Genomic DNA, 72089 nt, shown 5'->3' with positions numbered 1-72089 from the left:
TCTGCCTCTCTATTTCTTGTCCAGAAAATGATTACTTTTCACTCCATTTAGGAGGATATTGCCCGAATAATATGTATGTTTTGTGATAACAGTTATGAGTGCAAGCACTGCTACAATTCAAACCAAGGGTCTCCTTTTTCACCAGCTAAGCCCAACACGTCTGCAATGCAGGTTGGCAAGCCCGCTGTTAGGAAGAACTTGATGGCAGTTTGTACTTAGCCGAAGAAAGCATCACCATACGTAGTTCTCGAACCCACGACCCTGAGATTAAATGTCTCATGATCTACCGACTTAGATAGCCAGGCTGTTCAATCACAATTTGGATTTGGACCGAATATCGTACAACTCTGTACGTGCAAAATATGGTGATCAGAGAAATTACTTCCAATAGCTCCTGTGGCGCAATTGGTTAGCGCTCGGTACTTATACAGCAGTATGCAGCAGAGCGATGCCGAGGTTGTGAGTTCAAGCCTCACCAGGAGCAGTGATTTTTCTTGAACCCTCTGCCTCTCTATTTCTTGTCCAGAAAATGATTACTTTTCACTCCATTTAGGAGGATATTGCCCGAATAATAAGTATGTTTTGTGATAACAGTTATGAGTGCAAACACTGCTACAATTCAAACCAAGGGTCTCCTGTTTCACCAGCTAAGCCCAACACGTCTGCAATGCAGGTAGGCAAGCCCGCTGTTTGGAAGAACTTGATGGCAGTTTGTACTTCGCCGAAGAAAGCATCACCATACGTAGTTCTCGAACCCACGACCCTGAGATAAAATGTCTCATGCTCTACCGACTGAGATAGCCAGGCTGTTCAATTACAATTTGGATTTGGACCGAATATCGTACAACTCTGTACGTGCAAAATATGGTGATCAGAGAAATTACTTCCAATAGCTCCTGTGGCGCAATCGGTTAGCGCACGGTACTTATACAGCAGTATGCAGCAGAGTGATGCCGAGGTTGTGAGTTCAAGCCTCACCAGGAGCAGTGATTTTTCTTGAACCCTCTGCCTCTCTATTTCTTGTCCAGAAAATGATTACTTTTCACTCCATTTAGGAGGATATTGCCCGAATAATATGTATGTTTTGTGATAACAGTTATGAGTGCAAGCACTGCTAGAATTCAAACCAATGCTCTCCTGTTTCACCAGCTAAGCCCAACACGTTTGCAATGCAGGTTGGCAAGCCCGCTGTTTGGAAGAACTGGATGGCAGTTTGTACTTCGCCGAAGAAAGCATCACCATACGTAGTTCTCGAACCCACGACCCTGAGATTAAATGTCTCATGCTCTACCGACTTAGATAGCCAGGTTGTTCAATCACAATTTGGATTTGGACCGAATATTGTACAACGCTCTTCATGCAAAATATGGTGATCAGAGAAATTCATTCCAATAGCTTCTGTGGCGCAATCGGTTAGCGTGCGTTACTTATACAGCAGTATGCAGCAGAGCGATGCCGAGGTTGTGAGTTCAAGCCTCACCAGGAGCAGTGATTTCACTTGAACCCTCTGCCTCTCTATTTCTTGTCCAGAAAATGATTACTTTTCACTCCATTTAGGAGGATATTGCCCGAATAATATGTATGTTTTGTGATAACAGTTATGAGTGCAAGCACTGCTACAATTCAAACCAAGGGTCTCCTGTTTCACCAGCTAAGCCCAACACGTCTGCAATGCAGGTAGGCAAGCCCGCTGTTTGGAAGAACTTGATGGCAGTTTGTACTTAGCCGAAGAAAGCATCACCATACGTAGTTCTCGAACCCACGACCCTGAGATTAAATGTCTCATGCTCTACCGACTTAGATAGCCAGGCTGTTCAATCACAATTTGGATTTGGACCGAATATCGTACAACTCTGTACGTGCAAAATATGGTGATCAGAGAAATTACTTCCAATAGCTCCTGTGGCGCAATTGGTTAGCGCGTGGTACTTATACAGCAGTATGCAGCAGAGCGATGCCGAGGTTGTGAGTTCAAGCCTCACCAGGAGCAGTGATTTTTCTTGAACCCTCTGCCTCTCTATTTCTTGTCCAGAAAATGATTACTTTTCACTCCATTTAGGAGGATATTGCCCGAATAATATGTATGTTTTGTGATAACAGTTATGAGTGCAAGCACTGCTAGAATTCAAACCAATGCTCTCCTGTTTCACCAGCTAAGCCCAACACGTTTGCAATGCAGGTTGGCAAGCCCGCTGTTTGGAAGAACTGGATGGCAGTTTGTACTTCGCCGAAGAAAGCATCACCATACGTAGTTCTCGAACCCACGACCCTGAGATAAAATGTCTCATGCTCTACCGACTGAGATAGCCAGGCTGTTCAATTACAATTTGGATTTGGACCGAATATCGTACAACTCTGTACGTGCAAAATATGGTGATCAGAGAAATTACTTCCAATAGCTCCTGTGGCGCAATCGGTTAGCGCACGGTACTTATACAGCAGTATGCAGCAGAGTGATGCCGAGGTTGTGAGTTCAAGCCTCACCAGGAGCAGTGATTTTTCTTGAACCCTCTGCCTCTCTATTTCTTGTCCAGAAAATGATTACTTTTCACTCCATTTAGGAGGATATTGCCCGAATAATATGTATGTTTTGTGATAACAGTTATGAGTGCAAGCACTGCTAGAATTCAAACCAATGCTCTCCTGTTTCACCAGCTAAGCCCAACACGTTTGCAATGCAGGTTGGCAAGCCCGCTGTTTGGAAGAACTGGATGGCAGTTTGTACTTCGCCGAAGAAAGCATCACCATACGTAGTTCTCGAACCCACGACCCTGAGATTAAATGTCTCATGCTCTACCGACTTAGATAGCCAGGTTGTTCAATCACAATTTGGATTTGGACCGAATATTGTACAACGCTCTTCATGCAAAATATGGTGATCAGAGAAATTCATTCCAATAGCTTCTGTGGCGCAATCGGTTAGCGTGCGTTACTTATACAGCAGTATGCAGCAGAGCGATGCCGAGGTTGTGAGTTCAAGCCTCACCAGGAGCAGTGATTTCACTTGAACCCTCTGCCTCTCTATTTCTTGTCCAGAAAATGATTACTTTTCACTCCATTTAGGAGGATATTGCCCGAATAATATGTATGTTTTGTGATAACAGTTATGAGTGCAAGCACTGCTACAATTCAAACCAAGGGTCTCCTGTTTCACCAGCTAAGCCCAACACGTCTGCAATGCAGGTAGGCAAGCCCGCTGTTTGGAAGAACTTGATGGCAGTTTGTACTTAGCCGAAGAAAGCATCACCATACGTAGTTCTCGAACCCACGACCCTGAGATTAAATGTCTCATGCTCTACCGACTTAGATAGCCAGGCTGTTCAATCACAATTTGGATTTGGACCGAATATCGTACAACTCTGTACGTGCAAAATATGGTGATCAGAGAAATTACTTCCAATAGCTCCTGTGGCGCAATTGGTTAGCGCGTGGTACTTATACAGCAGTATGCAGCAGAGCGATGCCGAGGTTGTGAGTTCAAGCCTCACCAGGAGCAGTGATTTTTCTTGAACCCTCTGCCTCTCTATTTCTTGTCCAGAAAATGATTACTTTTCACTCCATTTAGGAGGATATTGCCCGAATAATATGTATGTTTTGTGATAACAGTTATGAGTGCAAGCACTGCTAGAATTCAAACCAATGCTCTCCTGTTTCACCAGCTAAGCCCAACACGTTTGCAATGCAGGTTGGCAAGCCCGCTGTTTGGAAGAACTGGATGGCAGTTTGTACTTCGCCGAAGAAAGCATCACCATACGTAGTTCTCGAACCCACGACCCTGAGATTAAATGTCTCATGCTCTACCGACTTAGATAGCCAGGTTGTTCAATCACAATTTGGATTTGGACCGAATATTGTACAACGCTCTTCATGCAAAATATGGTGATCAGAGAAATTACTTCCAATAGCTCCTGTGGCGCAATCGGTTAGCGTGTGTTACTTATACAGCAGTATGCAGCAGAGCGATGCCGAGGTTGTGAGTTCAAGCCTCACCAGGAGCAGTGATTTCACTTGAACCCTCTGCCTCTCTATTTCTTGTCCAGAAAATGATTACTTTTCACTCCATTTAGGAGGATATTGCCCGAATAATAAGTATGTTTTGTGATAACAGTTATGAGTGCAAACACTGCTACAATTCAAACCAAGGGTCTCCTGTTTCACCAGCTAAGCCCAACACGTCTGCAATGCAGGTAGGCAAGCCCGCTGTTTGGAAGAACTTGATGGCAGTTTGTACTTCGCCGAAGAAAGCATCACCATACGTAGTTCTCGAACCCACGACCCTGAGATAAAATGTCTCATGCTCTACCGACTGAGATAGCCAGGCTGTTCAATTACAATTTGGATTTGGACCGAATATCGTACAACTCTGTACGTGCAAAATATGGTGATCAGAGAAATTACTTCCAATAGCTCCTGTGGCGCAATCGGTTAGCGCACGGTACTTATACAGCAGTATGCAGCAGAGTGATGCCGAGGTTGTGAGTTCAAGCCTCACCAGGAGCAGTGATTTTTCTTGAACCCTCTGCCTCTCTATTTCTTGTCCAGAAAATGATTACTTTTCACTCCATTTAGGAGGATATTGCCCGAATAATATGTATGTTTTGTGATAACAGTTATGAGTGCAAGCACTGCTAGAATTCAAACCAATGCTCTCCTGTTTCACCAGCTAAGCCCAACACGTTTGCAATGCAGGTTGGCAAGCCCGCTGTTTGGAAGAACTGGATGGCAGTTTGTACTTCGCCGAAGAAAGCATCACCATACGTAGTTCTCGAACCCACGACCCTGAGATTAAATGTCTCATGCTCTACCGACTTAGATAGCCAGGTTGTTCAATCACAATTTGGATTTGGACCGAATATTGTACAACGCTCTTCATGCAAAATATGGTGATCAGAGAAATTCATTCCAATAGCTTCTGTGGCGCAATCGGTTAGCGTGCGTTACTTATACAGCAGTATGCAGCAGAGCGATGCCGAGGTTGTGAGTTCAAGCCTCACCAGGAGCAGTGATTTCACTTGAACCCTCTGCCTCTCTATTTCTTGTCCAGAAAATGATTACTTTTCACTCCATTTAGGAGGATATTGCCCGAATAATATGTATGTTTTGTGATAACAGTTATGAGTGCAAGCACTGCTACAATTCAAACCAAGGGTCTCCTGTTTCACCAGCTAAGCCCAACACGTCTGCAATGCAGGTAGGCAAGCCCGCTGTTTGGAAGAACTTGATGGCAGTTTGTACTTAGCCGAAGAAAGCATCACCATACGTAGTTCTCGAACCCACGACCCTGAGATTAAATGTCTCATGCTCTACCGACTTAGATAGCCAGGCTGTTCAATCACAATTTGGATTTGGACCGAATATCGTACAACTCTGTACGTGCAAAATATGGTGATCAGAGAAATTACTTCCAATAGCTCCTGTGGCGCAATTGGTTAGCGCGTGGTACTTATACAGCAGTATGCAGCAGAGCGATGCCGAGGTTGTGAGTTCAAGCCTCACCAGGAGCAGTGATTTTTCTTGAACCCTCTGCCTCTCTATTTCTTGTCCAGAAAATGATTACTTTTCACTCCATTTAGGAGGATATTGCCCGAATAATATGTATGTTTTGTGATAACAGTTATGAGTGCAAGCACTGCTAGAATTCAAACCAATGCTCTCCTGTTTCACCAGCTAAGCCCAACACGTTTGCAATGCAGGTTGGCAAGCCCGCTGTTTGGAAGAACTGGATGGCAGTTTGTACTTCGCCGAAGAAAGCATCACCATACGTAGTTCTCGAACCCACGACCCTGAGATAAAATGTCTCATGCTCTACCGACTGAGATAGCCAGGCTGTTCAATTACAATTTGGATTTGGACCGAATATCGTACAACTCTGTACGTGCAAAATATGGTGATCAGAGAAATTACTTCCAATAGCTCCTGTGGCGCAATCGGTTAGCGCACGGTACTTATACAGCAGTATGCAGCAGAGTGATGCCGAGGTTGTGAGTTCAAGCCTCACCAGGAGCAGTGATTTTTCTTGAACCCTCTGCCTCTCTATTTCTTGTCCAGAAAATGATTACTTTTCACTCCATTTAGGAGGATATTGCCCGAATAATATGTATGTTTTGTGATAACAGTTATGAGTGCAAGCACTGCTAGAATTCAAACCAATGCTCTCCTGTTTCACCAGCTAAGCCCAACACGTTTGCAATGCAGGTTGGCAAGCCCGCTGTTTGGAAGAACTGGATGGCAGTTTGTACTTCGCCGAAGAAAGCATCACCATACGTAGTTCTCGAACCCACGACCCTGAGATTAAATGTCTCATGCTCTACCGACTTAGATAGCCAGGTTGTTCAATCACAATTTGGATTTGGACCGAATATTGTACAACGCTCTTCATGCAAAATATGGTGATCAGAGAAATTCATTCCAATAGCTTCTGTGGCGCAATCGGTTAGCGTGCGTTACTTATACAGCAGTATGCAGCAGAGCGATGCCGAGGTTGTGAGTTCAAGCCTCACCAGGAGCAGTGATTTCACTTGAACCCTCTGCCTCTCTATTTCTTGTCCAGAAAATGATTACTTTTCACTCCATTTAGGAGGATATTGCCCGAATAATATGTATGTTTTGTGATAACAGTTATGAGTGCAAGCACTGCTACAATTCAAACCAAGGGTCTCCTGTTTCACCAGCTAAGCCCAACACGTCTGCAATGCAGGTAGGCAAGCCCGCTGTTTGGAAGAACTTGATGGCAGTTTGTACTTAGCCGAAGAAAGCATCACCATACGTAGTTCTCGAACCCACGACCCTGAGATTAAATGTCTCATGCTCTACCGACTTAGATAGCCAGGCTGTTCAATCACAATTTGGATTTGGACCGAATATCGTACAACTCTGTACGTGCAAAATATGGTGATCAGAGAAATTACTTCCAATAGCTCCTGTGGCGCAATTGGTTAGCGCGTGGTACTTATACAGCAGTATGCAGCAGAGCGATGCCGAGGTTGTGAGTTCAAGCCTCACCAGGAGCAGTGATTTTTCTTGAACCCTCTGCCTCTCTATTTCTTGTCCAGAAAATGATTACTTTTCACTCCATTTAGGAGGATATTGCCCGAATAATATGTATGTTTTGTGATAACAGTTATGAGTGCAAGCACTGCTAGAATTCAAACCAATGCTCTCCTGTTTCACCAGCTAAGCCCAACACGTTTGCAATGCAGGTTGGCAAGCCCGCTGTTTGGAAGAACTGGATGGCAGTTTGTACTTCGCCGAAGAAAGCATCACCATACGTAGTTCTCGAACCCACGACCCTGAGATTAAATGTCTCATGCTCTACCGACTTAGATAGCCAGGTTGTTCAATCACAATTTGGATTTGGACCGAATATTGTACAACGCTCTTCATGCAAAATATGGTGATCAGAGAAATTACTTCCAATAGCTCCTGTGGCGCAATCGGTTAGCGTGTGTTACTTATACAGCAGTATGCAGCAGAGCGATGCCGAGGTTGTGAGTTCAAGCCTCACCAGGAGCAGTGATTTCACTTGAACCCTCTGCCTCTCTATTTCTTGTCCAGAAAATGATTACTTTTCACTCCATTTAGGAGGATATTGCCCGAATAATATGTATGTTTTGTGATAACAGTTATGAGTGCAAGCACTGCTACAATTCAAACCAAGGGTCTCCTGTTTCACCAGCTAAGCCCAACACGTCTGCAATGCAGGTAGGCAAGCGCGCTGTTTGGAATAACTTGATGGCAGTTTGTACTTCGCCGAAGAAAGCATCACCATACGTAGTTCTCGAACCCACGACCCTGAGATTAAATGTATCATGCTCTACCGACTGAGATAGCCAGGCTGTTCAATTACAATTTGGATTTGGACCGAATATAGTACAACGCTCTTCATGCAAAATATGGTGATCAGAGAAATTACTTCCAATAGCTCCTGTGGCGCAATCATTTAGCGCGCGGTACTTATACAGCAGTATGCAGCAGAGCGATGCCGAGGTTGTGAGTTCAAGCCTCACCAGGAGCAGTGATTTCACTTGAACCCTCTGCCTCTCTATTTCTTGTCCAGAAAATGATTACTTTTCACTCCATTTAGGAGGATATTGCCCGAATAATATGTATGTTTTGTGATAACAGTTATGAGTGCAAGCACTGCTACAATTCAAACCAAGAGTCTCCTGTTTCACCAGCTAAGCCCAACACGTCTGCAATGCAGGTAGGCAAGCCCGCTGTTTGGAAGAACTTGATGGCAGTTTGTACTTAGCCGAAGAAAGCATCACCATACGTAGTTCTCGAACCCACGACCCTGAGATTAAATGTCTCATGCTCTACCGACTTACATAGCCAGGCTGTTCAATCACAATTTGGATTTGGACCGAATATAGTACAACGCTCTTCATGCAAAATATGGTGATCAGAGAAATTACTTCCAATAGCTCCTGTGGCGAAATTGTTTAGCCTGCGGTACTTATACAGCAGTATGCAGCAGAGCGATGCCGAGGTTGTGAGTTCAAGCCTCACCAGGAGCAGTGATTTCACTTGAACCCTCTGCCTCTCTATTTCTTGTCCAGAAAATGATTACTTTTCACTCCATTTAGGAGGATATTGCCCGAATAATATGTATGTTTTGTGATAACAGTTATGAGTGCAAGCACTGCTACAATTCAAACCAAGGGTCTCCTGTTTCACCAGCTAAGCCCAACACGTCTGCAATGCAGGTAGGCAAGCCCGCTGTTTGGAAGAACTTGATGGCAGTTTGTACTTAGCCGAAGAAAGCATCACCATACGTAGTTCTCGAACCCACGACCCTGAGATTAAATGTATCTTGCTCTACCCACTGAGATAGCCAGGCTGTTCAATCACAATTTGGATTTGGACCGAATATTGTACAACGCTCTTCATGCAAAATATGGTGATCAGAAAAATAACTTCCAATAGCTCCTGTGGCGCAATCGGTTAGCGCGCGGTACTTATACAGCAGTATGCAGCAGAGCGATGCCGAGGTTGTGAGTTCAAGCCTCACCAGGAGCAGTGATTTTTCTTGAACCCTCTGCCTCTCTATTTCTTGTCCAGAAAATGATTACATTTCACTCCATTTAGGAGGATATTGCCCGAATAATATGCATGTTTTGTGATAACAGTTATGAGTGCAAGCACTGCTAGAATTCAAACCAATGCTCTCCTGTTTCACCAGCTAAGCCCAACACGTTTGCAATGCAGGTTGGCAAGCCCGCTGTTTGGAAGAACTGGATGGCAGTTTGTACTTCGCCGAAGAAAGCATCACCATACGTAGTTCTCGAACCCACGACCCTGAGATTAAATGTCTCATGCTCTACCGACTTAGATAGCCAGGTTGTTCAATCACAATTTGGATTTGGACCGAATATTGTACAACGCTCTTCATGCAAAATATGGTGATCAGAGAAATTACTTCCAATAGCTCCTGTGGCGCAATCGGTTAGCGTGCGTTACTTATACAGCAGTATGCAGCAGAGCGATGCCGAGGTTGTGAGTTCAAGCCTCACCAGGAGCAGTGATTTCACTTGAACCCTCTGCCTCTCTATTTCTTGTCCAGAAAATGATTACTTTTCACTCCATTTAGGAGGATATTGCCCGAATAATATGTATGTTTTGTGATAACAGTTATGAGTGCAAGCACTGCTACAATTCAAACCAAGGGTCTCCTGTTTCACCAGCTAAGCCCAACACGTCTGCAATGCAGGTAGGCAAGCCCGCTGTTTGGAAGAACTTGATGGCAGTTTGTACTTAGCCGAAGAAAGCATCACCATACGTAGTTCTCGAACCCACGACCCTGAGATTAAATGTCTCATGCTCTACCGACTTAGATAGCCAGGCTGTTCAATCACAATTTGGATTTGGACCGAATATCGTACAACTCTGTACGTGCAAAATATGGTGATCAGAGAAATTACTTCCAATAGCTCCTGTGGCGCAATCGGTTAGCGCGCGGTACTTATACAGCAGTATGCAGCAGAGCGATGCCGAGGTTGTGAGTTCAAGCCTCACCAGGAGCAGTGATTTTTCTTGAACCCTCTGCCTCTCTATTTCTTGTCCAGAAAATGATTACTTTTCACTCCATTTAGGAGGATATTGCCCGAATAATATGTATGTTTTGTGATAACAGTTATGAGTGCAAACACTGCTACAATTCAAACCAAGGGTCTCCTGTTTCACCAGCTAAGCCCAACACGTCTGCAATGCAGGTAGGCAAGCCCGCTGTTTGGAAGAACTTGATGGCAGTTTGTACTTCGCCGAAGAAAGCATCACCATACGTAGTTCTCGAACCCACGACCCTGAGATAAAATGTCTCATGCTCTACCGACTGAGATAGCCAGGCTGTTCAATTACAATTTGGATTTGGACCGAATATAGTACAACGCTCTTCATGCAAAATATGGTGATCAGAGAAATTACTTCCAATAGCTCCTGTGGCGCAATCGGTTAGCGCGCGGTACTTATACAGCAGTATGCAGCAGAGCGATGCCGAGGTTGTGAGTTCAAGCCTCACCAGGAGCAGTGATTTTTCTTGAACCCTCTGCCTCTCTATTTCTTGTCCAGAAAATGATTACTTTTCACTCCATTTAGGAGGATATTGCCCGAATAATATGTATGTTTTGTGATAACAGTTATGAGTGCAAGCACTGCTAGAATTCAAACCAATGCTCTCCTGTTTCACCAGCTAAGCCCAACACGTTTGCAATGCAGGTTGGCAAGCCCGCTGTTTGGAAGAACTGGATGGCAGTTTGTACTTCGCCGAAGAAAGCATCACCATACGTAGTTCTCGAACCCACGACCCTGAGATTAAATGTCTCATGCTCTACCGACTTAGATAGCCAGGTTGTTCAATCACAATTTGGATTTGGACCGAATATTGTACAACGCTCTTCATGCAAAATATGGTGATCAGAGAAATTACTTCCAATAGCTCCTGTGGCGCAATCGGTTAGCGTGCGTTACTTATACAGCAGTATGCAGCAGAGCGATGCCGAGGTTGTGAGTTCAAGCCTCACCAGGAGCAGTGATTTCACTTGAACCCTCTGCCTCTCTATTTCTTGTCCAGAAAATGATTACTTTTCACTCCATTTAGGAGGATATTGCCCGAATAATATGTATGTTTTGTGATAACAGTTATGAGTGCAAGCACTGCTACAATTCAAACCAAGGGTCTCCTGTTTCACCAGCTAAGCCCAACACGTCTGCAATGCAGGTAGGCAAGCCCGCTGTTTGGAAGAACTTGATGGCAGTCTGTACTTCGCCGAAGAAAGCATCACCATACGTAGTTCTCGAACCCACGACCCTGAGATTAAATGTATCATGCTCTACCGACTGAGATAGCCAGGCTGTTCAATTACAATTTGGATTTGGACCGAATATAGTACAACGCTCTTCATGCAAAATATGGTGATCAGAGAAATTAATTCCAATAGCTCCTGTGGCGCAATCATTTAGCGCGCGGTACTTATACAGCAGTATGCAGCAGAGCGATGCCGAGGTTGTGAGTTCAAGCCTCACCAGGAGCAGTGATTTCACTTGAACCCTCTGCCTCTCTATTTCTTGTCCAGAAAATGATTACTTTTCACTCCATTTAGGAGGATATTGCCCGAATAATATGTATGTTTTGTGATAACAGTTATGAGTGCAAGCACTGCTACAATTCAAACCAAGAGTCTCCTGTTTCACCAGCTAAGCCCAACACGTCTGCAATGCAGGTAGGCAAGCCCGCTGTTTGGAAGAACTTGATGGCAGTTTGTACTTAGCCGAAGAAAGCATCACCATACGTAGTTCTCGAACCCACGACCCTGAGATTAAATGTCTCATGCTCTACCGACTTACATAGCCAGGCTGTTCAATCACAATTTGGATTTGGACCGAATATAGTACAACGCTCTTCATGCAAAATATGGTGATCAGAGAAAATACTTCCAATAGCTCCTGTGGCGAAATTGTTTAGCCCGCGGTACTTATACAGCAGTATGCAGCAGAGCGATGCCGAGGTTGTGAGTTCAAGCCTCACCAGGAGCAGTGATTTCACTTGAACCCTCTGCCTCTCTATTTCTTGTCCAGAAAATGATTACTTTTCACTCCATTTAGGAGGATATTGCCCGAATAATATGTATGTTTTGTGATAACAGTTATGAGTGCAAGCACTGCTACAATTCAAACCAAGGGTCTCCTGTTTCACCAGCTAAGCCCAACACGTCTGCAATGCAGGTAGGCAAGCCCGCTGTTTGGAAGAACTTGATGGCAGTTTGTACTTAGCCGAAGAAAGCATCACCATACGTAGTTCTCGAACCCACGACCCTGAGATTAAATGTATCTTGCTCTACCCACTGAGATAGCCAGGCTGTTCAATCACAATTTGGATTTGGACCGAATATTGTACAACGCTCTTCATGCAAAATATGGTGATCAGAAAAATAACTTCCGATAGCTCCTGTGGCGCAATCGGTTAGCGCGCGGTACTTATACAGCAGTATGCAGCAGAGCGATGCCGAGGTTGTGAGTTCAAGCCTCACCAGGAGCAGTGATTTTTCTTGAACCCTCTGCCTCTCTATTTCTTGTCCAGAAAATGATTACATTTCACTCCATTTAGGAGGATATTGCCCGAATAATATGCATGTTTTGTGATAACAGTTATGAGTGCAAGCACTGCTAGAATTCAAACCAACGCTCTCATGTTTCACCAGCTAAGCCCAACACGTTTGCAATGCAGGTTGGCAAGCCCGCTGTTTGGAAGAACTGGATGGCAGTTTGTACTTCGCCGAAGAAAGCATCACCATACGTAGTTCTCGAACCCACGACCCTGAGATTAAATGTCTCATGCTCTACCGACTTAGATAGCCAGGTTGTTCAATCACAATTTGGATTTGGACCGAATATTGTACAACGCTCTTCATGCAAAATATGGTGATCAGAGAAATTACTTCCAATAGCTCCTGTGGCGCAATCATTTAGCGCGCGGTACTTATACAGCAGTATGCAGCAGAGCGATGCCGAGGTTGTGAGTTCAAGCCTCACCAGGAGCAGTGATTTCACTTGAACCCTCTGCCTCTCTATTTCTTGTCCAGAAAATGATTACTTTTCACTCCATTTAGGAGGATATTGCCCGAATAATATGTATGTTTTGTGATAACAGTTATGAGTGCAAGCACTGCTACAATTCAAACCAAGGGTCTCCTGTTTCACCAGCTAAGCCCAACACATCTGCAATGCAGGTAGGCAAGCCCGCTGTTTGGAAGAACTTGATGGCAGTTTGTACTTAGCCGAAGAAAGCATCACCATACGTAGTTCTCGAACCCACGACCCTGAGATTAAATGTCTCATGCTCTACCGACTTAGATAGCCAGGCTGTTCAATCACAATTTGGATTTGGACCGAATATCGTACAACTCTGTACGTGCAAAATATGGTGATCAGAGAAATAACTTCCAAAAGCTCCTGTGGCGCAATCGGTTAGCGCACGGTACTTATACAGCAGTATGCAGCAGAGCGATGCCGAGGTTGTGAGTTCAAGCCTCACCAGGAGCAGTGATTTTTCTTGAACCCTCTGCCTCTCTATTTCTTGTCCAGAAAATGATTACATTTCACTCCATTTAGGAGGATATTGCCCGAATAATATGCATGTTTTGTGATAACAGTTATGAGTGCAAGCACTGCTAGAATTCAAACCAAGGCTCTCCTGTTTCACCAGCTAAGCCCAACACGTTTGCAATGCAGGTTGGCAAGCCCGCTGTTTGGAAGAACTGGATGGCAGTTTGTACTTCGCCAAAGAAAGCATCACCATACGTAGTTCTCGAACCCACGACCCTGAAATTAAATGTCTCATGCTCTACCGACTGAGATAGCCAGGCTGTTCAATTACAATTTGGATTTGGACCGAATATAGTACAACGCTCTTCATGCAAAATATGGTGATCAGAGAAATTACTTCCAATAGCTCCTGTGGCGCAATCATTTAGCGCGCGGTACTTATACAGCAGTATGCAGCAGAGCGATGCCGAGGTTGTGAGTTCAAGCCTCACCAGGAGCAGTGATTTCACTTGAACCCTCTGCCTCTCTATTTCTTGTCCAGAAAATGATTACTTTTCACTCAATTTAGGAGGATATTGCCCGAATAATATGTATGTTTTGTGATAACAGTTATGAGTGCAAGTACTGCTACAATTCAAACCAAGGGTCTCCTGTTTCACCAGCTAAGCCCAACACATCTGCAATGCAGGTAGGCAAGCCCGCTGTTTGGAAGAACTTGATGGCAGTTTGTACTTCGCCGAAGAAAGCATCACCATACGTAGTTCTCGAACCCACGACCCTGAGATTAAATGTCTCATGCTCTACCGACTTACATAGCCAGGCTGTTCAATCACAATTTGGATTTGGACCGAATATAGTACAACGCTCTTCATGCAAAATATGGTGATCAGAGAAATTACTTCCAATAGCTCCTGTGGCGCAATCATTTAGCGCGCGGTACTTATACAGCAGTATGCAGCAGAGCGATGCCGAGGTTGTGAGTTCAAGCCTCACCAGGAGCAGTGATTTCACTTGAACCCTCTGCCTCTCTATTTCTTGTCCAGAAAATGATTACTTTTCACTCCATTTAGGAGGATATTGCCCGAATAATATGTATGTTTTGTGATAACAGTTATGAGTGCAAGCACTGCTACAATTCAAACCAAGGGTCTCCTGTTTCACCAGCTAAGCCCAACACGTCTGCAATGCAGGTAGGCAAGCCCGCTGTTTGGAAGAACTTGATGGCAGTTTGTACTTCGCCGAAGAAAGCATCACCATACGTAATTCTCGAACCCACGACCCTGAGATGAAATGTCTCATGCTCTACCGACTTACATAGCCAGGCTGTTCAATCACAATTTGGATTTGGACCGAATATAGTACAACGCTCTTCATGCAAAATATGGTGATCAGAGAAATTACTTCCAATAGCTCCTGTGGCGCAATTGTTTAGCGCGCGGTACTTATACAGCAGTATGCAGCAGAGCGATGCCGAGGTTGTGAGTTCAAGCCTCACCAGGAGCAGTGATTTCACTTGAACCCTCTGCCTCTCTATTTCTTGTCCAGAAAATGATTACTTTTCACTCCATTTAGGAGGATATTGCCCGAATAATATGTATGTTTTGTGATAACAGTTATGAGTGCAAGCACTGCTACAATTCAAACCAAGGGTCTCCTGTTTCACCAGCTAAGCCCAACACGTCTGCAATGCAGGTAGGCAAGCCCGCTGTTTGGAAGAACTTGATGGCAGTTTGTACTTAGCCGAAGAAAGCATCACCATACGTAGTTCTCGAACCCACGACCCTGAGATTAAATTTCTCATGCTCTACCGACTTAGATAGCCAGGCTGTTCAATCACAATTTGGATTTGGACCGAATATCGTACAACTCTGTACGTGCAAAATATGGTGATCAGAGAAATTACTTCCAATAGCTCCTGTGGCGCAATCGGTTAGCGCGCGGTACTTATACAGCAGTATGCAGCAGAGCGATGCCGAGGTTGTGAGTTCAAGCCACACCAGGAGCAGTGATTTTTCTTGAACCCTCTGCCTCTCTATTTCTTGTCCAGAAAATGATTACTTTTCACTCCATTTAGGAGGATATTGCCCGAATAATATGTATGTTTTGTGATAACAGTTATGAGTGCAAGCACTGCTACAATTCAAACCAAGGGTCTCCTGTTTCACCAGCTAAGCCCAAAACGTCTGCAATGCAGGTTGGCAAGCCCGCTGTTTGGAAGAACTTGATGGCAGTTTGTACTTCGCCGAAGAAAGCATCACCATACGTAGTTCTCGAACCCACGACCCTGAGATTAAATGTCTCATGCTCTACCGACTGAGATAGCCAGGCTGTTCAATTACAATTTGGATTTGGACCGAATATAGTACAACGCTCTTCATGCAAAATATGGTGATCAGAGAAATTACTTCCAATAGCTCCTGTGGCGCAATCGTTTAGCGCGTGGTACTTATACAGCAGTATGCAGCAGAGCGATGCCGAGGTTGTGAGTTCAAGCCTCACCAGGAGCAGTGATTTCACTTGAACCCTCTGCCTCTCTATTTCTTGTCCAGAAAATGATTACTTTTCACTCCATTTAGGAGGATATTGCCCGAATAATATGTATGTTTTGTGATAACAGTTATGAGTGCAAGCACTGCTACAATTCAAACCAAGGGTCTCCTGTTTCACCAGCTAAGCCCAACACGTCTGCAATGCAGGTAGGCAAGCCCGCTGTTTGGAAGAACTTGATGGCAGTTTGTACTTTGCCGAAGAAAGCATCACCATACGTAGTTCTCGAACCCACGACCCTGAGATTAAATGTCTCATGCTCTACCGACTTACATAGCCAGGCTGTTCAATCACAATTTGGATTTGGACCGAATATAGTACAACGCTCTTCATGCAAAATATGGTGATCAGAGAAATTACTTCCAATAGCTCCTGTGGCGCAATCGTTTAGCGCGCGGTACTTATACAGCAGTATGCAGCAGAGCGATGCCGAGGTTGTGAGTTCAAGCCTCACCAGGAGCAGTGATTTCACTTGAACCCTCTGCCTCTCTATTTCTTGTCCAGAAAATGATTACTTTTCACTCCATTTAGGAGGATATTGCCCGAATAATATGTATGTTTTGTGATAACAGTTATGAGTGCAAGCACTGCTACAATTCAAACCAAGGGTCTCCTGTTTCACCAGCTAAGCCCAACACGTCTGCAATGCAGGTAGGCAAGCCCGCTGTTTGGAAGAACTTGATGGCAGTTTGTACTTAGCCGAAGAAAGCATCACCATACGTAGTTCTCGAACCCACGACCCTGAGATTAAATTTCTCATGCTCTACCGACTTAGATAGCCAGGCTGTTCAATCACAATTTGGATTTGGACCGAATATTGTACAACTCTGTACGTGCAAAATATGGTGATCAGAGAAATTACTTCCAATAGCTCCTGTGGCGCAATCGGTTAGCGCGCGGTACTTATACAGCAGTATGCAGCAGAGCGATGCCGAGGTTGTGAGTTCAAGCCTCACCAGGAGCAGTGATTTCACTTGAACCCTCTGCCTCTCTATTTCTTGTCCAGAAAATGATTACTTTTCACTCCATTTAGGAGGATATTGCCCGAATAATATGTATGTTTTGTGATAACAGTTATGAGTGCAAGCACTGCTAGAATTCAAACCAAGGGTCTCCTGTTTCACCAGCTAAGCCCAACATGTCTGCAATGCAGGTTGGCAAGCCTGCTGTTTGGAAGAACTGGATGGCAATTTGTACTTTGCTGAAGAAAGCATCACCATATGTGGTTCTCGAACCCACGACCCTGAGATTAAATGTATCATGCGCTACAGACTGAGATAGCCAGGCTGTTCAATCACAATTTGGATTTGGAACGAATATCGTACAACTCTGTACGTGCAAAAGATGGTGATCTGAGAGATTACTTCCAATAGCTCCTGTGGCGCAATCGGTTAGCATGCGGTACTTATACTGCAGTATGCAGCAGAGCGATGCAGAGGTTGTGAGTTCAATCCTCACCAGGAGCATTTATTTTTCTTGAACCCTCTGCCTCTCGTCCAGAAAATGAATACTTTTCACTCCATTTAGGAGGATTTTGCCCGAATAATATGTATGTTTTGTGATAACAGTTTAGGGTCTCCTGTTTCACCAGCTAAGCCCAACACGTCTGCAATGCACGTTGGCAAGCCCGCTCTACAGAGCATGTGGAGCGCTGTTTGTAATGTGAGTTGGTTACGCGCAAGTGAAAAGTTCACGCCCAACGTGGGGCTCGAACACACGACCCTGAGATTAAGAGTCTCATGCTCTACCGACTGAGCTAGTCAGGCTATACATTCATTCTCCTGCTTTGGATTTGCCTGACATTCGTACCTGGATTTCAGTTTGCAAGGTGAATCAGAGTGTTTGTTTTCGCCTCAAACCTACATCCCTGAGATTAGGAGAGTCATGATTTGTGCAAAGTCTGGTGATCATCAAGAGAGTGCCTTGAGTGGTAAAAACTTGTAGATCTAGTTAGTTATACAGAAGAATGATTTCAAAGTTGTAAGTTTGAGGCTTAGCTGGAGGACAGCTATTATTGACCTGCGACTGTCTCTTTCTAGTCCTGAAAAATAGCAAAGTTTAATCCATTACAATCACAGGCGCTGCTGGGAGTCGAACCCAGGATCCCCTGTTTACAAGACAGGCACTTTCACCTGCTAAGCCACAGCATCCGACAAATTTGCGATGCACGTTGGCAAGCCCGCTCTACAGAGCATGTGGAGCGCAGTTTGTAATGTGAGTTGGTTACGCTCCAGAGAAAAGTTCACACCCAACGTGGGGCTCAAACCCACTACCCTGAGATTAAGAGTCTCATGCTCTACCGACTGCGCTAGTCAGGCTGTACATTCATACCCCTGCTTTGGATATACCTGACATTCGTACCTGGATTTCAGTTTGCAAGGTGAATCAGAGTGTTTGTTTTCGCCTCGAACCTACAACCCTGAGATTAGGAGAGTCATGCTTTGTGCAAAGTCTGGTGATCATCAAGAGAGTGCCTTGCGTGGTAAAAACTTTTAGCTCTAGTTAGTTATACAGAAGAGTGATTTCGAAGTTGTAAGTTTGAGGCTTAGCTGGAGGACAGCTATTATTGACCTGCGACTGTCTATTTCTAGTCCAGAAAAATAGCAACGTTTATTCTATTACAATCACAGGCGCTGCTGGGAGTCGAACCCAGGATCTCCTGTTTACAAGACAGGCGCTTTCACTTGCTAAGCCACAGCACCCGACAAATTTGCAATGCACGTTGGCAAGCCCGCTCTACAGAGCATGTGGAGCGCAGTTTGTAATGTGAGTTGGTTACGCGCAAGAGGAAAGTTCACACCCAACGTGGGGCTCGAACCCACAACGCTGAGATTAAGAGTCTCATGCTCTACCAACTGAGCTAGTCAGGCTGTACATTCAAGCTCCTGCTTTGGACTTGCACGACATTCGTACCTGGATTGCAGTTTGCAAGTTGAGTCGGTGTCTGTTTGGGCCTCGAACCTACAACCCTGTGCTTAGGAGAGTCATGCTTTGTGAAAAGTCTGGTGATCAGCAAGAGAGTGCTTTGAGTGGTAAAAACTTTTAGCTCTAGTTAGGTATACAGAAGAGTGATTTCGAAGTTGTAAGTTTGAGGCTTAGCTGGAGGACAGCTATTATTGACCTGCGACTGTCTATTTCTAGTCCAGAAAAATAGCAATGTTTAATCCATTACAATCAAAGGTTATTCAGAGTGTCTGTTTGGGCCTCGAACCTACAACCCTGATATTAGGAGAGACATGCTTTGTGCAAAGTCTGGTGATCATCAAGAGAGTGCTTTGAGTGGTAAAAATATGTAGCTCTTGTTAGTTATACAGAAGAGCGATTTCTAAGTTGTAAGTTTGCGGCTTAGCTGGAGGACAGCTATTATTAACCTGCGACTGTCTATTTCTAGTCCAGAAGAATAGCACATTTGAATCCATTATTTAGGTCATTGTGATCACAGGCGCTGCTGGGAGTCAAACCAAGGGTCTCCTGTTTACAAGACAGACGCTTACACTTGCTATGACACAGCGCCCGACAAGTTTCCAAAAAACAGAGGCAAGCCCGCTCTACAGAGCATGTGGAGCGCAGTTTGTAATGTGAGTTGGTTACGCTCCAGAGAAAAACTCACCCCCAACGTGGGGCTGGAACCCACGACCCTGAGATTAAGAGTCTCATGCCCTACCGACTGAGCTATTCAGGCTGTACATTCATTCTCCTGCTTTGGATTTACCTGACATTCGTACCTGGATTTCATTTTGCAAGGTGAATCAGAGTGTTTGTTTTCGCCTCAAACCTACATCCTTGAGATTAGGAGAGTCATGCTTTGTGCAAAGTCTGGTGATCATCAAGAGAGTGCCTTGAGTGGTAAAAACTTGTAGATCTAGTTAGTTATACAGAAGAATGATTTCGAAGTTGTAAGTTTGAGGCTTAGCTGGAGGACAGCTATTATTGACCTGCGACTGTCTCTTTCTAGTCCTGAAAAATAGCAAAGTTTAATCCATTACAATCACAGGCGCTGCTGGGAGTCGAACCCAGGATCTCCTGTTTACAAGACAGGCACTTTCACCTGCTAAGCCACAGCATCCGACAAATTTGTGATGCACGTTGGCAAGCCCGCTCTACAGAGCATGTGGAGGGCAGACTGTAATGTGAGTTGGTTACGCGCAAGAGAAAAGTTCACACCCAACGTGGGGCTCGAACCCACGACCCTGAGATTAAAAGTCTCATGCTCTACTGACTGAGCTAGTCAGGCTGTACATTCAAGCTCCTGCTTTGGATTTGCGTGACATTCGTACCTGGATTGCAGTTTGCAAGGTGAGTCAGTGTCTGTTTGGGCCTCGAACCTACAACCCTGAGCTTAGGAGAGTAATGCTTTGTGAAAAGTCTGGTGATCAGCAAGAGAGTGCTTTGAGTGGTAAAAACTTGTAGATCTAGTTAGGTATACAGAAGAGTGATTTTGAAGTTGTAAGTTTGAGGCTTAGCTGGAGGACAGCTATTATTGACCTGCGACTGTCTATTTCTAGTCCAGAAAAATAGCAACATTTATTCTATTACAATCACAGGCGCTGCTGGGAGTCGAACCCAGGATCTCCTGTTTACAAGACAGGCGCTTTCACCTGCTAAGCCACAGCACCCGACAAATTTGCAATGCACGTTGGCAAGCCCGCTCTACAGAGCATGTGGAGCGCAGTTTGTAATGTGAGTTGATTACGCGCAAGAGGAAAGTTCACACCCAACGTGGGGCTCGAACCCACAACGCTGAGATTAAGTCTCATGTTCTACCAACTGAGCTAGTCAGGCTGTACATTCAAGCTCCTGCTTTGGATTTGCACGACATTCGTACCTGGATTGCAGTTTGCAAGTTGAGTCGGTGTCTGTTTGGGCCTCGAACCTACAACCCTGTGCTTAGGAGAGTCATGCTTTGTGAAAAGTCTGGTGATCAGCAAGAGAGTGCTTTGAGTGGTAAAAACTTTTAGCTCTAGTTAGGTATACAGAAGAGTGATTTCGAAGTTGTAAGTTTGAGGCTTAGCTGGAGGACAGCTATTATTGACCTGCGACTGTCTATTTCTAGTCCAGAAAAATAGCAATGTTTAATCCATTACAATCAAAGGTTATTCAGAGTGTCTGTTTGGGCCTCGAACCTACAACCCTGATATTAGGAGAGACATGCTTTGTGCAAAGTCTGGTGATCATCAAGAGAGTGCTTTGAGTGGTAAAAATATGTAGCTCTTGTTAGTTATACAGAAGAGCGATTTCTAAGTTGTAAGTTTGCGGCTTAGCTGGAGGACAGCTATTATTAACCTGCGACTGTCTATTTCTAGTCCAGAAGAATAGCACATTTGAATCCATTATTTAGGTCATTGTGATCACAGGCGCTGCTGGGAGTCAAACCAAGGGTCTCCTGTTTACAAGACAGACGCTTACACTTGCTATGACACAGCGCCCGACAAGTTTCCAAAAAACAGAGGCAAGCCCGCTCTACAGAGCATGTGGAGCGCAGTTTGTAATGTGAGTTGGTTACGCTCCAGAGAAAAACTCACCCCCAACGTGGGGCTGGAACCCACGACCCTGAGATTAAGAGTCTCATGCCCTACCGACTGAGCTATTCAGGCTGTACATTCATTCTCCTGCTTTGGATTTACCTGACATTCGTACCTGGATTTCATTTTGCAAGGTGAATCAGAGTGTTTGTTTTCGCCTCAAACCTACATCCCTGAGATTAGGAGAGTCATGCTTTGTGCAAAGTCTGGTGATCATCAAGAGAGTGCCTTGAGTGGTAAAAACTTGTAGATCTAGTTAGTTATACAGAAGAATGATTTCGAAGTTGTAAGTTTGAGGCTTAGCTGGAGGACAGCTATTATTGACCTGCGACTGTCTCTTTCTAGTCCTGAAAAATAGCAAAGTTTAATCCATTACAATCACAGGCGCTGCTGGGAGTCGAACCCAGGATCTCCTGTTTACAAGACAGGCACTTTCACCTGCTAAGCCACAGCATCCGACAAATTTGCGATGCACGTTGGCAAGCCCGCTCTACAGAGCATGTGGAGGGCAGACTGTAATGTGAGTTGGTTACGCGCAAGAGAAAAGTTCACACCCAACGTGGGGCTCGAACCCACGACCCTGATATTAAAAGTCTCATGCTCTACTGACTGAGCTAGTCAGGCTGTACATTCAAGCTCCTGCTTTGGATTTGCGTGACATTCGTACCTGGATTGCAGTTTGCAAGGTGAGTCAGTGTCTGTTTGGGCCTCGAACCTACAACCCTGAGCTTAGGAGAGTAATGCTTTGTGAAAAGTCTGGTGATCAGCAAGAGAGTGCTTTGAGTGGTAAAAACTTTTAGCTCTAGTTAGGTATACAGAAGAGTGATTTTGAAGTTGTAAGTTTGAGGCTTAGCTGGAGGACAGCTATTATTGACCTGCGACTGTCTATTTCTAGTCCAGAAAAATAGCAACATTTATTCTATTACAATCACAGGCGCTGCTGGGAGTCGAACCCAGGATCTCCTGTTTACAAGACAGGCGCTTTCACCTGCTAAGCCACAGCACCCAACAAATTTGCAATGCACGTTGGCAAGCCCGCTCTACAGAGCATGTGGAGCGCAGTTTGTAATGTGAGTTGGTTACGCGCAAGAGGAAAGTTCACACCCAACGTGGGGCTCGAACCCACAACGCTGAGATTAAGTCTCATGCTCTACCATCTGAGCTAGTCAGGCTGTACATTCAAGCTCCTGCTTTGGATTTGCACGACATTCGTACCTGGATTGCAGTTTGCAAGTTGAGTCGGTGTCTGTTTGGGCCTCGAACCTACAACCCTGTGCTTAGGAGAGTCATGCTTTGTGAAAAGTCTGGTGATCAGCAAGAGAGTGCTTTGAGTGGTAAAAACTTTTAGCTCTAGTTAGGTATACAGAAGAGTGATTTCGAAGTTGTAAGTTTGAGGCTTAGCTGGAGGACAGCTATTATTGACCTGCGACTGTCTATTTCTAGTCCAGAAAAATAGCAATGTTTAATCCATTACAATCAAAGGTTATTCAGAGTGTCTGTTTGGGCCTCGAACCTACAACCCTGATATTAGGAGAGACATGCTTTGTGCAAAGTCTGGTGATCATCAAGAGAGTGCTTTGAGTGGTAAAAATATGTAGCTCTTGTTAGTTAAACAGAAGAGCGATTTCTAAGTTGTAAGTTTGCGGCTTAGCTGGAGGACAGCTATTATTAACCTGCGACTGTCTATTTCTAGTCCAGAAGAATAGCACATTTGAAGTGATCACAATGACCTAAATAAATCCATTATTTAGGTCATTGTGATCACAGGCGCTGCTGGGAGTCAAACCAAGGGTCTCCTGTTTACAAGACAGACGCTTACACTTGCTATGACACAGCGCCCGACAAGTTTCCAAAAAACAGAGGCAAGCCCGCTCTACAGAGCATGTGGAGCTCAGTTTGTAATGTGAGTTGGTTACGCTCCAGAGAAAAACTCACCCACAACGTGGGGCTCGAACCCACGACACTGAGATTAAGAGTCTCATGCCCTACCGACTGAGCTATTCAGGCTGTACATTCATTCTCCTGCTTTGGATTTACCTGACATTCGTACCTGGATTTCAGTTTGCAAGGTGAATCAGAGTGTTTGTTTTTGCCTCGAACCTACAACCCTGAGATTAGGAGAGTCATGCTTTGTGCAAAGTCTGGTGATCATCAAGAGAGTGCCTTGAGTGGTAAAAACTTTTAGCTCTAGTTAGTTATACAGAAGAGTGATTTCGAAGTTGTAAGTTTGAGGCTTAGCTGGAGGACAGCTATTATTGACCTGCTACTGTCATATTATTAGTCCAGAAAAATAGCAAAGTTCAATCCATTACAATCACATGCGCTGCTGGGAGTCGACCCCAGGATCTCCTGTTTACAAGACAGACGCTTTCACCTGCTAAGCCACAGCGCACGTCAAGTTTGCAATGCACGTTGGCAATCCCACTCTACAGAGAATGTGGAGGGCAGATAGTAATGTGAGTTGGTTACGCGCAAGAGAAATGTTCACACCCAACGTGAGGCTCGAACCCATGACCCTGAGATTAAGAGTCTCATGCTCTACCAACTGAGCTAGTCAGTTTGTTCATTCAAGATCCTGCTTTGGATTTACCTGACATTCGTAACTGGATTTCAATTTGCAAGGTGAATCAGTGTCTGTTTTCGCCTCGAACCTACAACCCTGAGATTAGGAGAGTAATGCTTTGTGCAAAGTCTGGTGATCAGCAAGAGAGTGCTTTGAGTGGTAAAAACTTTTAGCTCTAGTTAGTTATACAGAAGAGTGATTTCGAAGTTGTAAGTTTGAGGCTTAGCTGGAGGACAGCTATTATTGACCTGCTAGTGTCTATTTCTAGTCAGGAAAAATGGCATAGTTCAATCCATTACAATCAAGTTTGGGAGTTGAACCCAGGATCTTCTGTTTACAAGATAGGCGCTTTCACCTGCTAAGCCACAGCGCCCGACAAGTTTGCAATGCACGTTGGCAAGCCCGCTCTACAGAGCATGCGGAGCGCAGATTGTAATGTGAGTTGGTTACGCTCCAGAGAAAAGTTCACGCCCAACATGGGGCTCGAACCCACGACCCTGAGATTAAGAGTCTCATGCTCTACCGACTGAGCTAGTCAGGCTATACATTCTAACTCCTGCTTTGGATTTACCTGACATTCGTACCTGGATTGCAGTTTGCAAGGTGAGTCAGAGTGTCTGTTTGGGCCTCGAACCTACAACCCTGAGATTAGGAGAGTAATGCTTTGTGCAAAGTCTGGTTATCAGCAAGAGAGTGCTTTGAGTGGTTAAAACTTTTAGCTCTAGTTAGTTATACAGAAGAGTGCTTTCGAAGTTGTAAGTTTGAGGCTTAGCTGGAGGACAGCTATTATTGACCTGCTACTGTCTATTTCTAGTCCAGAAAAATAGCAAAGTTGAATCCATTACAATCACAGGCGCTGCTGGGAGTCGAACACAGGATCTCCTGTTTACAAGACAGGCGCTTTCACCTGCTAAGCCACAGCGCCAGACAAGTTTGCAATGCACGTTGGCAAGCCCGCTCTACAGAGCATGTGGAGCGCAGATTGTAATGTGAGTTGGTTACGCTCCAGTGAAAAGTTCACGCCCAACGTGGGGCTCGAACCCACGACCCTGAGATTAAGAGTCTCATGCTCTACCGACTGAGCTAGTCAGGCTATACATTCAAACTCCTGCTTTGGATTTACCTGACATTCGTACCTGGATTGCAGTTTGCAAGGTGAGTCAGAGTGTCTGTTTGGGCCTTAAACCTACAACCCTGAGATTAGGAGAGTAATGCTTTGTGCAAAGTCTGGTGATCAGCAAGAGAGTGCTTTGAGTGGTAAAAACTTTTAGCTCTAGTTAGTTATACAGAAGAGTGATTTCGAAGTTGTAAATTTGAGGCTTAGCTGGAGGACAGCTATTATTGACCTGCTAGTGTCTATTTCTAGTCAGGAAAAATGGCATAGTTCAATCCATTACAATCAATGCTGGGAGTTGAACCCAGGATCTCCTGTTTACAAAACACACGCTAAGACACAGCGCCCAACAAGTTTGCAATGCACGTTGGCAAGCCCGCTCTACTGAGAATGCGGAGCGCAGATTGTAATGTGAGTTGGTTACGCTCCAGAGAAAAGTTCACGCCCAACGTGGGGCTCGAACCAACGACCGTGAGATTACGAGTCTCATGCTCTACCGACTGAGCTAGTCAGGCTATACATTCAAACTCCTGCTTTGGATTTACCTGACATTCGTACCTGGATTGCAGTTTGCAAGGTGAATCAGAGTGTCTGTTTTCGCCTCGAACCTACAAACCTGAGATTAGGAGAGTCATGCTTTGTGAAAAGTCTGGTGATCAGCAAGAGAGTACTTTGAGTGGTAAAATTTTTTAGCTCTAGTTAGTTATACAGAAGAGTGATTTCGAAGTTGTAAGTTTGAGGCTTAGCTGGAGAACAGCTATTATTGACCTGCTAGTGTCTATTTCTAGTCAGGAAAAATGGCATAGTTCAATCCATGCTGGGAGTCGAACCCAGGATCTCCTGTTTACAAGACAGGCGCTTTCACCTGCTAAGCCACAGCGCCCGACAAGTTTGCAACGCACGTTGGCAAGCCCGCTCTACAGAGCATGCAGAGCGCAGATTGTAATGTGAGTTGGTTACGCTCCAGAGAAAAGTTCATGCCCAACGTGGGGCTCGAACCCACGACCCTGAGATTAAGAGTCTCATGCTCTACCGACTGAGCTAGTCAGGCTATACATTCAAACTCCTGCTTTGCATTTACCTGACATTCGTACCTGGATTGCAGTTTGCAAGCTGAGTCAGAGTGTCTGTTTGGGCCTCGAACCTACAACCCTGAGATTAGGAGATTAATGCTTTGTGAAAAGTCTGGTGATCAGCAAGAGAGTGCTTTGAGTAGTAAAAACGTTTAGCTCTAGTTAGTTATACAGAAGAGTGATTTCGAAGTTGTAAGTTTGAGGCTTAGCTGGAGGACAGCTATTATTGACCTGCTACTGTCTATTTCTAGTCCAGAAAAATAGCAAAGTTCAATCCATTACAATCACAGGCGCTGCTGGGAGTCAAACCCAGGATCTCCTGTTTACAAGACAGGCGCTTTCACCTGCTAAGCCACAGCGCCAGACAAGTTTGCAATGCACGTTGGCAAGCCCGCTCTACAGAGCATGTGGAGCGCAGATTGTAATGTGAGTTGGTTACGCGCAAGAGAAAAGTTCACGCCCAACGTTGGGCTCAAACCCACGACCCTGAGATTAAGAGTCTCATGCTCTACCGACTGAGCTAGTCAGGCTATACATTCAGACTCCTGCTTTGGATTTACCTGACATTCGTACCTGGATTGCAGTTTGCAAGGTGAATCAGAGTGTCTGTTTTCGCCTCGAACCTACAACCCTGAGATTAGGAGAGTCATGCTTTGTGAAAAATCTGGTGATCAGCAAGAGAGTGCTTTGAGTGGTAAAAACTTTTAGCTCTAGTTAGTTATACAGAAGAGTGATTTTGAAGTTGTAAGTTTGAGGCTTAGCTGGAGGACAGCTATTATTGACCTGCTACTCTCATATTATTAGTCAAGAAAAATAGCAAAGTTCAATGCATTACAATCACAGGCACTGCTGGGAGTCGAACCCAGGATCTCCTAGTTTACAAGACAGGCACTTTCACCTGCTAAGCCACAGCGCCAGACAAGTTTGCAATGCACGTTAGCAAGCCCGCTCTACAGAGCATGTGGAGCGCAGATTGTAATGTGAGTTGGTTACACTCCAGAGAAAAGTTCACGCCCAACGTGGGGCTCAAACCCACGACCATGAGATTAAGAGTCTCATGCTCTACCAACTGAGCTAGTCAAGCTATACATTCAAACTCCTGCTTTGGATTTACCTGACATTCGTACCTGCATTGCAGTTTGCAAGGTGAGTCAGAGTGTCTGTTTGGGCCTCGAACCTACAACCCTGAGATTAGGAGAGTAATGCTTTGTGCAAAGTCTGGTGATCAGCAAGAGAGTGCTTTGAGTGGTAAAAACTTTTAGCTCTAGTTAGTTATACAGAAGAGTGATTTCGAAGTTGTAAGTTTGAGGCTTAGCTGGAGGACAGCTATTATTGACCTGCTACTGTCATATTATTAGTCAAGAAAAATATCAAAGTTCAATCCATTACAATCACAGGCGCTGCTGGGAGTCAAACCCAGGATCTCCTGTTTACAAGACAGGCGCTTTCACCTGCTATGCCACAGCGCCCGACAAGTTTGCAATGCATGTTGGCAATCCCGCTCTACAGAGCATGTGGAGGGCAGATTGTAATGTGAGTTGGTAACGCGCAAGAGAAAAGTTCACGCCTAACTTGGGGCTCGAACCCATGACCAAGAGTCTCATGCTCTCCCGACTGAGCTAGTCAGGCTGTTCATTCAAGCTCCTGCTTTGGATTTACCTGACATTCGTACCTGGATTTCAGTTTGCAAGGTGAATCAGAGTGTCTGTTTTCGCCTCGAATCTACAACCCTGAGATTAGGAGAGTCATGCTTTGTGAAAAGTCTGGTGATCAGCAAGAGAGTGCTTTGAGTGGTAAAAACTTTTAGCTCTAGTTAGTTATACAGAAGAGTGATTTTGAAGTTGTAAGTTTGAGGCTTAGCTGGAGGACAGCTATTATTGACCTGCTACTCTCATATTATTAGTCAAGAAAAACAGCAAAGTTCAATGCATTACATTCACAGGCGCTGCTGGGAGTCGAACCCAGGATCTCCTGTTTACAAGACAGGCGCTTTCACCTGCTAAGCCACAGCGCCAGACAAGTTTGCAATGCACGTTAGCAAGCCCGCTCTACAGAGCATGTGGAGCGCAGATTGTAATGTGAGTTGGTTACGCTCCAGAGAAAAGTTCACGCCCAACGTGGGGCTCAAACCCACGACCATGAGATTAAGAGTCTCATGCTCTACATTCAAACTCCTGCTTTGGATTTACCTGACATTCGTACCTGCATTGCAGTTTGCAAGGTGAGTCAGAGTGTCTGTTTGGGCCTCGAACCTACAACCCTGAGATTAGGAGAGTAATGCTTTGTGCAAAGTCTGGTGATCAGCAAGAGAGTGCTTTGAGTGGTAAAAACTTTTAGCTCTAGTTAGTTATACAGAAGAGTGATTTCGAAGTTGTAAGTTTGAGGCTTAGCTGGAGGACAGCTATTATTGAGCTGCTACTGTCATATTATTAGTCAAGAAAAATATCAAAGTTCAATCCATTACAATCACAGGCGCTGCTGGGAGTCAAACCCAGGATCTCCTGTTTACAAGACAGGCGCTTTCACCTGCTATGCCACAGCGCCCGACAAGTTTGCAATGCATGTTGGCAATCCCGCTCTACAGAGCATGTGGAGGGCAGATTGTAATGTGAGTTGGTAACGCGCAAGAGAAAAGTTCACGCCTAACTTGGGGCTCGAACCCATGACCAAGAGTCTCATGCTCTCCCGACTGAGCTAGTCAGGCTGTTCATTCAAGCTCCTGCTTTGGATTTACCTGACATTCGTACCTGGATTTCAGTTTGCAAGGTGAATCAGAGTGTCTGTTTTCGCCTCGAATCTACAACCCTGAGATTAGGAGAGTCATGCTTTGTGAAAAGTCTGGTGATCAGCAAGAGAGTGCTTTGAGTGGTAAAAACTTTTAGCTCTAGTTAGTTATACAGAAGAGTGATTTTGAAGTTGTAAGTTTGAGGCTTAGCTGGAGGACAGCTATTATTGACCTGCTACTCTCATATTATTAGTCAAGAAAAACAGCAAAGTTCAATGCATTACATTCACAGGCGCTGCTGGGAGTCGAACCCAGGATCTCCTGTTTACAAGACAGGCGCTTTCACCTGCTAAGCCACAGCGCCAGACACGTTTGCAATGCATGTTAGCAAGCCTGCTCTACAGAGCATGTAGAGCGCAAATTGTAATGTGAGTTGGTTACGCTCCAGAGAAAAGTTCACGCCCAATGTTGGGCTCGAACCCACGACCCTGAGATTAAGAGTCTCATGCTCTACCGACTGAGCTAGACAGGCTATACATTCGAACTCCTGCTTTGGATTTACCTGACATTCATACCTGGATGGCAGTTTGCAAGGTGAGTCAGAGTGTCTGTTTGGGCCTCGAACCTACAACCCTGAGATTAGGAGAGTAATGCTTTGTGTAAAGTCTGGTGATCAGCAAGAGAGTGCTTTGAGTGGTAAAAACTTTTAGCTCTAGTTAGTTATACAGAAGAGTGATTTCGAAGTTGTAAGTTTGAGGCTTAGCTGGAGGACAGCTATTATTGACCTGCTACTGTCATATTATTAGTCAAGAAAAATAGCAAAGTTCAATCCATTACAATCACAGGCGCTGCTGGGAGTCAAACCCAGGATCTCCTGTTTACAAGACAGGCGCTTTCACCTGCTATGCCACAGCGCCCGACAAGTTTGCAATGCACGTTGGCAATCCCGCTCTACAGAGCATGTGGAGGGCAGATTGTAATGTGAGTTGGTTACGCGCAAGAGAAAAGTTCACACCCAACTTGGGGCTCGAACCCATGACCCTGAGATTAAGAGTCTCATGATCTACCGACTGAGCTAGTCAGGCTGTTCATTCAATATCCTGCTTTGGATTTACCTGACATTCGTACCTGGATTTCAGTTTGCAAGGTGAATCAGAGTGTCTGTTTTCGCCTCGATCCTACAACCCTGAGATTAGAAGAGTCATGCTTTGTGAAAAGTCTGGTGATCAGCAAGAGAGTGCTTTGAGTGGTAAAAACTTTTAGCTCTAGTTAGTTATACATAAGAGTGATTTCGAAGTTTTAAGTTTGAGGCTTAGCTGGAGGACAGCTATTATTGACCTGCTAGTGTCTATTTCTAGTCAGGAAAAATGGCATAGTTCAATCCATTACAATCAATGCTGGGAGTCGAACCCAGGATCTCCTGTTTACAAGACAGGCTCTTTCACCTGCTAAGCCACAGCGCCAGACACGTTTGCAATGCATGTTGGCAAGCCCGCTCTACAGAGCATGTTGAGCGCAGATTGTAATGTGAGTTGGTTACGCTCCAGAGAAAAGTTCACGCCCAACGTGGGGCTCAAACCCACGACCCTGAGATTAAGAGTCTCATGCTCTACCGACTGAGCTAGTCAGGCTATACATTCAAACTCCTGCTTTGGATTTACCTGACATTCGTACCTGGATTGCAGTTTGCAAGGTGAGTCAGAGTGTCTGTTTGGGCCTCGAACCTACAACCCTGAGATTAGGAGAGTCATGCTTTGTGCAAAGTCTGGTGATCAGCAAGAGAGTGCTTTGAGTGGTAAAAACTTTTAGCTCTAGTTAGTTATACAGAAGAGTGATTTCGAAGTTGTAAGTTTGAGGCTTAGCTGGAGGACAGCTATTATTGACCTTCTACTGTCATATTATTAGTCAAGAAAAATAGCAAAGTTCAATCCATTACAATCACTGCTGGGAGTCGAACCTGGGAACTCCTGTTTACAAGACATGCGCTTTCACCTGCTATGCCACAGTGCCCGACAAGTTTGCGATGCACGTTGGCAATCCCGCTCTACAGAGCATGTGGAGGGCAGATTGTAATGTGAGTTGGTTACGCGCAAGAGAAAAGTTCACGCCCAACGTGGGGCTCGAACCCACGACCCTGAGATTAAGAGTCTCATGCTCTACCGACTGAGCTAGTCAGGCTATACATTCAAACTCCTGCTTTGGATTTACCTGACATTCGTACCTGGATTGCAGTTTGCAAGGTGAGTCAGAGTGTCTGTTTGGGCCTCGAACCTACAACCCTGAGATTAGGAGAGTCATGCTTTGTGCAAAGTCTGGTGATCAGCAAGAGAGTGCTTTGAGTGGTAAAAACTTTTAGCTCTAGTTAGTTATACAGAAGAGTGATTTCGAAGTTGTAAGTTTGAGGCTTAGCTGGAGGACAGCTATTATTGACCTGCTACTGTCATATTATTAGTCAAGAAAAATAGCAAAGTTCAATCCATTACAATCACTGCTGGGAGTTGAACCCAGGATCTCCTGTTTACAAGACAGGCACTTTCACCTGCTAAGCCACAGCGCCAGACAAGTTTGCAATGCATGTTGGCAAGCCCGCTCTACAGAGCATGTAGAGCGCAAATTGTAATGTGAGTTGGTTACGCTCCAGAGAAAAGGTCACGCCCAACGTGGTGCTCGAACCCACGACCCTGAGATTAAGAGTCTCATGCTCTACCGACTGAGCTAGACAGGCTATACATTCGAACTCCTGCTTTGGATTTATCTGACATTCGTACCTGGATTTCAGTTTGCAAGGTGAATCAGAGTGTCTGTTTTCGCCTCGATCCTACAACCCTGAGATTAGAAGAGTCATGCTTTGTGAAAAGTCTGGTGATCAGCAAGAGAGTGCTTTGAGTGGTAAAAACTTTTAGCTCTAGTTAGTTATACAGAAGAGTGATTTTGAAGTTGTAAGTTTGAGGCTTAGCTGGAGGACAGCTATTATTGACCTGCTACTGTCTATTTCTAGTCCAGAAAAATAGCAAAGTTCAATCCATTACAATCACTGCTGGGAGTCGAACCCAGGATCTCCTGTTTACAAGACAGGCGCTTTCACCTGCTAAGCCACAGCGACAGACAAGTTTGCAATGCATGTTGGCAAGCCCGCTCTACAGAGCATGTGGAGCGCAGATTGTAATGTGAGTTGGTTACTCTCCAGAGAAAAGATCACGCCCAACGTGGGGCTCGAACCCACGACCCTGAGATTAAGAGTCTCATGCTCTACCGACTGAGCTAGTCAGGCTATACATTGAAACTCCTGCTTTGGATTTACCTGACATTCGTACCTGGATTGCGGTTTGCAAGGTGAGTCAGAGTGTCTGTTTGGGCCTCGAACCTACAACCCTGAGATTAGGAGAGTAATGCTTTGTGCAAAGTCTGGTGATCAGCAAGAGAGTGCTTTGAGTGGTAAAAACTTTTAGCTCTAGTTAGCTATACAGAAGAGTGATTTCGAAGTTGTAAGTTTGAGGCTTAGCTGGAGGACAGCTATTATTGACCTGCTACTGTCATATTATTAGTCAAGAAAAATAGCAAAGTTCAATACATTACAATCACTGCTGGGAGTTGAACCCAGGATCTCCTGTTTACAAGACAGGCGCTTTCACCTGCTAAGCCACAGCGCCAGACAAGTTTGCAATGCACATTGGCAAGCCCGCTCTACAGAGCATGTGGAGCACAGATTGTAATGTGACTTGGTTACGCTCCAGAGAAAAGAGCACGCCCAACGTGGGGCTCAAACCCACGACCCTGAGATTAAGAGTATCATGCTCTACCGACTGAGCTAGTCAGGCTATACATTCAAACTCGTGCTTTGGATTTACCTGACATTCGTACCTGGATTGCAGTTTGCAAGGTGAGTCAGAGTGTCTGTTTGGGCCTCGAACCTACAACCCTGAGATTAGGAGAGTAATGCTTTGTGCAAAGTCTGGTGATCAGCAAGAGAGTGCTTTGAGTGGTAAAAACGTTTAGCTCTAGTTAGTTATACAGAAGAGTGATTTCGAAGTTGTAAGTTTGAGGCTTAGCTGGAGGACAGCTATTATTGACCTGCTACTGTCATATTATTAGTCAAGAAAAATAGCAAAGTTCAATCCATTACAATCACTGCTGGGAGTCGAACACAGGATCTCCTGTTTACAAGACAGGCGCTTTCACCTGCTAAGTCACAGCGCCCGACAAGTTTGCAATGCACGTTGGCAAGCCCGCTCTACAGAGCATGTGGAGCGCAGATTGTAATGTGAGTTGGTTACGCTCCAGAGAAAAGTTCACGCCCAACGTGGGGCTCGATCCCACAACCCTGAGATTAAGAGTCTCATGCTCTACCGACTGAGCTAGTCATGCTATACATTCAAACTCCTGCTTTGGATTTACCTGACATTCGTACCTGGATTGCAGTTTGCAAGGTGAGTCAGAGTGTCTGTTTGGGCCTCGAACCTACAACCCTGAGATCAGGAGAGTAATGCTTTGTGCAAAGTCTGGTGATCAGCAAGAGAGTGCTTTGAGTGGTAAAAACGTTTAGCTCTAGTTAGTTATACAGAAGAGTGATTTCGAAGTTGTAAGTTTGAGGCTTAGCTGGAGGACAGCTATTATTGACCTGCTACTGTCATATTATTAGTCAAGAAAAATAGCAAAGTTTAATCCATTACAATCACAGGCGCTGCTGGGAGTCGTACACAGGATCTCCTGTTTACAAGACAGGCGCTTTCACCTGCTAAGCCACAGCGCCCGACAAGTTTGCAATGCACGTTGGCAAGCCCGCTCTACAGAGCATGTGGAGCGCAGATTGTAATGTGAGTTGGTTACGCTCCAGAGAAAAGTTCACGCCCAACGTGGGGCTCGATCCCACAACCCTGAGATTAAGAGTCTCATGCTCTACCGACTGAGCTAGTCAGGCTATACAGTCAAACTCCTGCTTTGGATTTACCTGACATTCGTACCTGGATTGCAGTTTGCAAGGTGAGTCAGAGTGTCTGTTTGGGCCTCGAACCTACAACCCTGAGATTAGGAGAGTAATGCTTTGTGCAAAGTCTGGTGATCAGCAAGAGAGTGCTTTGAGTGGTAAAAACTTTTAGCTCTAGTTAGTTATACAGAAGAGTGATTTCGAAGTTGTAAGTTTGAGGCTTAGCTGGAGGACAGCTATTATTGACCTGCTACTGTCATATTATTAGTCAAGAAAAATTGCAAAGTTCAATCCATTACAATCACAGGCACTGCTGGGAGTCGAACCCAGGATCTCCTGTTTACTAGACAGGCGCTTTCACCTGCTAAGCCACAGCGCCAGACAAGTTTGCGATGCACGTTGGCAAGCCCGCTCTACAGAGCATGTGGAGCACAGATTGTAATGTGAGTTGGTTACTCTCCAGAGAAAAGATCACGCCCAACGTGGGGCTCGAACCCACGACCCTGAGATTAAGAGTCTCATGCTCTACCGACTGAGCTAGTCAGGCTATACATTCAAACTCCTGCTTTGGATTTACCTGACATTCGTACCTGGATTGCAGTTTGCAAGGTGAGTCAGAGTGTCTGTTTGGGCCTCGAACCTACAACCCTGAGATTAGGAGAGTCATGCTTTGTGCAAAGTCTGGTGATCAGCAAGAGAGTGCTTTGAGTGGTAAAAACTTTTAGCTCTAGTTAGTTATACAGAAGAGTGATTTCGAAGTTGTAAGTTTGAGGCTTAGCTGGAGGACAGCTATTATTGACCTGCTACTGTCATATTATTAGTCAAGAAAAATAGCAAAGTTCAATACATTACAATCACTGCTGGGAGTTGAACCCAGGATCTCCTGTTTACAAGACAGGCGCTTTCACCTGCTAAGCCACAGCGCCAGACAAGTTTGCAATGCACATTGGCAAGCCCGCTCTACAGAGCATGTGGAGCACAGATTGTAATGTGACTTGGTTACGCTCCAGAGAAAAGATCACGCCCAACGTGGGGCTCGAACCCACGACCCTGAGATTAAGAGTCTCATGCTCTACCGACTGAGCTAGTCAGGCTATACATTGAAACTCCTGCTTTGGATTTACCTGACATTCGTACCTGGATTGCAGTTTGCAAGGTGAGTCAGAGTGTCTGTTTGGGCCTCGAACCTACAACCATGAGATTAGGAGAGTAATGCTTTGTGCGAAGTCTGGTGATCAGCAAGAGAGTGCTTTGAGTGGTAAAAACGTTTAGCTCTAGTTAGTTATACAGAAGAGTGATTTCGAAGTTGTAAGTTTGAGGCTTAGCTGGAGGACAGCTATTATTGACCTGCTACTGTCATATTATTAGTCAAGAAAAATAGCAAAGTTCAATCTATTACAATCACAGGCGCTGCTGGGAGTCGAACACAGGATCTCCTGTTATACTAGACAGGCGCTTTCACCTGCTAAGCCACAGCGCCCGACAAGTTTGCAATGCACGTTGGCAAGCCCGCTCTACAGAGCATGTGGAGCGCAGATTGTAATGTGAGTTGGTTACGCTCCAGAGAAAAGTTCACGCCCAACGTGGGGCTCGATACCACAACCCTGAGATTAAGAGTCTCATGCTCTACCGACTGAGCTAGTCAGGCTATACATTCAAACTCCTGCTTTGGATTTACCTGACATTCGTACCTGGATTGCAGTTTGCAAGGTGAGTCAGAGTGTCTGTTTGGGCCTCGAACCTACAACCCTGAGATTAGGAGAGTAATGCTTTGTGCAAAGTCTGGTGATCAGCAAGAGAGTGCTTTGAGTGGTAAAAACGTTTAGCTCTAGTTAGTTATACAGAAGAGTGATTTCGAAGTTGTAAGTTTGAGGCTTAGCTGGAGGACAGCTATTATTGACCTGCTACTGTCATGTTATTAGTCAAGAAAAATAGCAAAGTTCAATCCATTACAATCACAGGCGCTGCTGGGAGTCGAACCCAGGATCACCTGTTTACAAGACAGGCGCTTTCACCTGCTAAGCCACAGCGCCAGACAAGTTTGCAATGCACCTTGGCAAGCCCGCTCTACAGAGCATGTGGAGCACAGATTGTAATGTGAGTTGGTTACTCTCCAGAGAAAAGTTCACGCCCAACGTGGGGCTCGAACCCACGACCCTGAGATTAAGAGTCTCATGCTCTACCGACTGAGCTAGTCAGGCTATACATTGAAACTCCTGCTTTGGATTTACCTGACATTTGTACCTGGATTGCAGTTTGCAAGGTGAGTCAGAGTGTCTGTTTGGGCCTCGAACCTACAACCCTGAGATTAGGAGAGTAATGCTTTGTGCAAAGTCTGGTGATCAGCAAGAGAGTGCTTTGAATGGTAAAAACTTTTAGCTCTAGTTAGTTATACAGAAGAGTGATTTCGAAGTTGTAAGTTTGAGGCTTAGCTGGAGGACAGCTATTATTGACCTGCTACTGTCATATTATTAGTCAAGAAAAATAGCAAAGTTCAATACATTACAATCACTGCTGGGAGTTGAACCCAGGATCTCCTGTTTACAAGACAGGCGCTTTCACCTGCTAAGCCACAGCGCCAGACAAGTTTGCAATGCACATTGGCAAGCCCGCTCTACAGAGCATGTGGAGCACAGATTGTAATGTGACTTGGTTACGCTCCAGAGAAAAGATCACGCCCAACGTGGGGCTCGAACCCACGACCCTGAGATTAAGAGTCTCATGCTCTACCGACTGAGCTAGTCAGGCTATACATTGAAACTCCTGCTTTGGATTTACCTGACATTCGTACCTGGATTGCAGTTTGCAAGGTGAGTCAGAGTGTCTGTTTGGGCCTCGAACCTACAACCATGAGATTAGGAGAGTAATGCTTTGTGCGAAGTCTGGTGATCAGCAAGAGAGTGCTTTGAGTGGTAAAAACGTTTAGCTCTAGTTAGTTATACAGAAGAGTGATTTCGAAGTTGTAAGTTTGAGGCTTAGCTGGAGGACAGCTATTATTGACCTGCTACTGTCATATTATTAGTCAAGAAAAATAGCAAAGTTCAATCCATTACAATCACAGGCGCTGCTGGGAGTCGAACACAGGATCTCCTGTTTACTAGACAGGCGCTTTCACCTGCTAAGCCACAGCGCCCGACAAGTTTGCAATGCACGTTGGCAAGCCCGCTCTACAGAGCATGTGGAGCGCAGATTGTAATGTGAGTTGGTTACGCTCCAGAGAAAAGTTCACGCCCAACGTGGGGCTCGATACCACAACCCTGAGATTAAGAGTCTCATGCTCTACCGACTGAGCTAGTCAGGCTATACATTCAAACTCCTGCTTTGGATTTACCTGACATTCGTACCTGGATTGCAGTTTGCAAGGTGAGTCAGAGTGTCTGTTTGGGCCTCGAACCTACAACCCTGAGATTAGGAGAGTAATGCTTTGTGCAAAGTCTGGTGATCAGCAAGAGAGTGCTTTGAGTGGTAAAAACGTTTAGCTCTAGTTAGTTATACAGAAGAGTGATTTCGAAGTTGTAAGTTTGAGGCTTAGCTGGAGGACAGCTATTATTGACCTGCTACTGTCATATTATTAGTCAAGAAAAATAGCAAAGTTCAATCCATTACAATCACAGGCGCTGCTGGGAGTCGAACCCAGGATCACCTGTTTACAAGACAGGCGCTTTCACCTGCTAAGCCACAGCGCCAGACAAGTTTGCAATGCACCTTGGCAAGCCCGCTCTACAGAGCATGTGGAGCACAGATTGTAATGTGAGTTGGTTACTCTCCAGAGAAAAGTTCACGCCCAACGTGGGGCTCGAACCCACGACCCTGAGATTAAGAGTCTCATGCTCTACCGACTGAGCTAGTCAGGCTATACATTGAAACTCCTGCTTTGGATTTACCTGACATTTGTACCTGGATTGCAGTTTGCAAGGTGAGTCAGAGTGTCTGTTTGGGCCTCGAACCTACAACCCTGAGATTAGGAGAGTAATGCTTTGTGCAAAGTCTGGTGATCAGCAAGAGAGTGCTTTGAATGGTAAAAACTTTTAGCTCTAGTTAGTTATACAGAAGAGTGATTTCGAAGTTGTAAGTTTGAGGCTTAGCTGGAGGACAGCTATTATTGACCTGCTACTGTCATATTATTAGTCAAGAAAAATAGCAAAGTTCAATACATTACAATCACAGGCGCTGCTGGGAGTCGAACACAGGATCTCCTGTTTACAAGACAGGCGCTTTCACCTGCTAAGCCACAGCGCCCGACAAGTTTGCAATGCACGTTGGCAAGCCCGCTCTACAGAGCATGTGGAGCGCAGATTGTAATGTGAGTTGGTTACGCTCCAGAGAAAAGTTCACGCCCAACGTGGGGCTCGATCCCACAACCCTGAGATTAAGAGTCTCATGCTCTACCGACTGAGCTAATCAGGCTATACAGTCAAACTACTGCTTTGGATTTACCTGACATTCGTACCTGGATTGCAGTTTGCAAGGTGAGTCAGAGTGTCTGTTTGGGCCTCGAACCTACAACCCTGAGATTAGGAGAGTAATGCTTTGTGCAAAGTCTGGTGATCAGCAAGAGAGTGCTTTGAGTGGTAAAAACTTTTAGCTCTAGTTAGTTATACAGAAGAGTGATTTCGAAGTTGTAAGTTTGAGGCTTAGCTGGAGGACAGCTATTATTGACCTGCTACTGTCATATTATTAGTCAAGAAAAATAGCAAAGTTCAATACATTACAATCACTGCTGGGAGTTGAACCCAGGATCTCCTGTTTACAAGACAGGCGCTTTCACCTGCTAAGCCACAGCGCCAGACAAGTTTGCAATGCACATTGGCAAGCCCGCTCTACAGAGCATGTGGAGCACAGATTGTAATGTGACTTGGTTACGCTCCAGAGAAAAGAGCACGCCCAACGTGGGGCTCAAACCCACGACCCTGAGATTAAGAGTATCATGCTCTACCGACTGAGCTAGTCAGGCTATACATTCAAACTCGTGCTTTGGATTTACCTGACATTCGTACCTGGATTGCAGTTTGCAAGGTGAGTCAGAGTTTCTGTTTGGGCCTCGAACCTACAACCCTGAGATTAGGAGAGTAATGCTTTGTGCAAAGTCTGGTGATCAGCAAGAGAGTGCTTTGAGTGGTAAAAACGTTTAGCTCTAGTTAGTTATACAGAAGAGTGATTTCGAAGTTGTAAGTTTGAGGCTTAGCTGGAGGACAGCTATTATTGACCTGCTACTGTCATATTATTAGTCAAGAAAAATAGCAAAGTTCAATCCATTACAATCACTGCTGGGAGTCGAACACAGGATCTCCTGTTTACAAGACAGGCGCTTTCACCTGCTAAGTCACAGCGCCCGACAAGTTTGCAATGCACGTTGGCAAGCCCGCTCTACAGAGCATGTGGAGCGCAGATTGTAATGTGAGTTAGTTACGCTCCAGAGAAATGTTCACGCCCAACGTGGGGCTCGATCCCACAACCCTGAGATTAAGAGTCTCATGCTCTACCGACTGAGCTAGTCATGCTATACATTCAAACTCCTGCTTTGGATTTACCTGACATTCGTACCTGGATTGCAGTTTGCAAGGTGAGTCAGAGTGTCTGTTTGGGCCTCGAACCTACAACCCTGAGATTAGGAGAGTAATGCTTTGTGCAAAGTCTGGTGATCAGCAAGAGAGTGCTTTGAGTGGTAAAAACGTTTAGCTCTAGTTAGTTATACAGAAGAGTGATTTCGAAGTTGTAAGTTTGAGGCTTAGCTGGAGGACAGCTATTATTGACCTGCTACTGTCATATTATTAGTCAAGAAAAATAGCAAAGTTTAATCCATTACAATCACAGGCGCTGCTGGGAGTCGTACACAGGATCTCCTGTTTACAAGACAGGCGCTTTCACCTGCTAAGCCACAGCGCCCGACAAGTTTGCAATGCACGTTGGCAAGCCCGCTCTACAGAGCATGTGGAGCGCAGATTGTAATGTGAGTTGGTTACGCTCCAGAGAAAAGTTCACGCCCAACGTGGGGCTCGATCCCACAACCCTGAGATTAAGAGTCTCATGCTCTACCGACTGAGCTAGTCAGGCTATACAGTCAAACTCCTGCTTTGGATTTACCTGACATTCGTACCTGGATTGCAGTTTGCAAGGTGAGTCAGAGTGTCTGTTTGGGCCTCGAACCTACAACCCTGAGATTAGGAGAGTAATGCTTTGTGCAAAGTCTGGTGATCAGCAAGAGAGTGCTTTGAGTGGTAAAAACTTTTAGCTCTAGTTAGTTATACAGAAGAGTGATTTCGAAGTTGTAAGTTTGAGGCTTAGCTGGAGGACAGCTATTATTGACCTGCTACTGTCATATTATTAGTCAAGAAAAATTGCAAAGTTCAATCCATTACAATCACAGGCACTGCTGGGAGTCGAACCCAGGATCTCCTGTTTACTAGACAGGCACTTTCACCTGCTAAGCCACAGCGCCAGACAAGTTTGCAATGCACGTTGGCAAGCCCGCTCTACAGAGCATGTGGAGCACAGATTGTAATGTGAGTTGGTTACTCTCCAGAGAAAAGATCACGCCCAACGTGGGGCTCGAACCCACGACCCTGAGATTAAGAGTCTCATGCTCTACCGACTGAGCTAGTCAGGCTATACATTGAAACTCCTGCTTTGGATTTACCTGACATTCGTACCTGGATTGCAGTTTGCAAGGTGAGTCAGAGTGTCTGTTTGGGCCTCGAACCTACAACCCTGAGATTAGGAGAGTCATGCTTTGTGCAAAGTCTGGTGATCAGCAAGAGAGTGCTTTGAGTGGTAAAAACTTTTAGCTCTAGTTAGTTATACAGAAGAGTGATTTCGAAGTTGTAAGTTTGAGGCTTAGCTTGAGGACAGCTATTATTGACCTGCTACTGTCATATTATTAGTCAAGAAAAATAGCAAAGTTCAATACATTACAATCACTGCTGGGAGTTGAACCCAGGATCTCCTGTTTACAAGACAGGCGCTTTCACCTGCTAAGCCACAGCGCCAGACAAGTTTGCAATGCACATTGGCAAGCCCGCTCTACAGAGCATGTGGAGCACAGATTGTAATGTGACTTGGTTACGCTCCAGAGAAAAGATCACGCCCAACGTGGGGCTCGAACCCACGACCCTGAGATTAAGAGTCTCATGCTCTACCGACTGAGCTAGTCAGGCTATACATTGAAACTCCTGCTTTGGATTTACCTGACATTCGTACCTGGATTGCAGTTTGCAAGGTGAGTCAGAGTGTCTGTTTGGGCCTCGAACCTACAACCATGAGATTAGGAGAGTAATGCTTTGTGCGAAGTCTGGTGATCAGCAAGAGAGTGCTTTGAGTGGTAAAAACGTTTAGCTCTAGTTAGTTATACAGAAGAGTGATTTCGAAGTTGTAAGTTTGAGGCTTAGCTGGAGGACAGCTATTATTGACCTGCTACTGTCATATTATTAGTCAAGAAAAATAGCAAAGTTCAATCCATTACAATCACAGGCGCTGCTGGGAGTCGAACCCAAGATCACCTGTTTACAAGACAGGCGCTTTCACCTGCTAAGCCACAGCGCCAGACAAGTTTGCAATGCACCTTGGCAAGCCCGCTCTACAGAGCATGTGGAGCACAGATTGTAATGTGAGTTGGTTACTCTCCAGAGAAAAGTTCACGCCCAACGTGGGGCTCGAACCCACGACCCTGAGATTAAGAGTCTCATGCTCTACCGACTGAGCTAGTCAGGCTATACATTGAAACTCCTGCTTTGGATTTACCTGACATTTGTACCTGGATTGCAGTTTGCAAGGTGAGTCAGAGTGTCTGTTTGGGCCTCGAACCTACAACCCTGAGATTAGGAGAGTAATGCTTTGTGCAAAGTCTGGTGATCAGCAAGAGAGTGCTTTGAATGGTAAAAACTTTTAGCTCTAGTTAGTTATACAGAAGAGTGATTTCGAAGTTGTAAGTTTGAGGCTTAGCTGGAGGACAGCTATTATTGACCTGCTACTGTCATATTATTAGTCAAGAAAAATAGCAAAGTTCAATACATTACAATCACTGCTGGGAGTTGAACCCAGGATCTCCTGTTTACAAGACAGGCGCTTTCACCTGCTAAGCCACAGCGCCAGACAAGTTTGCAATGCACATTGGCAAGCCCGCTCTACAGAGCATGTGGAGCACAGATTGTAATGTGACTTGGTTACGCTCCAGAGAAAAGATCACGCCCAACGTGGGGCTCGAACCCACGACCCTGAGATTAAGAGTCTCATGCTCTACCGACTGAGCTAGTCAGGCTATACATTGAAACTCCTGCTTTGGATTTACCTGACATTCGTACCTGGATTGCAGTTTGCAAGGTGAGTCAGAGTGTCTGTTTGGGCCTCGAACCTACAACCATGAGATTAGGAGAGTAATGCTTTGTGCGAAGTCTGGTGATCAGCAAGAGAGTGCTTTGAGTGGTAAAAACGTTTAGCTCTAGTTAGTTATACAGAAGAGTGATTTCGAAGTTGTAAGTTTGAGGCTTAGCTGGAGGACAGCTATTATTGACCTGCTACTGTCATATTATTAGTCAAGAAAAATAGCAAAGTTCAATCCATTACAATCACAGGCGCTGCTGGGAGTCGAACACAGGATCTCCTGTTTACTAGACAGGCGCTTTCACCTGCTAAGCCACAGCGCCCGACAAGTTTGCAATGCACGTTGGCAAGCCCGCTCTACAGAGCATGTGGAGCGCAGATTGTAATGTGAGTTGGTTACGCTCCAGAGAAAAGTTCACGCCCAACGTGGGGCTCGATACCACAACCCTGAGATTAAGAGTCTCATGCTCTACCGACTGAGCTAGTCAGGCTATACATTCAAACTCCTGCTTTGGATTTACCTGACATTCGTACCTGGATTGCAGTTTGCAAGGTGAGTCAGAGTGTCTGTTTGGGCCTCGAACCTACAACCCTGAGATTAGGAGAGTAATGCTTTGTGCAAAGTCTGGTGATCAGCAAGAGAGTGCTTTGAGTGGTAAAAACGTTTAGCTCTAGTTAGTTATACAGAAGAGTGATTTCGAAGTTGTAAGTTTGAGGCTTAGCTGGAGGACAGCTATTATTGACCTGCTACTGTCATATTATTAGTCAAGAAAAATAGCAAAGTTCAATCCATTACAATCACAGGCGCTGCTGGGAGTCAAACCCAGGATCACCTGTTTACAAGACAGGCGCTTTCACCTGCTAAGCCACAGCGCCAGACAAGTTTGCAATGCACATTGGCAAGCCCGCTCTACAGAGCATGTGGAGCACAGATTGTAATGTGAGTTGGTTACTCTCCAGAGAAAAGTTCACGCCCAACGTGGGGCTCGAACCCACGACCCTGAGATTAAGAGTCTCATGCTCTACCGACTGAGCTAGTCAGGCTATACATTGAAACTCCTGCTTTGGATTTACCTGACATTTGTACCTGGATTGCAGTTTGCAAGGTGAGTCAGAGTGTCTGTTTGGGCCTCGAACCTACAACCCTGAGATTAGGAGAGTAATGCTTTGTGCAAAGTCTGGTGATCAGCAAGAGAGTGCTTTGAATGGTAAAAACTTTTAGCTCTAGTTAGTTATACAGAAGAGTGATTTCGAAGTTGTAAGTTTGAGGCTTAGCTGGAGGACAGCTATTATTGACCTGCTACTGTCATATTATTAGTCAAGAAAAATAGCAAAGTTCAATACATTACAATCACAGGCGCTGCTGGGAGTCGAACACAGGATCTCCTGTTTACAAGACAGGCGCTTTCACCTGCTAAGCCACAGCGCCAGACAAGTTTGCAATGCACCTTGGCAAGCCCGCTCTACAGAGCATGTGGAGCGCAGATTGTAATGTGAGTTGGTTACGCTCCAGAGAAAAGTTCACGCCCAACGTGGGGCTCGATCCCACAACCCTGAGATTAAGAGTCTCATGCTCTACCGACTGAGCTAGTCAGGCTATACAGTCAAACTACTGCTTTGGATTTACCTGACATTCGTACCTGGATTGCAGTTTGCAAGGTGAGTCAGAGTGTCTGTTTGGGCCTCGAACCTACAACCCTGAGATTAGGAGAGTAATGCTTTGTGCAAAGTCTGGTGATCAGCAAGAGAGTGCTTTGAGTGGTAAAAACTTTTAGCTCTAGTTAGTTATACAGAAGAGTGATTTCGAAGTTGTAAGTTTGAGGCTTAGCTGGAGGACAGCTATTATTGACCTGCTACTGTCATATTATTAGTCAAGAAAAATTGCAAAGTTCAATCCATTACAATCACAGGCACTGCTGGGAGTCGAACCCAGGATCTCCTGTTTACTAGACAGGCGCTTTCACCTGCTAAGCCACAGCGCCAGACAAGTTTGCAATGCACGTTGGCAAGCCCGCTCTACAGAGCATGTGGAGCACAGATTGTAATGTGAGTTGGTTACTCTCCAGAGAAAAGATCACGCCCAACGTGGGGCTCGAACCCACGACCCTGAGATTAAGAGTCTCATGCTCTACCGACTGAGCTAGTCAGGCTATACATTGAAACTCCTGCTTTGGATTTACCTGACATTCGTACCTGGATTGCAGTTTGCAAGGTGAGTCAGAGTGTCTGTTTGGGCCTCGAACCTACAACCCTGAGATTAGGAGAGTCATGCTTTGTGCAAAGTCTGGTGATCAGCAAGAGAGTGCTTTGAGTGGTAAAAACTTTTAGCTCTAGTTAGTTATACAGAAGAGTGATTTCGAAGTTGTAAGTTTGAGGCTTAGCTGGAGGACAGCTATTATTGACCTGCTACTGTCATATTATTAGTCAAGAAAAATAGCAAAGTTCAATACATTACAATCACTGCTGGGAGTTGAACCCAGGATCTCCTGTTTACAAGACAGGCGCTTTCACCTGCTAAGCCACAGCGCCAGACAAGTTTGCAATGCACATTGGCAAGCCCGCTCTACAGAGCATGTGGAGCACAGATTGTAATGTGACTTGGTTACGCTCCAGAGAAAAGATCACGCCCAACGTGGGGCTCGAACCCACGACCCTGAGATTAAGAGTCTCATGCTCTACCGACTGAGCTAGTCAGGCTATACATTGAAACTCCTGCTTTGGATTTACCTGACATTCGTACCTGGATTGCAGTTTGCAAGGTGAGTCAGAGTGTCTGTTTGGGCCTCGAACCTACAACCATGAGATTAGGAGAGTAATGCTTTGTGCGAAGTCTGGTGATCAGCAAGAGAGTGCTTTGAGTGGTAAAAACGTTTAGCTCTAGTTAGTTATACAGAAGAGTGATTTCGAAGTTGTAAGTTTGAGGCTTAGCTGGAGGACAGCTATTATTGACCTGCTACTGTCATAGTATTAGTCAAGAAAAATAGCAAAGTTCAATCCATTACAATCACAGGCGCTGCTGGGAGTCGAACACAGGATCTCCTTTTTACTAGACAGGCGCTTTCACCTGCTAAGCCACAGCGCCCGACAAGTTTGCAATGCACGTTGGCAAGCCCGCTCTACAGAGCATGTGGAGCGCAGATTGTAATGTGAGTTGGTTACGCTCCAGAGAAAAGTTCACGCCCAACGTGGGGCTCGAACCCACGACCCTGAGATTAAGAGTCTCATGCTCTACCGACTGAGCTAGTCAGGTTATACATTCAAACTCCTGCTTTGGATTTACCTGACATTTGTACCTGGATTGCAGTTTGCAAGGTGAGTCAGAGTGTCTGTTTGGGCCTCGAACCTACAACCCTGAGATTAGGAGAGTAATGCTTTGTGCAAAGTCTGGTGATCAGCAAGAGAGTGCTTTGAATGGTAAAAACTTTTAGCTCTAGTTAGTTATACAGAAGAGTGATTTCGAAGTTGTAAGTTTGAGGCTTAGCTGGAGGACAGCTATTATTGACCTGCTACTGTCATATTATTAGTCAAGAAAAATAGCAAAGTTCAATACATTACAATCACTGCTGGGAGTTGAACCCAGGATCTCCTGTTTACAAGACAGGCGCTTTCACCTGCTAAGCCACAGCGCCAGACAAGTTTGCAATGCACATTGGCAAGCCCGCTCTACAGAGCATGTGGAGCACAGATTGTAATGTGACTTGGTTACGCTCCAGAGAAAAGATCACGCCCAACGTGGGGCTCGAACCCACGACCCTGAGATTAAGAGTCTCATGCTCTACCGACTGAGCTAGTCAGGCTATACATTGAAACTCCTGCTTTGGATTTACCTGACATTCGTACCTGGATTGCAGTTTGCAAGGTGAGTCAGAGTGCCTGTTTGGGCCTCGAACCTACAACCATGAGATTAGGAGAGTAATGCTTTGTGCGAAGTCTGGTGATCAGCAAGAGAGTGCTTTGAGTGGTAAAAACGTTTAGCTCTAGTTAGTTATACAGAAGAGTGATTTCGAAGTTGTAAGTTTGAGGCTTAGCTGGAGGACAGCTATTATTGACCTGCTACTGTCATATTATTAGTCAAGAAAAATAGCAAAGTTCAATCCATTACAATCACAGGCGCTGCTGGGAGTCGAACACAGGATCTCCTGTTTACTAGACAGGCGCTTTCACCTGCTAAGCCACAGCGCCCGACAAGTTTGCAATGCACGTTGGCAAGCCCGCTCTACAGAGCATGTGGAGCGCAGATTGTAATGTGAGTTGGTTACGCTCCAGAGAAAAGTTCACACCCAACTTGGGGCTCGATACCACAACCCTGAGATTAAGAGTCTCATGCTCTACCGACTGAGCTAGTCAGGCTATACATTCAAACTCCTGCTTTGGATTTACCTGACATTCGTACCTGGATTGCAGTTTGCAAGGTGAGTCAGAGTGTCTGTTTGGGCCTCGAACCTACAACCCTGAGATTAGGAGAGTAATGCTTTGTGCAAAGTCTGGTGATCAGCAAGAGAGTGCTTTGAGTGGTAAAAACGTTTAGCTCTAGTTAGTTATACAGAAGAGTGATTTCGAAGTTGTAAGTTTGAGGCTTAGCTGGAGGACAGCTATTATTGACCTGCTACTGTCATATTATTAGTCAAGAAAAATAGCAAAGTTCAATCCATTACAATCACAGGCGCTGCTGGGAGTCGAACCCAGGATCACCTGTTTACAAGACAGGCGCTTTCACCTGCTAAGCCACAGCGCCAGACAAGTTTGCAATGCACCTTTGCAAGCCCGCTCTACAGAGCATGTGGAGCACAGATTGTAATGTGAGTTGGTTACTCTCCAGAGAAAAGTTCACGCCCAACGTGGGGCTCGAACCCACGACCCTGAGATTAAGAGTCTCATGCTCTACCGACTGAGCTAGTCAGGCTATACATTGAAACTCCTGCTTTGGATTTACCTGACATTTGTACCTGGATTGCAGTTTGCAAGGTGAGTCAGAGTGTCTGTTTGGGCCTCGAACCTACAACCCTGAGATTAGGAGAGTAATGCTTTGTGCAAAGTCTGGTGATCAGCAAGAGAGTGCTTTGAATGGTAAAAACTTTTAGCTCTAGTTAGTTATACAGAAGAGTGATTTCGAAGTTGTAAGTTTGAGGCTTAGCTGGAGGACAGCTATTATTGACCTGCTACTGTCATATTATTAGTCAAGAAAAATAGCAAAGTTCAATACATTACAATCACAGGCGCTGCTGGGAGTCGAACACAGGATCTCCTAGTTTACAAGACAGGCGCTTTCACCTGCTAAGCCACAGCGCCCGACAAGTTTGCAATGCACGTTGGCAAGCCCGCTCTACAGAGCATGTGGAGCGCAGATTGTAATGTGAGTTGGTTACGCTCCAGAGAAAAGTTCACGCCCAACGTGGGGCTCGATACCACAACCCTGAGATTAAGAGTCTCATGCTCTACCGACTGAGCTAGTCAGGTTATACATTCAAACTCTTGCTTTGGATTTACCTGACATTCGTACCTGGATTGCAGTTTGCAAGGTGAGTCAGAGTGTCTGTTTGGGCCTCGAACCTACAACCCTGAGATTAGGAGAGTAATGCTTTGTGCAAAGTCTGGTGATCAGCAAGAGAGTGCTTTGAGTGGTAAAAACGTTTAGCTCTAGTTAGTTATACAGAAGAGTGATTTCGAAGTTGTAAGTTTGAGGCTTAGCTGGAGGACAGCTATTATTGACCTGCTACTGTCATATTATTAGTCAAGAAAAATAGCAAAGTTCAATCCATTACAATCACAGGCGCTGCTGGGAGTCGAACCCAGGATCACTTGTTTACAAGACAGGCGCTTTCACCTGCTAAGCCACAGCACCAGACAAGTTTGCAATGCACGTTGGCAAGCCCGCTCTACAGAGCATGTGGAGCACAGATTGTAATGTGAGTTGGTTACTCTCCAGAGAAAAGATTACGCCCAACGTGGGGCTCGAACCCACGACCCTGAGATTAAGAGTCTCATGCTCTACCGACTGAGCTAGTCAGGCTATACATTGAAACTCCTGCTTTGGATTTACCTGACATTCGTACCTGGATTGCAGTTTGCAAGGTGAGTCAGAGTGTCTGTTTGGGCCTCGAACCTACAACCCTGAGATTAGGAGAGTAATGCTTTGTGCAAAGTCTGGTGATCAGCAAGAGAGTGCTTTGAGTGGTAAAAACTTTTAGCTCTAGTTAGTTATACAGAAGAGTGATTTCGAAGTTGTAAGTTTGAGGCTTAGCTGGAGGACAGCTATTATTGACCTGCTACTGTCATATTATTAGTCAAGAAAAATAGCAAAGTTCAATACATTACGATCACTGCTGGGAGTTGAACCGAGGATCTCCTGTTTACAAGACAGGCGCTTTCACCTGCTAAGCCACAGCGCCAGACAAGTTTGCAATGCACATTGGCAAGCCCGCTCTACAGAGCATGTGGAGCACAGATTGTAATGTGACTTGGTTACGCTCCAGAGAAAAGATCACACCCAACGTGGGGCTCGAACCCACGACCCTGAGATTAAGAGTCTCATGCTCTACCGACTGAGCTAGTCATGCTATACATTCAAACTCCTGCTTTGGATTTACCTGACATTAGTACCTGGATTGCAGTTTGCAAGGTGAGTCAGAGTGTCTGTTTGGGCCTCGAACCTACAACCCTGAGATTAGGAGAGTAATGCTTTGTGCAAAGTCTGGTGATCAGCAAGAGAGTGCTTTGAGTGGTAAAAACTTTTAGCTCTAGTTAGTTATACAGAAGAGTGATTTCGAAGTTGTAAGTTTGAGGCTTAGCTGGAGGACAGCTATTATTGACCTGCTACTGTCATATTATTAGTCAAGAAAAATAGGAAAGTTCAATCCATTACAATCACAGGCGCTGCTGGGAGTCGAACACAGGATCTCCTGTTTACAAGACAGGCGCTTTCACCTGCTAAGCCACAGCGCCTGACAAGTTTGCAATGCACGTTGGCAAGCCCGCTCTACAGAGCATGTGGAGCGCAGATTGTAATGTGAGTTGGTTACGCTCCAGAGAAAAGTTCACACCCAACGTGGGGCTCGATACCACAACCCTGAGATTAAGAGTCTCATGCTCTACCGACTGAGCTAGTCAGGCTATACAGTCAAACTCCTGCTTTGGATTTACCTGACATTCGTACCTGGATTGCAGTTTGCAAGGTGAGTCAGAGTGTCTGTTTGGGCCTCGAACCTACAACCCTGAGATTAGGAGAGTAATGCTTTGTGCAAAGTCTGGTGATCAGCAAGAGAGTGCTTTGAGTGGTAAAAACGTTTAGCTCTAGTTAGTTATACAGAAGAGTGATTTCGAAGTTGTAAGTTTGAGGCTTAGCTGGAGGACAGCTATTATTGACCTGCTACTGTCATATTATTAGTCAAGAAAAATAGCAAAGTTCAATCCATTACAATCACAGGCGCTGCTGGGAGTCGAACCCAGGATCACCTGTTTACAAGACAGGCGCTTTCACCTGCTAAGCCACAGCGCCAGACAAGTTTGCAATGCACCTTGGCAAGCCCGCTCTACAGAGCATGTGGAGCACAGATTGTAATGTGAGTTGGTTACTCTCCAGAGAAAAGTTCACGCCCAACATGGGGCTCGAACCCACGACCCTGAGATTAAGAGTCTCATGCTCTACCGACTGAGCTAGTCAGGCTATACATTGAAACTCCTGCTTTGGATTTACCTGACATTTGTACCTGGATTGCAGTTTGCAAGGTGAGTCAGAGTGTCTGTTTGGGCCTCGAACCTACAACCCTGAGATTAGGAGAGTAATGCTTTGTGCAAAGTCTGGTGATCAGCAAGAGAGTGCTTTGAATGGTAAAAACTTTTAGCTCTAGTTAGTTATACAGAAGAGTGATTTCGAAGTTATAAGTTTGAGGCTTAGCTGGAGGACAGCTATTATTGACCTGCTACTGTCATATTATTAGTCAAGAAAAATAGCAAAGTTCAATACATTACAATCACTGCTGGGAGTTGAACCCAGGATCTCCTGTTTACAAGACAGGCGCTTTCACCTGCTAAGCCACAGCGCCAGACAAGTTTGCAATGCACATTGGCAAGCCCGCTCTACAGAGCATGTGGAGCACAGATTGTAATGTGACTTGGTTACGCTCCAGAGAAAAGATCACGCCCAACGTGGGGCTCGAACCCACGACCCTGAGATTAAGAGTATCATGCTCTACCGACTGAGCTAGTCAGGCTATACATTGAAACTCCTGCTTTGGATTTACCTGACATTCGTACCTGGATTGCAGTTTGCAAGGTGAGTCAGAGTGTCTGTTTGGGCCTCGAACCTACAACCATGAGATTAGGAGAGTAATGCTTTGTGCGAAGTCTGGTGATCAGCAAGAGAGTGCTTTGAGTGGTAAAAACTTTTAGCTCTAGTTAGTTATACAGAAGAGTGATTTCGAAGTTGTAAGTTTGAGGCTTAGCTGGAGGACAGCTATTATTGACCTGCTACTGTCATATTATTAGTCAAGAAAAATAGCAAAGTTCAATCCATTACAATCACAGGCGCTGCTGGGAGTCGAACACAGGATCTCCTGTTTACTAGACAGGCGCTTTCACCTGCTAAGCCACAGCGCCCGACAAGTTTGCAATGCACGTTGGCAAGCCCGCTCTACAGAGCATGTGGAGCTCAGATTGTAATGTGAGTTGGTTACGCTCCAGAGAAAAGTTCACGCCCAACGTGGGGCTCGATACCACAACCCTGAGATTAAGAGTCTCATGCTCTACCGACTGAGCTAGTCAGGCTATACATTCAAGCTCCTGCTTTGGATTTACCTGACATTCGTACCTGGATTGCAGTTTGCAAGGTGAGTCAGAGTGTCTGTTTGGGCCTCGAACCTACAACCCTGAGATTAGGAGAGTAATGCTTTGTGCAAAGTCTGGTGATCAGCAAGAGAGTGCTTTGAGTGGTAAAAACGTTTAGCTCTAGTTAGTTATACAGAAGAGTGATTTCGAAGTTGTAAGTTTGAGGCTTAGCTGGAGGACAGCTATTATTGACCTGCTACTGTCATATTATTAGTCAAGAAAAATAGCAAAGTTCAATCCATTACAATCACAGGCGCTGCTGGGAGTCGAACCCAGGATCACCTGTTTACAAGACAGGCGCTTTCACCTGCTAAGCCACAGCGCCAGACAAGTTTGCAATGCACCTTGGCAAGCCCGCTCTACAGAGCATGTGGAGCACAGATTGTAATGTGAGTTGGTTACTCTCCAGAGAAAAGTTCACGCCCAACGTGGGGCTCGAACCCACGACCCTGAGATTAAGAGTCTCATGCTCTACCGACTGAGCTAGTCAGGCTATACATTGAAACTCCTGCTTTGGATTTACCTGACATTTGTACCTGGATTGCAGTTTGCAAGGTGAGTCAGAGTGTCTGTTTGGGCCTCGAACCTACAACCCTGAGATTAGGAGAGTAATGCTTTGTGCAAAGTCTGGTGATCAGCAAGAGAGTGCTTTGAATGGTAAAAACTTTTAGCTCTAGTTAGTTATACAGAAGAGTGATTTCGAAGTTGTAAGTTTGAGGCTTAGCTGGAGGACAGCTATTATTGACCTGCTACTGTCATATTATTAGTCAAGAAAAATAGCAAAGTTCAATACATTACAATCACAGGCGCTGCTGGGAGTCGAACACAGGATCTCCTGTTTACAAGACAGGCGCTTTCACCTGCTAAGCCACAGCGCCCGACAAGTTTGCAATGCACGTTGGCAAGCCCGCTCTACAGAGCATGTGGAGCGCAGATTGTAATGTGAGTTGGTTACGCTCCAGAGAAAAGTTCACGCCCAACGTGGGGCTCGATACCACAACCCTGAGATTAAGAGTCTCATGCTCTACCGACTGAGCTAGTCAGGCTATACATTCAAACTCTTGCTTTGGATTTACCTGACATTCGTACCTGGATTGCAGTTTGCAAGGTGAGTCAGAGTGTCTGTTTGGGCCTCGAACCTACAACCCTGAGATTAGGAGAGTAATGCTTTGTGCAAAGTCTGGTGATCAGCAAGAGAGTGCTTTGAGTGGTAAAAACGTTTAGCTCTAGTTAGTTATACAGAAGAGTGATTTCGAAGTTGTAAGTTTGAGGCTTAGCTGGAGGACAGCTATTATTGACCTGCTACTGTCATATTATTAGTCAAGAAAAATAGCAAAGTTCAATCCATTACAATCACAGGCGCTGCTGGGAGTCGAACCCAGGATCACCTGTTTACAAGACAGGCGCTTTCACCTGCTAAGCCACAGCACCAGACAAGTTTGCAATGCACGTTGGCAAGCCCGCTCTACAGAGCATGTGGAGCACAGATTGTAATGTGAGTTGGTTACTCTCCAGAGAAAAGATTACGCCCAACGTGGGGCTCGAACCCACGACCCTGAGATTAAGTCTCATGCTCTACCGACTGAGCTAGTCAGGCTATACATTGAAACTCCTGCTTTGGATTTACCTGACATTTGTACCTGGATTGCAGTTTGCAAGGTGAGTCAGAGTGTCTGTTTGGGCCTCGAACCTACAACCCTGAGATTAGGAGAGTAATGCTTTGTGCAAAGTCTGGTGATCAGCAAGAGAGTGCTTTGAATGGTAAAAACTTTTAGCTCTAGTTAGTTATACAGAAGAGTGATTTCGAAGTTGTAAGTTTGAGGCTTAGCTGGAGGACAGCTATTATTGACCTGCTACTGTCATATTATTAGTCAAGAAAAATAGCAAAGTTCAATACATTACGATCACTGCTGGGAGTTGAACCGAGGATCTCCTGTTTACAAGACAGGCGCTTTCACCTGCTAAGCCACAGCGCCAGACAAGTTTGCAATGCACATTGGCAAGCCCGCTCTACAGAGCATGTGGAGCACAGATTGTAATGTGACTTGGTTACGCTCCAGAGAAAAGATCACACCCAACGTGGGGCTCGAACCCACGACCCTGAGATTAAGAGTCTCATGCTCTACCGACTGAGCTAGTCATGCTATACATTCAAACTCCTGCTTTGGATTTACCTGACATTAGTACCTGGATTGCAGTTTGCAAGGTGAGTCAGAGTGTCTGTTTGGGCCTCGAACCTACAACCCTGAGATTAGGAGAGTAATGCTTTGTGCAAAGTCTGGTGATCAGCAAGAGAGTGCTTTGAGTGGTAAAAACTTTTAGCTCTAGTTAGTTATACAGAAGAGTGATTTCGAAGTTGTAAGTTTGAGGCTTAGCTGGAGGACAGCTATTATTGACCTGCTACTGTCATATTATTAGTCAAGAAAAATAGGAAAGTTCAATCCATTACAATCACAGGCGCTGCTGGGAGTCGAACACAGGATCTCCTGTTTACAAGACAGGCGCTTTCACCTGCTAAGCCACAGCGCCTGACAAGTTTGCAATGCACGTTGGCAAGCCCGCTCTACAGAGCATGTGGAGCGCAGATTGTAATGTGAGTTGGTTACGCTCCAGAGAAAAGTTCACACCCAACGTGGGGCTCGATACCACAACCCTGAGATTAAGAGTCTCATGCTCTACCGACTGAGCTAGTCAGGCTATACAGTCAAACTCCTGCTTTGGATTTACCTGACATTCGTACCTGGATTGCAGTTTGCAAGGTGAGTCAGAGTGTCTGTTTGGGCCTCGAACCTACAACCCTGAGATTAGGAGAGTAATGCTTTGTGCAAAGTCTGGTGATCAGCAAGAGAGTGCTTTGAGTGGTAAAAACGTTTAGCTCTAGTTAGTTATACAGAAGAGTGATTTCGAAGTTGTAAGTTTGAGGCTTAGCTGGAGGACAGCTATTATTGACCTGCTACTGTCATATTATTAGTCAAGAAAAATAGCAAAGTTCAATCCATTACAATCACAGGCGCTGCTGGGAGTCGAACCCAGGATCACCTGTTTACAAGACAGGCGCTTTCACCTGCTAAGCCACAGCGCCAGACAAGTTTGCAATGCACCTTGGCAAGCCCGCTCTACAGAGCATGTGGAGCACAGATTGTAATGTGAGTTGGTTACTCTCCAGAGAAAAGTTCACGCCCAACATGGGGCTCGAACCCACGACCCTGAGATTAAGAGTCTCATGCTCTACCGACTGAGCTAGTCAGGCTATACATTGAAACTCCTGCTTTGGATTTACCTGACATTTGTACCTGGATTGCAGTTTGCAAGGTGAGTCAGAGTGTCTGTTTGGGCCTCGAACCTACAACCCTGAGATTAGGAGAGTAATGCTTTGTGCAAAGTCTGGTGATCAGCAAGAGAGTGCTTTGAATGGTAAAAACTTTTAGCTCTAGTTAGTTATACAGAAGAGTGATTTCGAAGTTATAAGTTTGAGGCTTAGCTGGAGGACAGCTATTATTGACCTGCTACTGTCATATTATTAGTCAAGAAAAATAGCAAAGTTCAATACATTACAATCACTGCTGGGAGTTGAACCCAGGATCTCCTGTTTACAAGACAGGCGCTTTCACCTGCTAAGCCACAGCGCCAGACAAGTTTGCAATGCACATTGGCAAGCCCGCTCTACAGAGCATGTGGAGCACAGATTGTAATGTGACTTGGTTACGCTCCAGAGAAAAGATCACGCCCAACGTGGGGCTCGAACCCACGACCCTGAGATTAAGAGTATCATGCTCTACCGACTGAGCTAGTCAGGCTATACATTGAAACTCCTGCTTTGGATTTACCTGACATTCGTACCTGGATTGCAGTTTGCAAGGTGAGTCAGAGTGTCTGTTTGGGCCTCGAACCTACAACCATGAGATTAGGAGAGTAATGCTTTGTGCGAAGTCTGGTGATCAGCAAGAGAGTGCTTTGAGTGGTAAAAACTTTTAGCTCTAGTTAGTTATACAGAAGAGTGATTTCGAAGTTGTAAGTTTGAGGCTTAGCTGGAGGACAGCTATTATTGACCTGCTACTGTCATATTATTAGTCAAGAAAAATAGCAAAGTTCAATCCATTACAATCACAGGCGCTGCTGGGAGTCGAACACAGGATCTCCTGTTTACTAGACAGGCGCTTTCACCTGCTAAGCCACAGCGCCCGACAAGTTTGCAATGCACGTTGGCAAGCCCGCTCTACAGAGCATGTGGAGCTCAGATTGTAATGTGAGTTGGTTACGCTCCAGAGAAAAGTTCACGCCCAACGTGGGGCTCGATACCACAACCCTGAGATTAAGAGTCTCATGCTCTACCGACTGAGCTAGTCAGGCTATACATTCAAGCTCCTGCTTTGGATTTACCTGACATTCGTACCTGGATTGCAGTTTGCAAGGTGAGTCAGAGTGTCTGTTTGGGCCTCGAACCTACAACCCTGAGATTAGGAGAGTAATGCTTTGTGCAAAGTCTGGTGATCAGCAAGAGAGTGCTTTGAGTGGTAAAAACGTTTAGCTCTAGTTAGTTATACAGAAGAGTGATTTCGAAGTTGTAAGTTTGAGGCTTAGCTGGAGGACAGCTATTATTGACCTGCTACTGTCATATTATTAGTCAAGAAAAATAGCAAAGTTCAATCCATTACAATCACAGGCGCTGCTGGGAGTCGAACCCAGGATCACCTGTTTACAAGACAGGCGCTTTCACCTGCTAAGCCACAGCGCCAGACAAGTTTGCAATGCACCTTGGCAAGCCCGCTCTACAGAGCATGTGGAGCACAGATTGTAATGTGAGTTGGTTACTCTCCAGAGAAAAGTTCACGCCCAACGTGGGGCTCGAACCCACGACCCTGAGATTAAGAGTCTCATGCTCTACCGACTGAGCTAGTCAGGCTATACATTGAAACTCCTGCTTTGGATTTACCTGACATTTGTACCTGGATTGCAGTTTGCAAGGTGAGTCAGAGTGTCTGTTTGGGCCTCGAACCTACAACCCTGAGATTAGGAGAGTAATGCTTTGTGCAAAGTCTGGTGATCAGCAAGAGAGTGCTTTGAATGGTAAAAACTTTTAGCTCTAGTTAGTTATACAGAAGAGTGATTTCGAAGTTGTAAGTTTGAGGCTTAGCTGGAGGACAGCTATTATTGACCTGCTACTGTCATATTATTAGTCAAGAAAAATAGCAAAGTTCAATACATTACAATCACAGGCGCTGCTGGGAGTCGAACACAGGATCTCCTGTTTACAAGACAGGCGCTTTCACCTGCTAAGCCACAGCGCCCGACAAGTTTGCAATGCACGTTGGCAAGCCCGCTCTACAGAGCATGTGGAGCGCAGATTGTAATGTGAGTTGGTTACGCTCCAGAGAAAAGTTCACGCCCAACGTGGGGCTCGATACCACAACCCTGAGATTAAGAGTCTCATGCTCTACCGACTGAGCTAGTCAGGCTATACATTCAAACTCTTGCTTTGGATTTACCTGACATTCGTACCTGGATTGCAGTTTGCAAGGTGAGTCAGAGTGTCTGTTTGGGCCTCGAACCTACAACCCTGAGATTAGGAGAGTAATGCTTTGTGCAAAGTCTGGTGATCAGCAAGAGAGTGCTTTGAGTGGTAAAAACGTTTAGCTCTAGTTAGTTATACAGAAGAGTGATTTCGAAGTTGTAAGTTTGAGGCTTAGCTGGAGGACAGCTATTATTGACCTGCTACTGTCATATTATTAGTCAAGAAAAATAGCAAAGTTCAATCCATTACAATCACAGGCGCTGCTGGGAGTCGAACCCAGGATCACCTGTTTACAAGACAGGCGCTTTCACCTGCTAAGCCACAGCACCAGACAAGTTTGCAATGCACGTTGGCAAGCCCGCTCTACAGAGCATGTGGAGCACAGATTGTAATGTGAGTTGGTTACTCTCCAGAGAAAAGATTACGCCCAACGTGGGGCTCGAACCCACGACCCTGAGATTAAGTCTCATGCTCTACCGACTGAGCTAGTCAGGCTATACATTGAAACTCCTGCTTTGGATTTACCTGACATTTGTACCTGGATTGCAGTTTGCAAGGTGAGTCAGAGTGTCTGTTTGGGCCTCGAACCTACAACCCTGAGATTAGGAGAGTAATGCTTTGTGCAAAGTCTGGTGATCAGCAAGAGAGTGCTTTGAATGGTAAAAACTTTTAGCTCTAGTTAGTTATACAGAAGAGTGATTTCGAAGTTGTAAGTTTGAGGCTTAGCTGGAGGACAGCTATTATTGACCTGCTACTGTCATATTATTAGTCAAGAAAAATAGCAAAGTTCAATACATTACAATCACTGCTGGGAGTTGAACCCAGGATCTCCTGTTTACAAGACAGGCGCTTTCACCTGCTAAGCCACAGCGCCAGACAAGTTTGCAATGCACATTGGCAAGCCCGCTCTACAGAGCATGTGGAGCACAGATTGTAATGTGACTTGGTTACGCTCCAGAGAAAAGATCACGCCCAACGTGGGGCTCGAACCCACGACCCTGAGATTAAGAGTATCATGCTCTACCAACTGAGCTAGTCAGGCTATACATTGAAACTCCTGCTTTGGATTTACCTGACATTCGTACCTGGATTGCAGTTTGCAAGGTGAGTCAGAGTGTCTGTTTGGGCCTCGAACCTACAACCATGAGATTAGGAGAGTAATGCTTTGTGCGAAGTCTGGTGATCAGCAAGAGAGTGCTTTGAGTGGTAAAAACGTTTAGCTCTAGTTAGTTATACAGAAGAGTGATTTCGAAGTTGTAAGTTTGAGGCTTAGCTGGAGGACAGCTATTATTGACCTGCTACTGTCATATTATTAGTCAAGAAAAATAGCAAAGTTCAATCCATTACAATCACAGGCGCTGCTGGGAGTCGAACCCAGGATCACCTGTTTACAAGACAGGCGCTTTCACCTGCTAAGCCACAGCGCCAGACAAGTTTGCAATGCACCTTGGCAAGCCCGCTCTACAGAGCATGTGGAGCACAGATTGTAATGTGAGTTGGTTACTCTCCAGAGAAAAGTTCACGCCCAACGTGGGGCTCGAACCCACGACCCTGAGATTAAGAGTCTCATGCTCTACCGACTGAGCTAGTCAGGCTATACATTGAAACTCCTGCTTTGGATTTACCTGACATTTGTACCTGGATTGCAGTTTGCAAGGTGAGTCAGAGTGTCTGTTTGGGCCTCGAACCTACAACCCTGAGATTAGGAGAGTAATGCTTTGTGCAAAGTCTGGTGATCAGCAAGAGAGTGCTTTGAATGGTAAAAACTTTTAGCTCTAGTTAGTTATACAGAAGAGTGATTTCGAAGTTGTAAGTTTGAGGCTTAGCTGGAGGACAGCTATTATTGACCTGCTACTGTCATATTATTAGTCAAGAAAAATAGCAAAGTTCAATACATTACAATCACTGCTGGGAGTTGAACCCAGGATCTACTGTTTACAAGACAGGCGCTTTCACCTGCTAAGCCACAGCGCCAGACAAGTTTGCAATGCACATTGGCAAGCCCGCTCTACAGAGCATGTGGAGCACAGATTGTAATGTGACTTGGTTACGCTCCAGAGAAAAGATCACGCCCAACGTGGGGCTCGAACCCACGACCCTGAGATTAAGAGTATCATGCTCTACCGACTGAGCTAGTCAGACTATACATTGAAACTCCTGCTTTGGATTTACCTGACATTCGTACCTGGATTGCAGTTTGCAAGGTGAGTCAGAGTGTCTGTTTGGGCCTCGAACCTACAACCATGAGATTAGGAGAGTAATGCTTTGTGCGAAGTCTGGTGATCAGCAAGAGAGTGCTTTGAGTGGTAAAAACGTTTAGCTCTAGTTAGTTATACAGAAGAGTGATTTCGAAGTTGTAAGTTTGAGGCTTAGCTGGAGGACAGCTATTATTGACCTGCTACTGTCATATTATTAGTCAAGAAAAATAGCAAAGTTCAATCCATTACAATCACAGGCGCTGCTGGGAGTCGAACACAGGATCTCCTGTTTACTAGACAGGCGCTTTCACCTGCTAAGCCACAGCGCCCGACAAGTTTGCAATGCACGTTGGCAAGCCCGCTCTACAGAGCATGTGGAGCGCAGATTGTAATGTGAGTTGGTTACGCTCCAGAGAAAAGTTCACGCCCAACGTGGGGCTCGATACCACAACCCTGAGATTAAGAGTCTCATGCTCTACCGACTGAGCTAGTCAGGCTATACATTCAAACTCCTGCTTTGGATTTACCTGACATTCGTACCTGGATTGCAGTTTGCAAGGTGAGTCAGAGTGTCTGTTTGGGCCTCGAACCTACAACCCTGAGATTAGGAGAGTAATGCTTTGTGCAAAGTCTGGTGATCAGCAAGAGAGTGCTTTGAGTGGTAAAAACGTTTAGCTCTAGTTAGTTATACAGAAGAGTGATTTCGAAGTTGTAAGTTTGAGGCTTAGCTGGAGGACAGCTATTATTGACCTGCTACTGTCATATTATTAGTCAAGAAAAATAGCAAAGTTCAATCCATTACAATCACAGGCGCTGCTGGGAGTCGAACCCAGGATCACCTGTTTACAAGACAGGCGCTTTCACCTGCTAAGCCACAGCGCCAGACAAGTTTGCAATGCACCTTGGCAAGCCCGCTCTACAGAGCATGTGGAGCACAGATTGTAATGTGAGTTGGTTACTCTCCAGAGAAAAGTTCACGCCCAACGTGGGGCTCGAACCCACGACCCTGAGATTAAGAGTCTCATGCTCTACCGACTGAGCTAGTCAGGCTATACATTGAAACTCCTGCTTTGGATTTACCTGACATTTGTACCTGGATTGCAGTTTGCAAGGTGAGTCAGAGTGTCTGTTTGGGCCTCGAACCTACAACCCTGAGATTAGGAGAGTAATGCTTTGTGCAAAGTCTGGTGATCAGCAAGAGAGTGCTTTGAATGGTAAAAACTTTTAGCTCTAGTTAGTTATACAGAAGAGTGATTTCGAAGTTGTAAGTTTGAGGCTTAGCTGGAGGACAGCTATTATTGACCTGCTACTGTCATATTATTAGTCAAGAAAAATAGCAAAGTTCAATACATTACAATCACAGGCGCTGCTGGGAGTCGAACACAGGATCTCCTGTTTACAAGACAGGCGCTTTCACCTGCTAAGCCACAGCGCCCGACAAGTTTGCAATGCACGTTGGCAAGCCCGCTCTACAGAGCATGTGGAGCGCAGATTGTAATGTGAGTTGGTTACGCTCCAGAGAAAAGTTCACGCCCAACGTGGGGCTCGATACCACAACCCTGAGATTAAGAGTCTCATGCTCTACCGACTGAGCTAGTCAGGCTATACATTCAAACTCTTGCTTTGGATTTACCTGACATTCGTACCTGGATTGCAGTTTGCAAGGTGAGTCAGAGTGTCTGTTTGGGCCTCGAACCTACAACCCTGAGATTAGGAGAGTAATGCTTTGTGCAAAGTCTGGTGATCAGCAAGAGAGTGCTTTGAGTGGTAAAAACGTTTAGCTCTAGTTAGTTATACAGAAGAGTGATTTCGAAGTTGTAAGTTTGAGGCTTAGCTGGAGGACAGCTATTATTGACCTGCTACTGTCATATTATTAGTCAAGAAAAATAGCAAAGTTCAATCCATTACAATCACAGGCGCTGCTGGGAGTCGAACCCAGGATCACCTGTTTACAAGACAGGCGCTTTCACCTGCTAAGCCACAGCGCCCGACAAGTTTGCAATGCACGTTGGCAAGCCCGCTCTACAGAGCATGTGGAGCACAGATTGTAATGTGAGTTGGTTACTCTCCAGAGAAAAGATTACGCCCAACGTGGGGCTCGAACCCACGACCCTGAGATTAAGAGTCTCATGCTCTACCGACTGAGCTAGTCAGGCTATACATTGAAACTCCTGCTTTGGATTTACCTGACATTCGTACCTGGATTGCAGTTTGCAAGGTGAGTCAGAGTGTCTGTTTGGGCCTCGAACCTACAACCCTGAGATTAGGAGAGTAATGCTTTGTGCAAAGTCTGGTGATCAGCAAGAGAGTGCTTTGAGTGGTAAAAACTTTTAGCTCTAGTTAGTTATACAGAAGAGTGATTTCGAAGTTGTAAGTTTGAGGCTTAGCTGGAGGACAGCTATTATTGACCTGCTACTGTCATATTATTAGTCAAGAAAAATAGCAAAGTTCAATACATTACGATCACTGCTGGGAGTTGAACCCAGGATCTCCTGTTTACAAGACAGGCGCTTTCACCTGCTAAGCCACAGCGCCAGACAAGTTTGCAATGCACATTGGCAAGCCCGCTCTACAGAGCATGTGGAGCACAGATTGTAATGTGAGTTGGTTACTCTCCAGAGAAAAGATTACGCCCAACGTGGGGCTCGAACCCACGACCCTGAGTTTAAGAGTCTCATGCTCTACCGACTGAGCTAGTCAGGCTATACATTGAAACTCCTGCTTTGGATTTACCTGACATTCGTACCTGGATTGCAGTTTGCAAGGTGAGTCAGAGTGTCTGTTTGGGCCTCGAACCTACAACCCTGAGATTAGGAGAGTAATGCTTTGTGCAAAGTCTGGTGATCAGCAAGAGAGTGCTTTGAGTGGTAAAAACTTTTAGCTCTAGTTAGTTATACAGAAGAGTGATTTCGAAGTTGTAAGTTTGAGGCTTAGCTGGAGGACAGCTATTATTGACCTGCTACTGTCATATTATTAGTCAAGAAAAATAGCAAAGTTCAATACATTACGATCACTGCTGGGAGTTGAACCCAGGATCTCCTGTTTACAAGACAGGCGCTTTCACCTGCTAAGCCACAGCGCCAGACAAGTTTGCAATGCACATTGGCAAGCCCGCTCTACAGAGCATGTGGAGCACAGATTGTAATGTGAGTTGGTTACTCTCCAGAGAAAAGATTACGCCCAACGTGGGGCTCGAACCCACGACCCTGAGATTAAGAGTATCATGCTCTACCGACTGAGCTAGTCAGGCTATACATTGAAACTCCTGCTTTGGATTTACCTGACATTCGTACCTGGATTGCAGTTTGCAAGGTGAGTCAGAGTGTCTGTTTGGGCCTCGAACCTACAACCCTGAGATTAGGAGAGTAATGCTTTGTGCAAAGTCTGGTGATCAGCAAGAGAGTGCTTTGAGTGGTAAAAACTTTTAGCTCTAGTTAGTTATACAGAAGAGTGATTTCGAAGTTGTAAGTTTGAGGCTTAGCTGGAGGACAGCTATTATTGACCTGCTACTGTCATATTATTAGTCAAGAAAAATAGCAAAGTTCAATACATTACGATCACTGCTGGGAGTTGAACCCAGGATCTCCTGTTTACAAGACAGGCGCTTTCACCTGCTAAGCCACAGCGCCAGATAAGTTTGCAATGCACATTGGCAAGCCCGCTCTACAGAGCATGTGGAGCACAGATTGTAATGTGACTTGGTTACGCTCCAGAGAAAAGATCACGCCCAACGTGGGGCTCGAACCCACGACCCTGAGATTAAGAGTCTCATGCTCTACCGACTGAGCTAGTCAGGCTATACATTCAAACTCCTGCTTTGGATTTACCTGACATTAGTACCTGGATTGCAGTTTGCAAGGTGAGTCAGAGTGTCTGTTTGGGCCTCGAACCTACAACCCTGAGATTAGGAGAGTAATGCTTTGTGCAAAGTCTGGTGATCAGCAAGAGAGTGCTTTGAGTGGTAAAAACTTTTAGCTCTAGTTAGTTATACAGAAGAGTGATTTCGAAGTTGTAAGTTTGAGGCTTAGCTGGAGGACAGCTATTATTGACCTGCTACTGTCATATTATTAGTCAAGAAAAATAGCAAAGTTCAATCCATTACAATCACAGGCGCTGCTGGGAGTCGAACACAGGATCTCCTGTTTACTAGACAGGCGCTTTCACCTGCTAAGCCACAGCGCCCGACAAGTTTGCAATGCACGTTGGCAAGCCCGCTCTACAGAGCATGTGGAGCGCAGATTGTAATGTGAGTTGGTTACGCTCCAGAGAAAAGTTCACGCCCAACGTGGGGCTCGATACCACAACCCTGAGATTAAGAGTCTCATGCTCTACCGACTGAGCTAGTCAGGCTATACATTCAAACTCCTGCTTTGGATTTACCTGACATTCGTACCTGGATTGCAGTTTGCAAGGTGAGTCAGAGTGTCTGTTTGGGCCTCGAACCTACAACCCTGAGATTAGGAGAGTAATGCTTTGTGCAAAGTCTGGTGATCAGCAAGAGAGTGCTTTGAGTGGTAAAAACGTTTAGCTCTAGTTAGTTATACAGAAGAGTGATTTCGAAGTTGTAAGTTTGAGGCTTAGCTGGAGGACAGCTATTATTGACCTGCTACTGTCATATTATTAGTCAAGAAAAATAGCAAAGTTCAATCCATTACAATCACAGGCGCTGCTGGGAGTCGAACCCAGGATCACCTGTTTACAAGACAGGCGCTTTCACCTGCTAAGCCACAGCGCCAGACAAGTTTGCAATGCACCTTGGCAAGCCCGCTCTACAGAGCATGTGGAGCACAGATTGTAATGTGAGTTGGTTACTCTCCAGAGAAAAGTTCACGCCCAACGTGGGGCTCGAACCCACGACCCTGAGATTAAGAGTCTCATGCTCTACCGACTGAGCTAGTCAGGCTATACATTGAAACTCCTGCTTTGGATTTACCTGACATTTGTACCTGGATTGCAGTTTGCAAGGTGAGTCAGAGTGTCTGTTTGGGCCTCGAACCTACAACCCTGAGATTAGGAGAGTAATGCTTTGTGCAAAGTCTGGTGATCAGCAAGAGAGTGCTTTGAATGGTAAAAACTTTTAGCTCTAGTTAGTTATACAGAAGAGTGATTTCGAAGTTGTAAGTTTGAGGCTTAGCTGGAGGACAGCTATTATTGACCTGCTACTGTCATATTATTAGTCAAGAAAAATAGCAAAGTTCAATACATTACAATCACAGGCGCTGCTGGGAGTCGAACACAGGATCTCCTGTTTACAAGACAGGCGCTTTCACCTGCTAAGCCACAGCGCCCGACAAGTTTGCAATGCACGTTGGCAAGCCCGCTCTACAGAGCATGTGGAGCGCAGATTGTAATGTGAGTTGGTTACGCTCCAGAGAAAAGTTCACGCCCAACGTGGGGCTCGATACCACAACCCTGAGATTAAGAGTCTCATGCTCTACCGACTGAGCTAGTCAGGCTATACATTCAAACTCTTGCTTTGGATTTACCTGACATTCGTACCTGGATTGCAGTTTGCAAGGTGAGTCAGAGTGTCTGTTTGGGCCTCGAACCTACAACCCTGAGATTAGGAGAGTAATGCTTTGTGCAAAGTCTGGTGATCAGCAAGAGAGTGCTTTGAGTGGTAAAAACGTTTAGCTCTAGTTAGTTATACAGAAGAGTGATTTCGAAGTTGTAAGTTTGAGGCTTAGCTGGAGGACAGCTATTATTGACCTGCTACTGTCATATTATTAGTCAAGAAAAATAGCAAAGTTCAATCCATTACAATCACAGGCGCTGCTGGGAGTCGAACCCAGGATCACCTGTTTACAAGACAGGCGCTTTCACCTGCTAAGCCACAGCACCAGACAAGTTTGCAATGCACGTTGGCAAGCCCGCTCTACAGAGCATGTGGAGCACAGATTGTAATGTGAGTTGGTTACTCTCCAGAGAAAAGATTACGCCCAACGTGGGGCTCGAACCCACGACCCTGAGATTAAGAGTCTCATGCTCTACCGACTGAGCTAGTCAGGCTATACATTGAAACTCCTGCTTTGGATTTACCTGACATTCGTACCTGGATTGCAGTTTGCAAGGTGAGTCAGAGTGTCTGTTTGGGCCTCGAACCTACAACCCTGAGATTAGGAGAGTAATGCTTTGTGCAAAGTCTGGTGATCAGCAAGAGAGTGCTTTGAGTGGTAAAAACTTTTAGCTCTAGTTAGTTATACAGAAGAGTGATTTCGAAGTTGTAAGTTTGAGGCTTAGCTGGAGGACAGCTATTATTGACCTGCTACTGTCATATTATTAGTCAAGAAAAATAGCAAAGTTCAATCCATTACAATCACAGGCGCTGCTGGGAGTCGAACCCAGGATCACCTGTTTACAAGACAGGCGCTTTCACCTGCTAAGCCACAGCACCAGACAAGTTTGCAATGCACGTTGGCAAGCCCGCTCTACAGAGCATGTGGAGCACAGATTGTAATGTGAGTTGGTTACTCTCCAGAGAAAAGATTACGCCCAACGTGGGGCTCGAACCCACGACCCTGAGATTAAGAGTCTCATGCTCTACCGACTGAGCTAGTCAGGCTATACATTGAAACTCCTGCTTTGGATTTACCTGACATTCGTACCTGGATTGCAGTTTGCAAGGTGAGTCAGAGTGTCTGTTTGGGCCTCGAACCTACAACCCTGAGATTAGGAGAGTAATGCTTTGTGCAAAGTCTGGTGATCAGCAAGAGAGTGCTTTGAGTGGTAAAAACTTTTAGCTCTAGTTAGTTATACAGAAGAGTGATTTCGAAGTTGTAAGTTTGAGGCTTAGCTGGAGGACAGCTGTTATTGACCTGCTACTGTCATATTATTAGTCAAGAAAAATAGCAAAGTTCAATACATTACGATCACTGCTGGGAGTTGAACCCAGGATCTCCTGTTTACAAGACAGGCGCTTTCACCTGCTAAGCCACAGCGCCAGACAAGTTTGCAATGCACATTGGCAAGCCCGCTCTACAGAGCATGTGGAGCACAGATTGTAATGTGAGTTGGTTACTCTCCAGAGAAAAGATTACACCCAACGTGGGGCTCGAACCCACGACCCTGAGATTAAGAGTCTCATGCTCTACCGACTGAGCTAGTCAGGCTATACATTGAAACTCCTGCTTTGGATTTACCTGACATTCGTACCTGGATTGCAGTTTGCAAGGTGAGTCAGAGTGTCTGTTTGGGCCTCGAACCTACAACCCTGAGATTAGGAGAGTAATGCTTTGTGCAAAGTCTGGTGATCAGCAAGAGAGTGCTTTGAGTGGTAAAAACTTTTAGCTCTAGTTAGTTATACAGAAGAGTGATTTCGAAGTTGTAAGTTTGAGGCTTAGCTGGAGGACAGCTATTATTGACCTGCTACTGTCATATTATTAGTCAAGAAAAATAGCAAAGTTCAATACATTACGATCACTGCTGGGAGTTGAACCCAGGATCTCCTGTTTACAAGACAGGCGCTTTCACCTGCTAAGCCACAGCGCCAGACAAGTTTGCAATGCACATTGGCAAGCCCGCTCTACAGAGCATGTGGAGCACAGATTGTAATGTGACTTGGTTACGCTCCAGAGAAAAGATCACGCCCAACGTGGGGCTCGAACCCACGACCCTGAGATTAAGAGTCTCATGCTCTACCGACTGAGCTAGTCAGGCTATACATTCAAACTCCTGCTTTGGATTTACCTGACATTAGTACCTGGATTGCAGTTTGCAAGGTGAGTCAGAGTGTCTGTTTGGGCCTCGAACCTACAACCCTGAGATTAGGAGAGTAATGCTTTGTGCAAAGTCTGGTGATCAGCAAGAGAGTGCTTTGAGTGGTAAAAACTTTTAGCTCTAGTTAGTTATACAGAAGAGTGATTTCGAAGTTGTAAGTTTGAGGCTTAGCTGGAGGACAGCTATTATTGACCTGCTACTGTCATATTATTAGTCAAGAAAAATAGCAAAGTTCAATACATTACAATCACTGCTGGGAGTTGAACCCAGGATCTCCTGTTTACAAGACAGGCGCTTTCACCTGCTAAGCCACAGCGCCAGACAAGTTTTCAATGCACGTTGGCAAGCCCGCTCTACAGAGCATGTGGAGCACAGATTGTAATGTGAGTTGGTTACGCTCCAGAGAAAAGTTCACGCCCAACGTGGGGCTCAAACCCACGACCCTGAGATTAAGAGTCTCATGCTCTACCGACTGAGCTAGTCATGCTATACATTCAAACTCCTGCTTTGGATTTACCTGACATTCGTACCTGGATTGCAGTTTGCAAGGTGAGTCAGAGTGTCTGTTTGGGCCTCGAACCTACAACCCTGAGATTAGGAGAGTAATGCTTTGTGCAAAGTCTGGTGATCAGCAAGAGAGTGCTTTGAGTGGTAAAAACGTTTAGCTCTAGTTAGTTATACAGAAGAGTGATTTCGAAGTTGTAAGTTTGAGGCTTAGCTGGAGGACAGCTATTATTGACCTGCTACTGTCATATTATTAGTCAAGAAAAATAGGAAAGTTCAATCCATTACAATCACAGGCGCTGCTGGGAGTCGAACACAGGATCTCCTGTTTACAAGACAGGCGCTTTCACCTGCTAAGCCACAGCGCCTGACAAGTTTGCAATGCACGTTGGCAAGCCCGCTCTACAGAGCATGTGGAGCGCAGATTGTAATGTGAGTTGGTTACGCTCCAGAGAAAAGTTCACACCCAACGTGGGGCTCGATACCACAACCCTGAGATTAAGAGTCTCATGCTCTACCGACTGAGCTAGTCAGGCTATACAGTCAAACTCCTGCTTTGGATTTACCTGACATTCGTACCTGGATTGCAGTTTGCAAGGTGAGTCAGAGTGTCTGTTTGGGCCTCGAACCTACAACCCTGAGATTAGGAGAGTAATGCTTTGTGCAAAGTCTGGTGATCAGCAAGAGAGTGCTTTGAGTGGTAAAAACTTTTAGCTCTAGTTAGTTATACAGAAGAGTGATTTCGAAGTTGTAAGTTTGAGGCTTAGCTGGAGGACAGCTATTATTGACCTGCTACTGTCATATTATTAGTCAAGAAAAATAGCAAAGTTCAATCCATTACAATCACTGCTGGGAGTCGAACACAGGATCTCCTGTTTACAAGACAGGCGCTTTCACCTGCTAAGCCACAGCGCCAGACAAGTTTGCAATGCACGTTGGCAAGCCCGCTCTACAGAGCATGTGGAGGGCAGATTGTAATGTGAGTTGGTTACGCGCAAGAGAAAAGTTCACGCCCAACGTGGGGCTCGAACCCACGACCCTGAGATTAAGAGTCTAATGCTCTACCGACTGAGCTAATCAGGCTATACATTCAAACTCCTGCTTTGGATTTACCTGACATTCGTACCTGGATTGCAGTTTGCAAGGTGAGTCAGAGTGTCTGTTTGGGCCTCGAACCTACAACCCTGAGATTAGGAGAGTCATGCTTTGTGCAAAGTCTGGTGATCAGCAAGAGAGTGCTTTGAGTGGTAAAAACTTTTAGCTCTAGTTAGTTATACAGAAGAGTGATTTCGAAGTTGTACGTTTTAGGCTTAGTTGGAGGACAGCTATTATTGACCTGCTACTGTCATATTATTAGTCAAGAAAAATAGCAAAGTTCAATCCATTACAATCACAGGCGCTGCTGGGAGTCGAACCCAGGATCTCCTGTTTACAAGACTGGCGCTTTCACCTGCTAAGCCACAGCGCCAGACAAGTTTGCAATGCACGTTGGCAAGCCCGCTCTACAGAGCATGTGGAGCGCAGATTGTAATGTGAGTTGGTTACGCTCCAGAGAAAAGTTCACGCCCAACGTGGGGCTCGATACCACAACCCTGAGATTAAGAGTCTCATGCTCTACCGACTGAGCTAGTCAGGCTATACATTCAAACTCCTGCTTTGGATTTACCTGACATTCGTACCTGGATTGCAGTTTGCAAGGTGAGTCGGAGTGTCTGTTTGGGCCTCGAACCTACAACCCTGAGATTAGGAGAGTAATGCTTTGTGCAAAGTCTGGTGATCAGCAAGAGAGTGCTTTGAGTGGTAAAAACGTTTAGCTCTAGTTAGTTATACAGAAGAGTGATTTCGAAGTTGTAAGTTTGAGGCTTAGCTGGAGGACAGCTATTATTGACCTGCTACTGTCATATTATTAGTCAAGAAAAATAGCAAAGTTCAATCCATTACAATCACAGGCGCTGCTGGGAGTCAAACACAGGATCTCCTGTTTACAAGACAGGCGCTTTCACCTGCTAAGCCACAGCGCCCGACAAGTTTGCAATGCACGTTGGCAAGCCCGCTCTACAGAGCATGTGGAGCGCAGATTGTAATGTGAGTTGGTTACGCTCCAGAGAAAAGTTCACGCCCAACGTGGGGCTCGATACCACAACCCTGAGATTAAGAGTCTCATGCTCTACCGACTGAGCTAGTCAGGCTATACATTCAAACTCCTGCTTTGGATTTACCTGACATTCGTACCTGGATTGCAGTTTGCAAGGTGAGTCAGAGTGTCTGTTTGGGCCTCGAACCTACAACCCTGAGATTAGGAGAGTAATGCTTTGTGCAAAGTCTGGTGATCAGCAAGAGAGTGCTTTGAGTGGTAAAAACTTTTAGCTCTAGTTAGTTATACAGAAGAGTGATTTCGAAGTTGTAAGTTTGATTTTTAGCTGGAGGACAGCTATTATTGACCTGCTACTGTCATATTATTAGTCAAGAAAAATAGCAAAGTTCAATACATTACGATCACTGCTGGGAGTTGAACACAGAATCTCCTGTTTACAAGACAGGCGCTTTCACCTGCTAAGCCACAGCGCCAGACAAGTTTTCAATGCACGTTGGCAAGCCCGCTCTACAGAGCATGTGGAGCACAGATTGTAATGTGAGTTGGTTACGCTCCAGAGAAAAGTTCACGCCCAACGTGGGGCTCAAACCCACGACCCTGAGATTAAGAGTCTCATGCTCTACCGACTGAGCTAGTCATGCTATACATTCAAACTCCTGCTTTGGATTTACCTGACATTCGTACCTGGATTGCAGTTTGCAAGGTGAGTCAGAGTGTCTGTTTGGGCCTCGAACCTACAACCCTGAGATTAGGAGAGTAATGCTTTGTGCAAAGTCTGGTGATCAGCAAGAGAGTGCTTTGAGTGGTAAAAACGTTTAGCTCTAGTTAGTTATACAGAAGAGTGATTTCGAAGTTGTAAGTTTGAGGCTTAGCTGGAGGACAGCTATTATTGACCTGCTACTGTCATATTATTAGTCAAGAAAAATAGGAAAGTTCAATCCATTACAATCACAGGCGCTGCTGGGAGTCGAACACAGGATCTCCTGTTTACAAGACAGGCGCTTTCACCTGCTAAGCCACAGCGCCTGACAAGTTTGCAATGCACGTTGGCAAGCCCGCTCTACAGAGCATGTGGAGCGCAGATTGTAATGTGAGTTGGTTACGCTCCAGAGAAAAGTTCACGCCCAACGTGGGACTCGATACCACAACCCTGAGATTAAGAGTCTCATGCTCTACCGACTGAGCTAGTAAGGCTATACATTCAAACTCCTGCTTTGGATTTACCTGACATTCGTACCTGGATTGCAGTTTGCAAGGTGAGTCAGAGTGTCTGTTTGGGCCTCGAACCTACAACCCTGAGATTAGGAGAGTAATGCTTTGTGCAAAGTCTGGTGATCAGCAAGAGAGTGCTTTGAGTGGTAAAAACGTTTAGCTCTAGTTAGTTATACAGAAGAGTGATTTCGAAGTTGTAAGTTTGAGGCTTAGCTGGAGGACAGCTATTATTGACCTGCTACTGTCATATTATTAATCAAGAAAAATAGCAAAGTTCAATCCATTACAATCACAGGCGCTGCTGGGAGTCAAACACAGGATCTCCTGTTTACAAGACAGGCGCTTTCACCTGCTAAGCCACAGCGCCCGACAAGTTTGCAATGCACGTTGGCAAGCCCGCTCTACAGAGCATGTGGAGCGCAGATTGTAATGTGAGTTGGTTACGCTCCAGAGAAAAGTTCACGCCCAACGTGGGGCTCGATCCCACAACCCTGAGATTAAGAGTCTCATGCTCTACCGACTGAGCTAGTCAGGCTATACAGTCAAACTCCTGCTTTGGATTTACCTGACATTCGTACCTGGATTGCAGTTTGCAAGGTGAGTCAGAGTGTCTGTTTGGGCCTCGAACCTACAACCCTGAGATTAGGAGAGTAATGCTTTGTGCAAAGTCTGGTGATCAGCAAGAGAGTGCTTTGAGTGGTAAGAACTTTTAGCTCTAGTTAGTTATACAGAAGAGTGATTTCGAAGTTGTAAGTTTGAGGCTTAGCTGGAGGACAGCTATTATTGACCTGCTACTGTCATATTATTAGTCAAGAAAAATAGCAAAGTTCAATACATTACGATCACTGCTGGGAGTTGAACCCAGGATCTCCTGTTTACAAGACAGGCGCTTTCACCTGCTAAGCCACAGCGCCAGACAAGTTTGCAATGCACATTGGCAAGCCCGCTCTACAGAGCATGTGGAGCACAGATTGTAATGTGACTTGGTTACGCTCCAGAGAAAAGATCACGCCCAACGTGGGGCTCGAATCCACGACCGTGAGATTAAGAGTCTCATGCTCTACCGACTGAGCTAGTCAGGCTATACATTGAAACTCCTGCTTTGGATTTACCTGACATTCGTACCTGGATTGCAGTTTGCAAGGTGAGTCAGAGTGTCTGTTTGGGCCTCGAACCTACAACCCTGAGATTAGGAGAGTAATGCTTTGTGCGAAGTCTGGTGATCAGCAAGAGAGTGCTTTGAGTGGTAAAAACGTTTAGCTCTAGTTAGTTATACAGAAGAGTGATTTCGAAGTTGTAAGTTTGAGGCTTAGCTGGAGGACAGCTATTATTGACCTGCTACTGTCATATTATTAGTCAAGAAAAATAGCAAAGTTCAATCCATTACAATCACAGGCGCTGCTGGGAATCGACCCCAGGATCACCTGTTTACAAGACAGGCGCTTTCACCTGCTAAGCCACAGCGCCAGACAAGTTTGCAATGCACGTTGGCAAGCCCGCTCTACAGAGCATGTGGAGCACAGATTGTAATGTGACTTGGTTACTCTCCAGAGAAAAGATCACGCCCAACGTGGGGCTCGAACCCACGACCCTGAGATTAAGAGTCTCATGCTCTACCGACTGAGCTAGTCAGGCTATACAGTCAAACTCCTGCTTTGGATTTACCTGACATTCGTACCTGGATTGCAGTTTGCAAGGTGAGTCAG

Source organism: Coregonus lavaretus (assembly GCF_964263955.1).
Source record: "Coregonus lavaretus genome assembly, chromosome: 12".
NCBI lineage: Eukaryota > Metazoa > Chordata > Actinopteri > Salmoniformes > Salmonidae > Coregonus > Coregonus lavaretus.
This window is presented reverse-complemented; position numbering follows the sequence as displayed.